This window comes from Nesoenas mayeri (assembly GCF_963082525.1).
Source record: "Nesoenas mayeri genome assembly, chromosome: 2".
Lineage (NCBI taxonomy): Eukaryota > Metazoa > Chordata > Aves > Columbiformes > Columbidae > Nesoenas > Nesoenas mayeri.
Window position 1 is genome coordinate 30,995,150 of NC_137543.1, and position 71,777 is coordinate 31,066,926.

The 71,777-nt window shown below is 40.9% G+C and overlaps 3 protein-coding genes across 4 annotated transcripts; all 3 read left to right on the plus strand.

The window, feature by feature from the left end:
- The first annotated feature begins 508 nt into the window (after window positions 1–508).
- On the plus strand, window positions 509–9,643 carry ZFAND1 (zinc finger AN1-type containing 1). Of its 2 annotated transcripts, XM_080339589.1 has the most exons (8): window positions 509–571; window positions 1,660–1,702; window positions 3,599–3,638; window positions 4,000–4,127; window positions 4,213–4,304; window positions 5,083–5,207; window positions 8,869–9,024; window positions 9,227–9,643. In XM_080339589.1, exons 1-8 carry the CDS (start codon window positions 517–519, stop codon window positions 9,395–9,397), a joined length of 810 nt encoding a protein of 269 aa, XP_080195715.1. In that variant the 5' UTR covers window positions 509–516; the 3' UTR covers window positions 9,398–9,643. The 2 variants fall into 2 exon arrangements, with proteins under 2 accessions (XP_080195715.1, XP_080195716.1); XM_080339590.1 differs by lacking the exons at window positions 509–571; window positions 1,660–1,702 and adding an exon at window positions 1,739–2,058.
- A 6,333-nt stretch (window positions 9,644–15,976) lies between these two features.
- On the plus strand, window positions 15,977–28,528 carry IMPA1 (inositol monophosphatase 1). Its single transcript, XM_080339002.1, has 9 exons — window positions 15,977–16,042; window positions 17,682–17,763; window positions 18,966–19,099; window positions 21,066–21,170; window positions 22,499–22,544; window positions 22,685–22,793; window positions 23,499–23,607; window positions 26,014–26,165; window positions 26,604–28,528. Exons 2-9 carry the CDS (start codon window positions 17,701–17,703, stop codon window positions 26,720–26,722), a joined length of 837 nt encoding a protein of 278 aa, XP_080195128.1. The 5' UTR covers window positions 15,977–16,042; window positions 17,682–17,700; the 3' UTR covers window positions 26,723–28,528.
- A 39,375-nt stretch (window positions 28,529–67,903) lies between these two features.
- LOC308053417 (fatty acid-binding protein, adipocyte) lies at window positions 67,904–71,114 on the plus strand (the record flags this gene model as incomplete). Its single annotated transcript, XM_080364276.1, has 4 exons — window positions 67,904–68,008; window positions 69,263–69,435; window positions 69,663–69,764; window positions 71,064–71,114. Exons 1-4 carry the CDS (start codon window positions 67,936–67,938, stop codon window positions 71,112–71,114), a joined length of 399 nt encoding a protein of 132 aa, XP_080220402.1. The 5' UTR covers window positions 67,904–67,935.
- Between the last annotated feature and the right edge of the window lie 663 nt (window positions 71,115–71,777).

The following is a 71,777-nucleotide window of genomic DNA, read 5'->3' on the forward strand; positions in this document are numbered from 1 at the left end:
CGTGGCTCTGTGCTGGCCTCTCTCAAGCAGTGTAGGTGAATCGCTAGGGAAACCTCCGCGGCGCTCGCAAGTTACAAGAGCATCTCGGACAGCTGCGCTGCCCCCACCTCTGCCGCCTGAAAACACGCCCTGCTCGGAGCGCTGACCCAGCTAATGACAAAAATAAGACACAAACAATATTCCCCTCCCCCACCATAACAGCGCCTGATGCATGAGCATCCCCAGCACCGCGGCTCTGAGCGGATTGGAACGCTGAAACGCCGCTGAAACCGACCCGGGCTCGCCAGCGCAGGTTTCCCTGAGCCCACCAGGGTCCCGGCAGCTCCAGCCCAGCCGGGAACCGGCAGTGGGACCGACACGGCCGCCCGGCCCCGCTGAGCCCCGCCCCTCCGCCGGGCCCCGCCCACAGCGCCGCCAGCCACGCCCCGAGCGGGGATCGCCCACACATCTACATAGCCTCGTGCGGCATCCCCCGTGGCCCGACGGCGCGTGCGCGGCGCTCGCGGGGCGGGGAAGATGGCGGAGCTGGAGCTGGGGCAGCACTGTGGGGTGCCGGAGTGCCGGCAGCTCGGTAAGGGAGGGCGTGTCGCGGTCCTGGCAGGGTCGCGGAGACAGGGCTTGGCCTCCCGCGGGCCGCCACTGTGGGAGGCTGGACGGCCGGGCCGGGGACGGCGGTGAGGGGGCTGTAAGGGGCCGGTGCCCATCAGGGCGGCCTCGCACGGTGTATCGCCAGGGCCTGTCGTGTCGGTTGTGTCACCGGGTCTTTCATCCCACTGTTTTTCCATTCCTCACCCTTGCCTGCCCTCCGCTTTCTCAGGAAAAGATGTTTGTGACAATGTAACCTGTTAGGAAGAGGCAGCGAAGCTGCCGGCACTGAAAGCTTCCTGATGGGCGCACTGGGTCTGGTAGCTGCAGTGACTGAGATCTTCGTGAGCTGAGCTGTGCCGCCCGGTTGCGTGGTGGTGCATTGAGACCAAATCTGAAGGATGGAGAACTGGAGCAATGGCCGGGAGGTGGGCATTCGCTGCCACTGGTGATGTGGCCGAGTTCAGCAGACAGTGAAGTGGTTTTATTTGCAAGAATTGATGTGGTACATGGGGGGATGTGCAGAGACTTACAAAGTATGTGCAGTTTAAATACACAAGGACTGTATGTGCGCTATGAAGGAGGAGGGTCATCAGGACTGTCAAATGGAGGAGATGCTGGTTTTCTGGAAGGGATAGCATCTCCAGTTGGCAATCCATATAACAAAAATGTAAAATATCCAGTGCTCCAGTAGTCATTAGTGTTCTGAGTCGTCTCACAATAAATTTAGTATTTAGGATAAATGGTGAGTTTGACGGCTAACCAAATGTTCTAGTTTTGAAGTCTGATACTGAAAAAAAACCCCAAAACTAAAGCATAATTCTGGCTTTTGCAATGTATCTAAATATAATTTACCTACTCAAGTTCTTCAGTAACACTAGAGGTGTTAACAGTGTAACTGTGTTACAAAAACCCCTTCTAGGTACTGTGTAGATGCAGTTGCTAAGTGTCCTTGTAAAGATACTGGCCCTATGACATAGGTAAGCAAAAGTTAATTGTGTGAAAGTTAAGCTAGAAACTACTAGCAAAACAACAACAATGTTGTCTAACTGAAAACAAATCTCTTTGTTTCAGATTTTCTCCCCTTTGTATGTGATGGCTGTTCAGGTGTCTTTTGGTAAGTTCATAGAGTATCTAGAGTTGAAAGGGACCTTAAGGATCATTGAGTCCATCTCCCTGCTCCTCCTGAAGCTAAACCATGTGACTAAAAGTGTCATCCAGATGCTCCTTGAACTCTGACAGGCTTCATGCTGTGACCACTTCACTGGGGAGCCTGTTCCGGTGACCAACCACCCTCTCAGTGAAGAACCTTTCTCTAATGTTCAATTTGAACTTCCCCTGACGTAGCTTCATTCCATTTCCTTGTGTCGTGTTGCTGAGATCACCAGCTCCTTCACCGCTGCCTGCCTGGAGGAAGCTGTAGGCTGCCATGAGATCACCACCCCTCAGCACTCTCCAAGCTGAACAAACCAAGTGAGCTCAGCCTTTGCCTTCAAGGCTTTTTTTTCACTGTCTTGGTTGCCCTTCTCTGGACACACTCTCTAATAGTTTCATGTCCTTATATTGAAGCACCAAAAACTGCACACAGTACTCGAGGTGGGGCTGCACCAGTGAAGCGTAGAGTGGGACAGTTGCCCCCCTCAAACAGCCAGCAGTGCTGTGCTTCATGCATCCCAGGGCATGGTTAGCCCCTTCTGGCTGCCAGGACACACTGTTGATTCATATTCAATTTGCCATCAACCCAGACCCCCAGACCTCTTTTTTCAGGGCTGCTCTCCAGCCTCTTGTCCCCTGGTGTGCCTATATAACCAGGATTACCCTCTCCCAGGTGGAGAATCTGGCACTTGCTCTTGCTGAATTTCATACAGTGAGTGATTGCCTGGCTCTGTAGTCTATCCAGATCTCTCTGTAAGGCCTCTCTACCCTCAAGGGAGTCTGCAATTCCGCCTTCTTAGTGCATGTTTGATTTGTGCTTACAGATACTTTATAAAAACATTAAAGAACACTGGTTCTAAAATCAAGCCCTAGGGAACCCCACTGGTGACTGGTCACCAGCCTGATGTAACCCTGTTTGCCATAACTCTTTGAGCTCAGCCCATCAACCAGTTGCTCACCCAACATATCATGGACTGGTCTAGCTGGATGCTGGACTTTCTATCCAGAAGGATGCTGTGAGAGACAGTATCAAAAGCTAAAATAAAACACCACATCTACTGGCTTTCTTAGTGCAACTAGATGGATTACCTTGTCATAAAAGGAAATTAAGTTGGTTTTCTGAAGAGATCTCAGTGTGACAGTTGTGTAGACCTGAATGTTGTGTGAAACATTCTGTGACTCAGTTCAGGTTAGTTAAAAAATAAATCCTCACACTTGCCACATTTTTCTGGAGCAGCTGTTGCAGAGCTTTGATATCAGTGGGAATATTTCTAGAATACAGGTAGATTATTTTGGAAGCCATCTAGTTTGGACCCTGTTCTGTACTGTTTTGTTGGGTTTTTTTTCAGAGTGAGGGGGAATATTTTTTATTGTAGGAAAAAAAAAAAAAGTTTCTTCTGATGTTCAGATCAGGCTTGTACTTTGATTTACACTTCAGATTAGCAGAGGGCAGCTGAGGTAACCCCTGATAAACTGAGGGCAGATTTCACTTTAACATCTTAGAAGCTTTGAAGGCTTTTATGCTGTTGTGATTCCAAAATCCATTAAAACAGACAACCTCCAGTTGCTTTGAGCTGAACTCTTAAACATGCTAATATTCTTATTCTCTTTAAATAGTTTGTTATCTTGGGGCACAAGTTCCAAGAGGTAAGTGTACACAATCAGGAAGAATATGATCAATCCATTCAATCTGTGAAATGCAAATAAGTTAGAACAAGTTTTGGAGAAGGTTAATTATTTAACTGAAGTGTTCCATGATAAAAATTTTCATATCACTTAAATGTTTTGACATGCAGCTTTCTTTTCCTGAAATGTGATAACTGATAACAGTGTGATATTTTCTTCTTTTGCCGCAAAGCCTTCAGCACAGGAGCCGGGATGCTCATGGGTGTTCTGAGGTAATCTAGTAATATATGACTACCTTAAAATTGAATTTTGTGCAACTTAACTGTTTATTTTTTATTAGATAAGTACGTATAGTATATAAATATGAATTATTTAACTGAGAATGTGACAAGCTGAAATAAATGAATCTACTCTTTTTTTTCTGCCTGTCGGAAGTAAATTGAGTTTGAGTAGGATGATGGTTCTTTTTCTAACTCTGAGCTAAACTTAACCAGGACACAATTAGAAGAGAATTGCTGGACTAGTTTTGTCTGTAGAATGGAGAGCTAGCACAGTTCTTTTGGAAAGCGGGGGTGGTAACTTGGATCTGTAATATCTGTTCATTTACACATAATATTTTGTACTAATATCTAGGTGAATATAAGAAACAGTTCCGTGAAAACAGATCAGCACAGATCTTACCCATGCTCATACAAGGACTGCAATGGAAAAGAGCTTTTGCCAGTTATATGTCCCTACTGTGAGAAACATTTTTGCCTACGGTGAGTGAAACAGGGTGTTAAAGCATCAATAGTCATTCATTAGTGTATGGAAAAGGTAATACAGGTTTTACACTGTTGTTTACAGACACCGGCATCAGTCAGACCATGAATGTGAGAAACTGGAGACGCCACAACCTCGAATGGTTGCCACCCAGCAGCTAGTTAAACATATTATAGGCAAGTATGGTGAGATACATACTCTACAGTTTTCTTCAGAAGGCTATTTGAGCTTGTGACCAACTCTAAGGGTTCAGGTTTGACCAAATAAGAAGAAAGGATGGGAGTTCCTTGTTTAAATAGCCATAAACTCACATGTCAGCATGTAATACCATTCACCTGGACTGAGACAAGACAACAGCAGCATATGTCTATAAGGAGCATTTTTAAAGATTAAATGAGACTCAGGTTTCTTTCAGAACTCTTGTCTTGTTCTCATTCTATAAGTACTATAACGTAATTAATTGTACTGAGCCATTATTATTTGCATATTAATTCATGTGCAAATAATGCTTTGGGTGTGCTTGCCAGTCTGCTGGGATTACACCTATACAACCAAGATGGCAAAAAAAGTGAACCTACGGTGTAATGTTTTGCAGCTTTTAAACAAGCTGTAGGACAGGAGAGAGAATGAACAGCTCTGCTTAACTGAGCAGTGGGATTATGTGTAGAAAGGATGACTTGAAACTGTTGCTGTATTAATGCTGTGATGGTCACAGGTGTAGAAACTTAAGAACTTGTATCTATTTGACTTTTACAACCTGTGTTCACCTCATGATAGTGTTGATCTGCTTCTCAATGTAAAGGAGTTCTAAAACTGTCACAATTTGTCATGGCCTCAGGAGGATATGGAAGGGACATGAAAGGGATGGAGATATGAGGCCCGACAGGTTAATTCCAATATGTGTTCAGGAGACAGTCTGAATCATCACACTAACAGGATTAATGTTCTTCTCAGATTCTAAAAAAAGTGAAGAAGCAAAAAGCAAAAAACTTAAAGGAGCAAAAAACAGTGAGAGAGCAGCAAAAGTGGCATTAATGAAACTGAAAATGCATGCATGTGGGGACCAGTCCTTGCCTCAGGTCAGTCATGTTTTTCAATAATTGAATTCCCAAAGGAAAATGGCAAGTTTTGTAAATTTCTTGTTCTTCATCTAGATCCTTCACTTGGGGTTTGGATTTAATTCTTCAAACCCATGATCATTTATACATATGTTTCAGCTTGGCACGCAAAAATAATCTCACTAGTATTGTGGCTGTTAAATGGTGTCTGTGTAGAGTTTGGAGCAGTTGGGGTAAATTCATTTATAGCAGAAATATATTTGCCTGCCATACGGCTGTCACCCAACACTGCAGGGACAAACAGGTTCTTTTGGGGATCCTTGGCAGAAAGACAACAGCATTAAGTTGTACTTACAATTAAGGGTTTATTATCTTAACAGACTTTGATGATCAGCATAGCATAGACTTTTATGATCAGGGTACTACAAATTTTTTATAATCGGAACTGTTGTAGCACAATTTTATAAGTAACATAGGACAGAATTTTATAGCACAGCTTAGCTTATGGTTCCCAGTCACCTGGACCCTTTGCAGATCAGGTCAAATTTTAATACTTGGCTTGCAGTATCAATATCCCACTCATCATCTAGACTTAAAACATGTAAAAGAATACAAGTTTCTCAGTCCTGGGAGGCAGCAGATGGTGGTGGAGGTGTCCCTGGCCACTGGGAGATCACGGGTTTTGCAGTCCAGCAGCAGTTCTGGTCCAACTCCCAACTTAGAGGTTGTAAGTGCTTCATTTTATGGGCAGTGCTTTGTGTGCTGCTGCGCTCCCTATTCTGTGACAGGGTCATCACCACCAGGTTGGCTGGTGCTTGGGGCTTTCAAGGACAGTAGGGAGGAGAGTAGTTGGCCTGGTGCCCAGGAACCTTGAGGCTGATAGGGAGCGGGAGGAGTAATCTGCCTGGTGTGCAGGGTCTTTAGGGCCATCAGGAAGAGGGGAGAGGGAACAGATACGTGGCCATCATGGTTGCAGAGAACATCCGTTTGCTTTATAAAATAGTGTTAGTTATGCTGACCTTATTACCAGAGGTCAGGAGCAGGGTACCAGTCACATATGGCAAACCCATCTGAATGTGATGCTTTTCATGCTGGATACCGAGAGGTTCCTGACACAGCCAGGACACCATTTGCACAACTATGTACCAGTCAGATTGAACCCATCTCATATAAAACTGAGCTTTGTGTTCTGCAAAGAGTCATTCTTATTTCTGCTACTCAGATGTAGCAGACATTTCTGGATGAGGTATGAAGTGCCTGAGGTCAGTTGTTCCTGCCTTTGAGTTGGAAAAAGGTTATGACAGTTGCTTCCTGTTTCTTTTAGCCTTTAATTTATTTGATTTTTGAAGTATTTCACAGACTCCTTACGGTTTTTCACTACTGTGGCCAGCCAAACCTGGTATTCAGGCCTTTTCCAAATATCAGGATTATGCTGGGTTTAGAGACAAATTGATTCTTTCATCTAGGGTTTCACTTAAGATCTGTACTTATTCATCCTCTTAAAAGGCCTGTATTAAATAACTTTTCACCACATTATGTTGGAACACACCAAATTTAGGCCTGTTACATTGACTTTTATATACTGAAATAATACCGTGATAATACTGAAAACATTCTGTGTGATTGTCTTATTGTTAGGTGTTAGTAGAGTACGTTTAATTATTGTTTTTAAAACAACTACAGCTATTCTATCACTGAGTCCTCTTATGAGCTTCTTTGTTTGTACTTTGTCATGGTCACAAATTGGATAACTTTGCTTAGGCAGAAATCCTAACACAAAGACATACCTGTAGCATTCTGCACAGATAGTAGCACTTTATTAAAAGTGTGCTGGAGGGAAAGTGATTAATTTCAAATATTGTGTAACATAATTTAAAAAATCCACCCTCAACATAGATTTAGGAAAATTTTAAGAGTTGCTTCCTAATTCCAAAGCCAGTAAGCTCTAAAAAGTGTAGCACAAATTACTGTATGCCAATTTCTCGTACTATTCATTTTCTCATTTGGGTGTTAATTGTTTAATCATCTAGAACAGTGATATGTCTAACACTGATAAATTAATCCTGTTACCCTTCAGCACTTCTCTCTATTTAAATTGCTTCCTAGACTCCTTTTAGCAGTCTTCTGCCCACCTCGGTCCAGTCTGGAGACAGACTTTTTGAGTATGAAGTTTCTTGGATGCATCTTAGACATATTAGTTCTCTCATTGCTATAGGGAGAAGATCGACACATTTGTCTTGGAGGTGCATGGAAAATTGACAGGTGCCAATAAGCACAAGCTGCAACATGTGAAATTCCAATTGGATAATAGGAACAAAAATCACAGTGAGCGTGGTCAGACTTTTGAACAATGTGCTCTGGAAATTTGTGGAATCTACATCTTTGGGATATTCAAAACTTGACTGAACTTGATTTGAAGCAATCTGATCTACCTTTATAGTTAGGTCCAGCTTTAAAATTCCACCTGCTTTGAGAATGGTTTTGGACCACGTGACACCAAAGGTCCTTCCTGACATTTCTTATTCTACAGATCAGTAAAGTCAGGCTATCTTAGAAATACCTTTTCTCTGACCTCTTTGTTGAGATTAGCTTTCTGCAAATGATTACTTCTTTTGGTGTCAGACTTATGTGTTACCCTTCTGGACAATGACCAGGTTAAAACAGGAGGGCCATGCTTCCAAAATAGTGTCAGTTATTGTGTTCCTGACTGACCAGTATTTTTTGGGGTATGGCACAGAAATTCCAGGAGGCATATCCCATAGTTTAGGGATGCAACGGTTAAATGAGCTGTTTTGTGGAATAAGTTCCAGTGAACTGTAGGAGACTGTCTCATCCTCCGTGGAACTGGAGGAACAACTGTAGGAAGGTGCCAGAGCACTGATGGCTGTTCAGTGATGTTAGTGTGTGTCCCTAAAAGGATGGCTCTTGTGTTAGCTGTTGTACAAGTTGTGGTCATTTACATTTTAGCAAGATTTGGGTCCTGCTTCTCTTGTCCCTTTGTAATATATACTACCTTTGCATTCCAGTTAGAGACATTACACTGATGCCAAAAGCCAGCACTGCTTATTTAAACCCAGCTTTTTCTCCCCAGGGCAGGCATTATTGTCTAGTAAACCCAGGGCAGACACCTCTTCATGTCTGTCTATATATGACAGTCTAGCTGTAAGACTCTGGCAAAAGATGTTCTTTCCACCTTTCTGAACTTACTGTCCATTATGTAGAATCATAAAATCAGAGAATTATTTAAGTTATAAAAGACCAAGTCCGACTGTAAACCTAGTACTGCGAAGTCTACCGCTAAACCATGTTCCTGAGCACCACATCTACATGTCTCTTAAACAGCTCCAGGGATGGTGACTCTACCACTTCCCTGGGCAGCCTCTTCCAGTGCTTCACAACCCTTTCAGTGATTAAATTTTTCCTAATAACCAATATGAACCTCTCCTGGTGCAACTTGAAGCTGTTGTGTATGTGCTTGCAGCTGGAGGGGATTGGACTTGATCTCTGTCACTTGTATTATGCAGTAAAATGGGACCTTGGTCCTGCTGGAATAGGAAACAAGGTTCAGTCAGTAATTTGGGGGTTGAAGTTTAAGATTTTACTGAAAAAACTATTAGATGTGTATGACTGGAATTATGCATTTGTTCTTCGAATAATTTGTTTCTTTTTCATGTTTTCCTAGACAGAAAGAATTTACTTTCAAGTATTTTTACCAAAAGGCAACAAAGAGAAAAGCAAGCCCATGTTCTTTTGCAGTAAGTGGAGTATTGGCAAAGTAGTAGATTCTGCAGCTTCCTTAGCAAGCCTTAAAAATAACAACAACAAATCAACAGCCCAGGTAAATCAGTAATAATAACAAACATCTTCCAGGTTGTTGGGGTTTTGTTTTGGTTTGTTTGCTTATTTATTTGTTGGTTATTTATTGGTTATTTGGTTTGTTCATTTTATTGGGTTATATTTACCCTTTTGTTCCTCCCTCACCCTGCTTCTTGCATCTCAGGCAAATCTTGATATTAAATTTTGCGCTGTTTGTTTTACAGAAATTGAGACTATGCCATACTGCCTCTGGACAAGCCTTGCCATTTGAGCACACATTGGAAACATGGCTATCTGATAAAGAATATCCATTGTACAATGGTGGAAATATAATTTTGGAGTATCTTGATAATGATGTTCTATTTATAGAAGATACGGAGTCATACTTTAGTTAATCAGTAAATTACCACAAACAAAAAAAAAAAAAATCAAAGGTATTTTTAGAAGTGTGGTATTCAAACCAAATCCAGTTTTCTTTTAAGATCATTGGTATGCCACAATCTGTCCTCAGCTGTAAAAACACAGTTCACATCAATTTCTCAGTTGCATGACTGACAGAATTATGTTCTGAAAGGAAAATTAGTTCCTATAATAACTAATATTATAGATACTCACTTTCTGGAATAAATTATTGCTTTGTTCAGCTGTATAATGTCAATGTTTTCTTAAATTTAATATATATATATTTTGTAAATGATAGGAAAAGTATGTATTAAAATAAAGAATTAAAATGTAAATTTGCAGTGTTTCAGTTCTCTGAAGAAACACTTTATGCTATTACAGAATCTTTTCTACATCTCCAAGAACAGTTGTCTTGTGTCATTGTGTGATTAGGTGGGAGCTAAAACAAGAACTTAAAATATCCTTTTCTAATTCTTGTGTAAAAGAGGAAGAAATATAAGAGAGGAAAAAATACAGTTCAGCTAGAAGTATAACATTAAATGGTTTTCTGTTTCATCCTGGCATTTCCAACCTTGGGTATCTATTGCTTCCTCTTCAGAACTCATGGACTTCAGCAAGATGGACTTCAGATGTTCTGAAATGGTTGTTTACAGTCATGGTTCATAAAGAAGTTACACCTGTGGTTGCATAAGTATGACCTGTAGAATTAATGGCTTTCTCAATTGTCAGTGTCTTGAAATTTTTTGGTACTTATTAGGAAGATTGTTCAGAATATCAGTAGTTGATGTGCTCCATATTTTTTATATCTTTTGGCAGATTTCAAAACTGGATTGTAAATTCAAAGTGAACACAACAAGGAAGAACCACAAATTATTTTTATCACATTACAGGTATTTTGAATTGCTGAAACATAAAAATGTGTAATGTTGCACACAAGTATTAGGGCCAGTGCTCTCCTAACCATATGTTCTGATGTATAAACTTTCTTGAATGGGCCTGTTACAATCTAAACTCATTCTGCAGTAGCCTTGAGCCTGTCTCTGTTTAAGCCAGAGGAGTAGAATGCTTTCATCTATCTACAATTATTTAGCCAATGTTCTTCAAGTGGGAGGAGCTGGGAAGGCAATTCTGTAATGACAGAAAGGACAATATATGAATGGGTGCAAACAGAAAGCACAAGCACAAGCTCCATGTGCAAAGCTGTATTGTGTTTTTTACCACTGCATGGTCCTGTGTAGTGTGAATGAACTACTGAGGCAAACCTACTCATCAGATACTAAACTGGCTAGCAAGGTTTTAATTTGCCATCAGCTGCAACATGTAAGGTGTGATGCATTGCTACTGAAGTGACCTTGTGGCTTGTGATTATGGTGCAGCAGTCAGACAGAGGGGGAGAAATCTCTGTTTCCCCCCGACATACTGCTAGATCAGTGTTCACTCCTCTTTTGACAAGATTGAAATGAGCTCTTTTTCAGGCAACTAACTTCATGTGCTGTTCTCATGTTTGCAAGGATGTTCCAGTTTGTACATGCAACATGACTGAACATACTGAGCAATGCCTGGAGGTATAACTGGGCTACAGGGTGACTGTCTATGTCAATATGATGCATTTCAGGGACATTGTCCTGCCATTGAAGGGCATACACAGAAGAAGGGACAAACTATGGGGAGAGCAAGGCACGTAGGGCTAAGGAATATTGCTTGTCCTGTGAGAAATTGAGTTTTGGTTCAGAGAGCTGACCTAAGGCAGTGAGGAGTACTCAGACCTGCAAGTGGAGGTGGACACTACACCACAGTCACCTGGGCATTCTCAGATCTGGATTTGGTGATGTGGCTGATTCAGCCACAGTGTCCACTGAGAAAAACGCTGCAGGTTTTCTTCTTAATACCTTCTTGCCTAAAGGGAACCATTGTCCACTGGCTGTAATGCTACATTCTGGTTCATTTGTAGCAGTTGGAAAACAAACAGATAACCATGCCTGACATACCCATTTTAGATACAGCTGCAATTAAAGAAAAAAAAAAAAAAAAGGAGTCTGCCTATCATCTTTTTCAAAAGGTACTCTTGAATGGCAGAAGGGTAATGTGGTCTTGTTCCAGAGGCTGTAAAGTGTCATAGTCTTTTGTACTACCAAGCAGTACACCTGTATGACAACTTAGAGATACGTGTAGGTTCACTATATGTTCACTAGACTTGCATAAACCTCAGAAACATCTCACTAAGCATGTCACACTTGTTTTTATTTTGTTTTACAGTACTCCATACTGTACTTTTAACATGATTTGGGTATTGATAAATTATTTTGCTGGATGCACTGTGGACATCACAAAAAGGAGGGTGCTTCTGGTTTCCATAAAGGGTCTTCAGTGGCTGAATATTTTGGAAATCTTTGGTTCCTGACAGTGGGAAGTACAGGGGCATTTCTCCACTTTTCCCTGCCTATCTCTTCAGCTGTTTGTCATCTCCCTTTCCAGCCTAAGAGGAACAGCTCCCTTTTCCAGTTCCCTTTTCTCTTACTATTTCTTTTCTCTCTTTCCTCTGCAATTCTCTCTTCACCTTTCTTTTCATCTCAGGCTGCTGTGGTAAGGAATACACCATCAGGGGCCAACTATCACTGTCAGATAAGTGAGTTGAGGAAGAGCCCCAAACTGAACTCACTCCCTCTGTTGCTACTGAAGCAAGTGGAAAACGCTGCTACAGAAAAGGGTCATTTTTTTTCAGAAAAAAATCCTTACTCGTTTCCTGTGCCCCTGATTCTTCTGCCCTATTTTGCAGCAAAACATTTAAAACAACATTTTTTGTGGATAGGGCAAAGATAGATGTGGGATGCAAGAAGTAGATCTCAAAGATTTTCCTGGGAAGGCTGCTTTCATCAATCGCCAGTTAATGCTAAGGGCTAACAGTCTGTCAATGACAGTACAAATATGGCAACTCACAGCTGATAAAACTCCAAAAATCTTTCACATTCACTTTCATCTTATTCCAGGAATGTGTCTGGGTTTGTATGTAGAAGCTCATTCCACTCAGTCTTCAGAAACTGCGAAGCAAAACCAAATTAAGCTAGTCTGACATAATTGAAGAGAGGTGAAAACTTGTCCCAATCAATGATTCCAGGAACAAAAGCAGAAACTTTCCCAGAGCTTCAGTATCTTGCCTAGGCAGGAATTGCTCACATTTTAGTTGTTTAGACTCCAGCATATCTTTATGTAGCATATACAATTTTTTATTTTTCTAAAGCTTATTATCTTAGCACATTTTCACAGGGAAAGTTCAACAACTGGATTGGGGGGGGTGGGGAGTAGGGGGAGGGGCAGGAAACCAACAAAACACAAAATAAAAAACCAACTAAACAACCATACTTTGGAGGAGACATCTGACATTTGAAACCATTGTTAATTTTACAGGTGTGCATTTAGAAGTTGCTGAACTGTTCCAATTCAAAGTTAAGAAATAAAATGTTAAACTCAGCTCTAGTAGATGCAAAGAAAATGCTTGCAAAGTTACCTGAGAAGATGAATTTGTCAAAAGAAATACCTAGTGATTTTATAATAAACAGTACTTTCAGCCAAACTATTAAAATAGGTGAATATCAAGCTTTTTGGTTGTTATATCTGTATAGTAATTTTAGAGAACACACAAGGTCAAGGCTTTGCAAACATTTTACCACCGAGAATGCTCTTGGTAGCAATTCCTGTCCTTGTTACAGTTCAAATACTGTTACAAAATTGCCTGGCATATTATTGTGATATACATAACAGACTTCAGAAAGCATTATATTAACATCAAGAGCTCAGTTTTGCTTGGATATGTGACTTAGATCGGCTGGGCAAAGCTGTAGCAAACAAGAAATAGTATGTCACACTAAGAAAGCAGGCAGTAATCTTCCATACTTTTATTTTCATCCGTTTCCTTTTGTGTGTCTGTTTTAGGAAGACAGAAAAGTATGTGCCCTGGAGCATGATCAGTCTGGTTTGAAGAGTTTTACCAACAGATCACCTCCCTTCCTCTTGCTTGTCAGGTGTCACATATAATAAACCTCCCTGCAGATCAGTTCTCCTTATAGTAGCCTCTTACATGAAATACAAAATTTCCTTTCAACTGGAATGGAAATTATGGTTTGTGATAAGGATATTATTACACTTATGAGGAATTCCAGGCATTTCTGTTTGTTTTACTTTTGCTGATTTTAGGATTAATGCAGAATTTGAAATCCCCTTACAAAGCATGTAAAACACTTGCTATAATGTTAAGTGTACTGTTAATGATGTCAAATAAGCCATTTTGCTTAATACTGGTGCAGTCCAATATAGTTTGTTCTGAGGCATATTTGGCAAAAAAAAAAAAACCAAACTGAATCAAAGCCAAAATGCCTCTTTCAATTGGCTCTGTGCTTTTAGTTTAACCTCATACAGAATGACTTCCACAATAATTAATAAAACCATACCCTATCATCTCTGTCGTTCTTTAAGGACTGTGAATACTTTAAAAAAAAGGCTTATGTGACTACTCCTGTTTACAAAATGGGAAGAAGGAAACATGAAAAGACACAGTGACTCGTCCCACGCAACAGCCCCACTAGGAATGGAAACCATATCTCGGATGATGTGGAAAGAAGGACAAAACTACCCCTGTTTGGCCTTGAAGAAGTGCCTAGTTTTGGGTTGGACTAGCAATGGGGAAATGGGATAAGGCTGCTAATGGTGGTGGTGCAGACATTTTATGATCATTTTAAGATATAAAGCAAACCACATTCCTTGTCCTGTCTACAGTAGATCACTATTTGGCATCTGACAGTAAATTACATCAGTTGCAATTTGTGAACACAACACCTCAGTGTTTCAGCTTTACTTGAAATAAAATAGGGTCAAAAGACTGAAGAAAAACAATGAAACTGGTATCAGTCAGTCTTGTAAGGGAAAGTTTTATTCTTTCCTTCTAGATAACTTAAATTATAGCAACCTTGAAAATGCATCATTTGAACTGGAAATTGTTTTCAAAAATCTGTTTGAAAGCTAGGGTGTTTTCTGGAAAATCTGCTTACTGCATATTTTAAGAATATCAGTTTTATCTGGTTGCCGATTTGATATTATTCTCATTAGCAGAACTGTCGGCAGGAGGGGCTAGTGAGGGAGCGAAAGAGGCTGTTTCAGGGGTATTGAAAAATTTTGAGGAAAAAGTCAAGACGTAATGGAGAAGAACTGCGTCTGTAAGAAATTTGCTGCTTTTACTCTTTTTAAGCACGGCGCCTGAATTGATTAAACACCATTTTACTTCTAGTGGCCTGTTGCACACACATGCACTTGATTTTTTCATGGGCTTTGGTTCTTTTTTTTTCCACACGTTGAATAACGCTGTGTCAAGCGGTGCCTTCAGCAGCTGAAAGCCCAGCTAACCACTGATTGTGTGCTTCGTGGGAGAGCATTTAGGTATCTTCATCCCAACACGTACAGTTATTACAGAATCACAGAATGTTAGGGATTGGAAGGGACCTCGAAAGATCATCTAGCCCAATCCCCCTGCCAGAGCAGGAACACCCAGATGAGGTTACATAGGAAGGCATCCAGGCTGGTTTTGAATGTCTCCAGAGAAGGAGACTCCACAACCCCCCTGGGCAGCCTGTTCCAGTGCTCTGTCACCCTCACTGAGAAGAAGTTTCTTCTCAAATTTAAATGGAACCTCCTGTGTTCTAGTTTATACCCATTGCCCCTTGTCTTATCATTGGTTGTCACCAAGAAGAGCCTGGCTCCACTCACCACAAGGGTGACACTCACCCTTTATATATTTGTAAACATTAATAAGGTCACCCCTCAGTCACCTTTTCTCCAAATTAAAGAGACCCAGCTCCCTCAGCCTTTCCTCATAAGGGAGATGCTCCACTCCCTTAATCATCTTTGTTGCCCTGTGCTGGACTCTCTCCAGCAGTTCCCTGTCCTTCTTGAACTGAGGGGCCCAGAACTGGACACAATATTCCAGATGTGGTCTCACCAGGGCACAGTAGAGGGGAAGGAGAACCTCTCTTGATCTACTAACCACCCCCCTTCTAATACACCCCAGGATGCCATTGGCCTTCCTGGCCACAAGGGCACAGTGCTGGCTCATGGTCATCCTGCTGTCCACCAGGACCCCCAGGTCCTTTTCCCCTACACTGCTCTCTAACAGGTCTTTCCCCAACTTATACTGGAACCTGGTGTTGTTCCTGCCCAGATGCAAGACTCTACACTTGCCCTTGTTATATTTCATTAAATTTTTCCCCGCCCAACTCTCCAGCCTGTCCAGGTCTCTGGATGGCAGCACAGCCTTCTGGCGTGTCAGCCACTCCTCCCAGCTTGGTGTCATCAGCAAACTTGCTGACAGTGCACTCTATTCCCTCATCCAATTCGTTGATCAATATATGGAATAGTACTGGCAGTCGACATTAAACGTTACTTTCAACACCTCAACCGCAATTTCTACCTGCGCGCTGCGGGAGCAGCCACGCCCCTTCCCCAGCACCCACTGCGCAGGCGCAAGTGTATCCCTTGAGAACCGGGGAGGGGGCGGGGTTAACGGCTTCCCCGGCGCCTGCGCACTGGACGGCTGCGCGCCACAGCGGGAGCGGAGAGAGCCCTGGAGGTGACAGCGGCGGAGAGCGGCAACGGTGAGCTTTTTCCTGCTCCTTGCGACGCCATTTCGGGGCACTGTGAGGAGGATGCGCTGCTGCCCCGGCGGCTGCGTGGCCCTGTCTTCGGCAGGGCGCGAAGCGCTCTCAGCCCGGTCGGGCAGCGCGGGCCGCCCCTCAGACCTGCCAGCCCGAGATCCGAACCTGCGACCCGAGATCCGAACCTTTACGCTGTATCCGCGGCGAGCTCGTCGCGGGGAAGCCAGAGAGCACAAAACTAAGCTGGGGAAAAATAATACGCTTACTCCAGTCTATGTAGGCGCTGGTATTTAGCCAGAATACGTGTTTTGGAGTTGCAGTTTTGGTGAGGTTTTCAATGTAAATGATTTTTTTATGTCTTCTGGCTGTACTGGATGTCAGTCAGTGTACTTATGGCGCTACTACCGCTACCTGTCTTTTGTGGATAACAGTAACTTCACTGCTGTTGTACTCAGTTCTGTGTCCTGACAAATTATTTATGCATTTATATAACAGACCCTCCACTCCAAAAGTAAAGAGCATTATTAACGTAATGAGGCATCATACCCTTTCCATTTTACCTAGCTTTTCTAGCCATCGGTAGCTATTTAGAACAAGGCAAGGAGCATTAGATCAGGGTGACTGGACTTGGGAACTCATGGATCATGTTAATTGCACAGGTTTTTTGCTGCTGTTTTAGTGCTGGTTTTTTAATAATAATTTGCCTTCTATTTGCGAATCTGCAAGTGTTACAAAACTCTTACTCAGGTCATTGCTTAAAGACTTAATTGCTGAAGCAGGAAGTACCCAGAAGGCTTCTGAAAGGGTTAGGTCTCAAAAATGAAACAGACTTCCAAAATTCAGAATACCACTGCAGCATTGAATGGATTTGTGGACTGTTGTGGGTGTATCAGAAATAATGTATGATATGCTGTTTTGTATTTCACATTGCTCATTAAAGTAGAGAAGTAGATATACATAGAATAAGGTAGCTTGTATTGCTTCATAATATTTAAGAATATAGAATACACTTTTAAATGACTGTGGGATCTTGTAACTTTCTCATGTAGAATCAAAACCATTTCATATTTGTTTTGGAATAAACCCCTAGAACAAAGCATGAAGGACTGAAATACAGAAAGGATAGATTTGGGGTTTAAGATACTAATCTTCTAATTTAAGATATTCAAAGTAATTTAAACCATACTTAAAAATAGACTCAGCTCTATGTCAGCAGTCTTCTACAGTAAATTACACTTGAAGATTCTGGTATTTTTAAGCAAAAAGGCCCTGAGCTGCACACTGTATTTGTGAAGTTGCTTGTGTGTAACCACACTATTGCTTTTCAGAGCCTTTATGTACATTGAGGTCAGTGTCTAAATGTAGAGCCTTGTAAATTCTTGTATCTTTCAAGATGGACTTTCTGTACATGTTTTGATGCCATGCCTTGTTGATAATCACAAAATGTGGGGAAAAAAATATGGTAACTTAGACTAAGCTTTTAATACTTTTTTTTTTTTTTTCAAAGTAAAGTGTAGGACAAACTTCCATGTTCCAGCAAGGAGAAAACAGTGCAGTCCAGAACAGGGAAAGCAGAAAATTAGGATTTGGAAAAAAACATAGCCAAAATAATTTTTGTGTTAATCTATCCTTTTGGTAGGCTGCATATCTAAGAAAAGATGGCAGATCCTTGGCAAGAATGTATGGATTATGCAGTTGATTTAGCAAGGAAAGCCGGGGAGGTAAGTATAAACTACTTATAAGTAATAACATTATTTACTGAGTCTAGTATGTATGTAGTTTTTGAAGGAGTTTGATGTTGGATAGTCTTCTGAGGAGTATTTTGTCAAAAAGATAAATTAGCAGAATCATTTGTTGATGTTCAAGATTGGAGTGTCTTTCGTGTTTACAGCTTGGTTAATTTAAGAAAACAATTTTGCACCGTTCTTTGGACCAGAGTCTGATTAAAGACCAAGGAGTATGTGTTGTTTCTTAAATTTGATTAAAAAAAATAAATCAGAGTTGTGGTAAACAAAAAGTATCTCTGTTTCTCCCCATTAACTGTACCTGCCCACCTTATTATTTTGCTACCGGAAAGCTGTTGACTGTCTTGTGAACACCTCAGTGGACTTTATGCAGTGGGTTGTTGTTGGCAAAAGATACCATATTGTGTTCTCTTTAAGAAGACTGTTTTACTGCTGTAAATAAGAAGCATCCCTTGCAGTGGCGGTACTTTGCCCATTTGTGATCTAAGAAGGCTTAGAACAAGAAAGAGTTTGAAAATCTTGGCAGAGCCTCAGCATAAGAGCGGTTACCAAATGTTCAGCTCTTGGTAGTTCTGCTTGGTACATTTGAATGTTGTTGCAGACGGACAAGATTGCACAAGTACTAATTCTGTCCCCTGGAGCCACAGGATCTGCAGAACATTGTCCCTGCAATGACTTCATTGAAGTCTTCCCTCAGAAAATCTTTCTAAGTTAGAGTAAAATAATTTTGTGGACTGTATGGTATGGATTCTTGCTTAAGCTGATTCTGATAGTTTTAAGATCACAAATGCAGGTTATGGCTAAAATTTTCTGACTTAAGCTCAGTCTTAAGTGTTTCATTTAACACTGGTATTTAACTTTATATATCTAAAATTTGTTCTAACAAAATAGAGCTCAGTTTCATGTACCAGTGGTTCTTCTTGTATTACATAGATTTAAGATCATGTAAAGTTTGTGCTGAGTAAGGATTGGAGATAGATCCAAGGGTAAACTCCAGCTCCTGCAGTTAAATCCAGGTTTTGTCACTGCTTGTGTTTGTGTATTGTGTGGGCATTATAGAAGATTACAGTAAAAATTATGCTTAAATGTTGGGGAAAACTAATATTTTCTATACTGTTAATGGAGAAAGGTTTATTCTCTTCCCTTTTTAATTATTTTTTTCTTCCTCTTTTTAACAGATAGTCCGTGGAGCACTCAAAGAAAAAGTATCTGTTATGACTAAAAGTTCACCAGTAGATCTGGTGACAGAAACTGATCAAAAAGTAGAAAACTTTCTCATTTCTTTGATAAAAGAAAAGTATCCTTCTCACAGGTATGACTTCTTATCAATACGCTTTTCATAGAATAAGGGGAGAGGTGACGGGAAGAAGAAAATGGAAAGTTAATGATTTTACCTGGTAACATTTCATTACAATTGGTGTGCTGGAAGGATACAAAATCTCCCTTCCCCTCAGTATATTAACTATTTACGGTAGTAGTGGGTTTAAGTCTCGATGTTTCTAAATAAATTGGTAGCTGATTTTATCATTATATTAGAGGGCTGTAGTAACAAAACAAGGTGTCTCCAGGGACTACTGACATGAGTTTAGCCTTGCTTAAGATTCATGCTGAAAGCTGAGCGAGCTGTAAATAACTTCTTTGTTATTTGTGTTGGAGAATCAAAGGTGGCCCCAAGATACCTGGAACCCAAACCTCTTGTCTGCTGTTGGCTGTTAGAACTAGCATGTCTTTGCCATCTGTGCTCGATGGGTCCCATTGGTACTGAGTGCACCTTTGGCAAATCTCATACAGTTTAAGAACATCAAACGTCCTTAGAAGATAGGATCTTCTGATTCTGCATAACTGAAAGTCTGTCATATAAAATATTCATTTTTAAATCACTCTTCCTTTTTTTCCTTCCCGTCGTTCCTCCTGCCCTCCAAAATATATCTATTCTTGAAGGGTGAATTGTATGTGTTTTAGTTGCATGGGACTTCTTTCCCATTTTGACATAATGACTTGACTTTAATACAGTTTCCTTAAAGTGGGTTTGCTAATTTTTCTTGCATTTTCTTGAAGATTTTCTTATTGTAGCTGTATATGTGAAACATAACAACTGTGCATAAAATTGGAACAACTGAGGTGATGCAAAATGTCAGTAGCCTAATCAAATTAGTGTAAGTGATACAGACTTAGGGAATGACATTGAAATAGCATTTTAGAGCATTTTAGCTTCTTTTTATATGATATAATTGGTATCACATTAGAAATACTGGTACTGAGTTTCTTTTTCTAACTAATTACTCATCCACCTGAATAGCTATTCAGTCTCTCTCTTCTATTTGCAAAGATCTGCCTTTTTTTGGAAACATGCTGTTTCTTTCTGAGCAATCATCTTCACCTCCATAGTTAATCATAAAACTCCTAATTAACGTTAAAGAGACCTGATTTGTTTACTCAGCAGTTCTCCTCATTTTACATGTTTGTGGAGGAAAGCATGTTTTTGATGCGTATTTTTCGTAGGTTGAGTAATGTGATAAATTTAACAACATGCAAAAGGCATAGAAGAGAATTCCACCCCCTTAGACTCATCCCAGTAATTTTGCAGTTCAAAACAAATACTCTCATGAGCAGGAAAAATAGTGAAATTTGGATTCCTGTGGCATTGTGCCTTGTGTATCCCTTGGATTTAGTATTACGGTTGAGCATGCACTCTGCCATCTTCTTCAGGAGGAGCTCTGGTTTGGATTTCATCCCTTTACCACGTTATCATTTTTGTAATGCTTGTAAAACTGAACAGGTTTGAGACTAATAACTTTGTAGTCTGATTTCAACCCAAATAAGACAGATTTAGCAGATACTGCAGTGATATAACTGGGTGCACATGAGCACAAAGGCTTTCTTCAGTTAAAACACAAGCTGGAAAATAGTGTTTTGTAGTACAAATAAACTGAAAGGTATAAATAGCTACAAGTACTGTGACCAAAATTTGATGCTGCTGTTACTGGAGAAAATTATGAAAACTTCTGAACGCTAAATGCCAGTGATGGATATTAAAATATAAAATTCTTTTCCACGCATATTGTGCTTATCTCTGACATCATAAATATTGATGCAAGCTTCATCAGATGTGGTTGGTGCTTTCCAGATAAATTGTATATTTCTCAACTTTTAACGTATGATCACTGGTGGTACCAAAACTACATCTCACTTTACAAATTTTAATTTCAAGGACAGTGGTGTAATTCAGACCTTTTAAACAATTTCTTCATATCTTTTAAATGTGTTTACTATTGTAGCTTCATCGGAGAAGAATCTGTTGCAGCTGGAGAGGGCAGTATTTTGACAGATAACCCCACATGGATTATAGACCCTATTGATGGAACTACGAACTTCGTACACAGGTCCACCTCTCTTTTTTTTCTGTTAGCAACTACAACTGATTACCTTTTTTCTCTCTCCAGTTCCATGAAAGTAAGGTTTTTTCACTTTTAAATTGCTTCAGAAGAGGTACTATGAACTTGTTAATAGTTACAAATTACTATTTGCATTATTGAGAGCCACTGGACAATTTTTGTAATAATTTTAGTATTTCTGTAGGTATTACAGTAGTGTCACTCTGTAACCAACAGCAGTTGTTCCATGAAAGGCCTGTACTGTATAGCAAGGGTCAGCAGCCTTTGGCACAGGTGCCAAAAATAGGTGGGCAGATTTTAACAGTATAGCAACAGGACTCAGAATTAGGAGTTGGAGCCTCTTCAGAGAGGCTTTGGTGAGAAGCACTAACGGCTCCAAGGGCTGGTTTCTAAGAAATTTCAAATTCACTGAGGTCTAGGAGCTGCTACTATGAAAGATAAGAGAGTATCACCAGTGATCATCTAGTGGCATTTTGCACTAGGGTCAGGAGGGGACTTTCAGTGTAATGCTGACTACCTATCCCTTCTCTCTTTGAAATGTGATAGATTTTGGCCATGGTGAGCTTTTCTGAGTGTACTTGATTCCAAATTTGAAATGACTGCTGCTATGTGCATTATGGCTTTAAACAGCTGCTGAATCCTGCTAAGTGACGTGTTCAAAAGCTATACGAAAATAACCCATTCTGCTGGATTTACAGACTTAAGTTTGTATGTTTTGTAGATTGTAATTAAAGCAAATGTTTTGGAACTGCAAATTTTGAAGAGTAAAAAAAATAAAAATTAATTGTTTGATTGCTAAAAACTTAGTAAGACTGGAATGCAGCCCACAGTGTCCTGTGTACTCCCACTGCCCTCACTCTTCCCACTCGAGTTCTTCCTTCTCACTTCAATATCTGTCTTTCTCATTGCCTTGGTGGAGAAAGTGGAGGTGGGGGCAGAGGTGACTTGCTTCTTTTGGTGAGACCATTTGGACCAGCTTGTTGCTTCTGAGAAAGGTTAGTAGCACAGAGGCTTGTTGTATTCTGTGACTATAAAATGACAGTCCCCAAGCTAGTAACAGCTGTAACTGGCTGCAACAGGGATCGCAGTCTCTGAGCTGGTGGGTGAAAAAGTCAGTATTTTAAATGGTAATCAGTGTTGTGGGGTCTGTTTTCACAGTGAATTGTGCAAGTTCCAGAAAATTAATAATTTCCTATATAGTCCCAGTTTCTTTTTCAAATGTACATTACAATTACATTGTTTTTATTAAGAATAAGCATGGTTATGAGAGAAGCATAGTATCTCACTATAAATTAGTAAAATGTTTTGTTTTGTAGGTTTCCATTTGTGGCAGTTTCAATTGGCTTTGTTGTAAACAAAAAGGTATATTTTTTCTTACTTAATATCTAATCAAGCAAAACCAAATTAGTTTCTTGTTGCTACTTATAACTAAGATCTGTATTTTCACAGTAAATAGTAAAAAAGGGAAAAAAACCTTAAGCTATCTTTACTTTTTCTTCTAGATAGAGTTTGGAATTGTGTATAGTTGTGTAGAAGACAAGATGTATACTGCCAGAAAAGGAAAAGGTGCATTTTGCAATGGTCAAAAACTTCAAGTATCAGGCCAAGAAGGTAAGCCAAATTGAGTAGCTTATTTCTAGTAATTACATTTATTTTGCAAATGAGACATCAACAGTTTTACACTTAGATAGATTCCTGTTTCTTAGCGCGTAGTTTTGTTTTGCAAAGCCAACTTTTTTGGCCATGGGTTGTTCACTTTTGAGAAACAGCTATTATGTGCTCTTTGCATATAACATGCTTGTGATCTTTGCAAAATCGGGACTCAGCAACTGAAGATTTTATTATCTGTGTGTTGTGGTTTGTTTGTTTGCTTTTAATTCTCTGTGTGTCTGTAGTCCCTCTGTGATTGTTTTTGAGCATCTGTAACGAATCTACCAAACAATCTAACTTCTTCCAGCTGTAAACTAATGGTTTAAATCAGTGTCATGCTTGTATACTTACCACCATATGTAAAGTAAAATCCGCACTTAAAGTAGGACCTTTAAAGATCCGAGGACTGTTCTACTTTTTATAGCAATATAATTTTATTTACTAATGACATGCACAATAGAACCACATCATTATTTGTTTGCTGTATTTTTTTTTTCTGCCATTTTTTCCATGTAAGGACAGATTTTTAATATATTCAATATATGTAATATTTACATTAAAATACCTTTTATTCAGTCTTTTAAGAAAGCAATGAAGTAAACTCTGCTAATTACTATTACTATCAAGTTGTACTGTTAGAAAAGTGAGGTTTTGTTTCTTTTCCAGATATTACAAAATCTCTTTTAGTAACAGAACTGGGATCAAATCGTGATCCAGAGACTATAAAGATAATTCTTTCTAACATGGAAAGACTTCTCAGTATTCCTATTCATGGGTAAGATACTTCCTGGTTTTTATATTTACTGATAGTGTTACTATTGTAAATATGATCAGTTTTAGGAAGGACTGGTTGCATTACATTTGACACCTTAAATGTGAAATATGATTTACATGTTATTGTTTAGTAGCTTCTGCAGAGAAACTTTGTGTTAAATTTTTTCAAGCTGGGACATATGTGAGAGAACCCTAACAATCAGTACTGAGAAGTGAAGCATGTTTGGTCTTGTAGAACTGAAAAGTATTGTTTATTAGTTAAAGAAATGAAATACAATTTTGTGCTTTTTTTTCTCAGAAGCACACAAGGAGTAAAACTGGATAAACAGAAAGTATATTGCATGTATTAGTTTTCTTTCCCTGTAGTAATGTAAATCATTTATATATATAATCTCAGAAGAAAAAATAGGTCTCTCTTTCCTCTTTCAACCCTGTTGAAATTGTCCCTCAACTGTTCTTGTTTTGGTTACGTTCACTTCTTCTCCAGATAAGCCAAAACCTGCATTTCCACAAACCATTTTATGTCTAAAGTTGTTTTCAATAGACCGTTTTTTGTTACTGAAACCTGCTCATGTTTCTGATCTAAAAGGCCTGTAGTTTTATCCTGAGATTCTCAGGATTCTTGTTTTGAAACTTTGCGTGTAGATTTTTTTTGTACTTCCAAAAAGTCTTCTGATGTCATTAAGAATATATGCTAAATTGTGAGTAAGGAATGCATTTTAGGTATTTGGTCAGTACAAATTCAATATTTTATTCATAAACAATAAATTGAGACTGCAGTTTATTTAAGTTGCTTCTTGCAGTATCTTAGCTGCTATCAGTTACAGTTTAATGTACATTTTAATGATAATTGAAATAACGGCAATTACCTGTACAAGTCAAGCTTACTAAGTGCATCAACGTTTCCAAAAAGAAACTGGAATTTGTAACACAAGGATTTTGATGTATCTAGCAGAGTGCCTCAAGGGTTAGTACTGGGGCCGGTATTATTCAATATATTCATCAATTATTTGGATGAGGGAGTGCACTATCAGCAGGTTTGCTGATGACATCAAGCTGGGAGGAGTAGCTGACACACCAGAAGGCTGTGCTGCCATCCAGTGGGACCTGGACAGGCTGGAGAGTTGGGCGGGGAAAAATTTAATGAAATGTAACAAGGCCAAGTGCAGAGTCTTGCATCTGGGCAGGAACAAACCCAGGTTCCTGTATAAGTTGGGGAATGACCTATTAGAGAGCAGTGTAGGGGAAAAGGGACCTCGGGGTCCCAGTGAACAGCAGGATGACCATGAGCCAGCACTGTGCCCTTGTGGCCAGGAAGGCCAATGGCATCCTGGGGTGTATTAGAAGGGGGGTGGTTAGTAGGTCAAGAGAGCTTCTCCTTCCCCTCTGCTCTGCCCTGGTGAGACCACATCTGGGTCCAGTTCTGGGCCCCTCAGTTCAAGAAGGACAGGGAACTGCTGGAGAGAGTCCAGCGCAGGGCAACAAAGGTGATTAAGGGAGTGAAGCATCTCCCTCATGAGGAAAGGCTGAGGGAGCTGGGTCTCTTTGGCTTGGAGAAGAGGAGACTGAGGGGTGACCTTATTAATGTTTACAAATATATAAAGGGTGAGTGTCACAAGGGTGGAGCCAGGCTCTTCTTGGTGACAACCAATGGTAAGACAAGGGGTAATGGGTATAAACCGGAACACAAGAGGTTCCACTTATATTTGAGAAGGAACTTCTTTATGGTGAGGGTGACAGAGCACTGGAACAGGCTGCCCAGTGGGGTTGTGGAGTCTCCTGCTCTGGAGACATTCAAAACCCACCTGGACCAACTTCCTGTGTAACCTGATCTAGGGGTTCCTGCTCCAGCGGGGGGATTGGACTAGATGATCTTTTGAGGTCTCTTTCAATCCCTAACATTCTGTCATTCTGTGATCAGGACCACATTTATGCTGTGTAATTATTATTTTTTATTACTGCTGTTAGGGTTTTTTGCAAGGTAGAGATGCTTACTGAGCATCATCAGAGAATCTGAAGTAACATTTTTTTCAATGCCAACATCAGCATACCCTCTACTTAAAGTCTTGTATTCAGAATGCAAATATTGTTTCGTGGTTAGGTGCCTTCAATAATATATTTTAGGTTAAGAAGTGGTTTAAGATGTGTTTTCACTCTAAAACAAAATTGTTCAGTAGAAATAATAAATGTTATTTCTGGAAAATTGCTAATTCAGAGGAGTCTTCAAGCTACTTAAGCCAAACTCCATTCCCAATTCTTTGTTTGTTTCACTGCAGCATTCCATTACATTTCTCTAGCTCAGTTCACTTTGCGTGTGATGCTTTTGTGTTCTCTGTGCAGCGTACATAGACATTGTGACCTCCTTACAAACTGTCCTCAATTAAACAAACAACTGTGTCTCCTCTAGGATTAGAGCCGTGGGTACTGCAGCTGTGAACATGTGCCTTGTGGCAACGGGTGGAGCTGATGCCTATTATGAAATGGGGATTCACTGCTGGGATATGGCAGGGGCTGGAATCATTATTACTGAAGCAGGGGGAGTGCTGCTAGATGTATCAGGTAAAGACACGGGCATGCGTGATACTCTTTTGTCCTAAATACCTAACTGGGAGCAAAACATAGCTGAAATGAGAGGACCAAGGGGTTTTTCCATCCTCTTTCCAAGTTACTGCTACTGAACAGGGCTCCCATCGTGCTAACAAAGACAGAACCCAGTTAATAGACAGTTAGTTGTACGATAAGCTTAAGTTGCAAGTCAGGCTTTACTCCCTTGGCTGAGCACCTGCAAGAATGAAAAAAGACGACATACACTGAAGAGAATTTATATGTAGCTCATATGAGATACCTGTTCTGTTAAGTGCATTTTTATACGGGGTCAAAGCTTGGTCCTAAATAGTGATGTATCATTACACTTTATTTCTTTCAATGTTCATTTTCTTACTGACTTTTAATTTTCTCCAGCTGTAACCTAGTTTCTTTTCTTGATTTGGTTTCCAGGTGGACCGTTTGATTTGATGTCTCGAAGAATAATTGCAGCAAGTAGTCGAGCTATAGCAGAGAGAATAGCCAAAGCACTTCAAATAATTCCTCTGAAAAGGGATGATGCAACCAACTGAATACCAAAACTACACCTTAAATGTAATTATATAATGTTGTCTTATAGTGCTATGTGTTGGTTGTTCTAATGCTGCAAACCTGATAAAAAGATAGATAAATACATGGTAGTCTTTCAGTGCTGGTGCTAAGTGCTTTTCCTGTTAAATATTTTATTTAACATCACAATTACATAAAGATCTATTAAAAGAAGCAAATATGTACAACTAATATTTTCAAGTTTTATACTACACTGGAAGGCATAGCAAGTGACTGTCTATGTATAGATTAATAAAAATCTCTAGTTTCCTAAGTGAGGAAACAAAATTCACTGTCTAAACACCACAGCATCGCATCTGATCCTCAGCCTGAAAGATGAAGGCATTACTGTTTATCCAGTCTTTCTGTATCTCATCTGTTGTTTTCTGCAGTGGCATCAGTCATTCTTTCTTTGTAGAGGTAGTTTGCAGGTTTCCAGTCTTTTTTTACTTCCTTGTAGTTTTTGCTCTAATGTAAAGCCTTTATTACTGAGCTGTCACTGTTTTTGTAGTCTACCTTTCTTATGGTAGTTAAACACAGTCTCTCCTTTAGCCTCTTACGTGGCCAGTACGCTTGCAAAGTCATTAGAGTTGCAAAAATAGTTGTTCTTGTGCCAGAAAATATGTGCCTCTCCCAGAAGAAATTTCTGAGCACACCTTCTCTCACCAAATGGACTTACTCTAAATTAAGATGAAGTATGATTCGTGTTTGGCCATTACAATCAGCTGATACTAAGGTTATAGAGTGTACAGACACTAAAGAAGATACATATCTAAACCTAAAGGGTTTATAAATCTAAGAAATATTAGTAATTTCATACTTCGTGTCAATTGTTCTAAGCTTCAAAAACTACACTGGTTCTTTGATTTTTTTTCTATTTAAGCTTGTTAAAAGTATCACTTTCCGGTTCAAATAATTAATGCACTTAAAAAAAACCAACCAGTTTTTAGACTGATTTTTCTGTGTATAAAGTTTCCTAAAGGAAGTTGTCTCATTAGAGGTCCAGTCAAGACATAGCAATGCTTTGGAAAACCTGAGTCCTACTATTTTTATTTTGGAAAATGGTGTTTTCTGTCTTCAAGATTCAACAGATCTCTTATTATAAATTTCGGGCATTTGTATCAGTTGATTTTTGCAGATTTTGCAGAAATACGTGACTTGAAGTTGTATCTAGTGCCAGATGATAAACGTTAGTGAGATCAGCCTGCTATTTAAAGGTCTTGTCTAAAAGCCAGACTTACATTAATTTTACTTTTTAAATTCCTACTGACAAGGATATAAACTCTTTTGAGCATTTCACTGTAACTTTTTATTCCTGTAAATGATGTGTGATCAATATGTCTTGAGAAGTATGTCTACTGTACCATTTCTCTGGCTCTTGTATAACTAATTCTGCATAACTTCTAAAATTGATTTATTTGTGAAACGGAGAGATGTCTAAAAATATTTGAGATGGGAGAACACATTCAAAATAAATCTGCTTTAGCAGCAGCGGCTTCAGCTGTGCATCCTTTCTTAACATTTCTCAGAGGACAATGCTGCGTCTCAACAAGCTGGATTTGTGGGCTTCAAACTTTCTGAATTGAACACTTTCTTAGCCTCTGATGTACATACATAATAAACTGTTATACCTTTATAGAATTGGTATTATTAATACACCTGCAGTAGGTTGTTAGAGTGAGTATTCCAACACCTTCCTGTGAGACCATGGTACCTTAACCATCTCTAACCTCAGAGCTTGAACTTCGCAGATTATTGTGCCTGTGATTTGTTTTGGAGGCCCATGAGCTGGCTGGAGCATGTCACTTTCTCACTGTTAGCTTTTCTAATAGTGCTCTTTGAGGAAAAATTTACATGAATTTCACATCATGATCTTCTCTGTTTGTGTTGGAGACCAGCCTAGTTTTGCTTTTTTACTCTATAGTTGCACCTTTTATCAACTGTCTGCTTGCTTTTTAACTTCAATCTCCCTTTCAATGAGATGAGAAATCCCTGTTTGTTAGTTTGCTAAGCATTATCCTCCCAGTTAACTCTTCATGTAATATGTGGCCACTTCTTTCATCGTGTGAAAGGACACTGAAATGTGATAAGTTTAAAGGCATTTACTTTTTGGTTCTGTGCTAGCCTGCAATTTTCACAAATGGTTTTAGTAAGTGTTATTTGTAGTAAAACAGAGAAGTTGTGATTGTTGGGTAACAATTGCTTTTAAGCAATTATATATGAGAGGTAGTCCCTGAATGTTCAAAACAATAAAATACCTGATTTTCTTGCTTTGAAAGACAGAGTGACAAACATCTCAGATTTTTTAATAATTTAAGATATATATTTAATAAAGATAGCATTTGCTGGGCAATGAGACAATTGGGAAGGAAAACAAATTACCGGAGGTTGAACAGATAAGACTGTCAAATCACGATCATCAATATTCCTTATGAAGACATGAACAGCTCACTGAATGGAAAGCTTTCCTATATAGCTTTTCAGTGAACAGCTGGCAAATTCTGCTGTGGTTTGAATCTTAACGCTGAGCTTACTCTGAATCTTAACTCAAAACTCACACATGCAAGAAGGAGGAGATGAGACAAATAGATTCAGCAACTGGAGCAAGTGAAAAGGTCCAAAAAATACTGCTGGAAATTAGAGGACCACATTTAACCAGTCCCTTTAATTTAACCAGTCCCTTCACCTTTTCTTTGAGAATTTGACTGAATGGTCAACATCATTGCTATAGTTGCTGCAGAGCCTAGTGCTGTTTTTTACAAAGGTTTTCAGAGTAGGAGCACTGATTTTTAGCACGAGACTAAAGCAATCAGTACTACAAAATAGGTAGTACTACTTTTTAGCACTGATAGGTATGAAAAAGGGGAGGTAGCCTTAGCCTGACTATAATCACTGTTTGCTAGTCCTCTCCGTTTATTGATCCACTGACAGTTTGCGATTGTTTTCTATGAAAACCTGCAAAGCTCTGCTCCTTCAAAGCAGAGTGTTCCAGGAGATTCAGTCCTTCAGAGCTTTTCCCAGCATGAAATACTGCCAAAGTCATATAAGGCTTCAGGCTCTCATCCAGTTCGGTTAAACGACCCTGGAGAAAATCCCTCTCGTGCCCCCTGGTGGAATATGGGCTATTCCTCATCATATCTGTGACCCAAAGCTATGGTTTTAGTTCTGCATAGTCTAATACCAGGTGTGAACTAGGCATCCTGACTAGCTACAAAACATCAACCTGCGACCTCATACAAAACAGTGTAAATAGGACAGATCTCTTCATTTCTTATTTCTCATCCTCTCAAAGCCAGCTACCAGTTTAGCTCTATTCATTACCTGTGAGTGAAGTAATCACTTCACAAGTCTGATCCTGTTGCTAAAGTGCTGACAGTCAGCTTTCCAACAACAAATTGGTTTTGGATCTACAGCAGCTAGCACAGCTTCCTTCATTCACACAAGCTCCAGGCATTAGAAGGACATTGTCAGTGTCATGACATCTCAGGAGTTTCTGCCAGAGCTGGAGTCAGCCACATCTGTACAAAATAATCCATTTGATCTCCAGATTACTTTTTGTCCTGCACCAAAAGTGACAGCAAACGTAGTCTGTCACATCACTCTTCAGTTTGTTCAGTCTTCACACAAGGCTTCCCAAAGATCAGCAGGAGCTTCAGAAGTGTCCTCCATGCCTGCTGTCCCCTGTCTACCTGCTACAACACAGGGCAAACAAACCCACCACGCTTCAAAGCCTCATGTGGCATCCAGAACAAACAAACTGCAAGTGTGCTCAGCTGAGATCACATTATGCCCCTGTTATCAAAGAGCTGCAAACTCTTGCCTGTTTGTGGAGGATGGATTAGTTCTCTGGCAGTAGAGAAGAAATATTTTCCTAGCACAATTCAAGCTAGTAAGATGCTAAAAATAATGGTGTATATACATCCTCTTCCAGAAGCTTATATCCTGTTTCCCCAAACATAAGACAGGGTCTTACATTAATTTTTGCTCCAAAAGATGTGTTAGGGCTTTTTTTCAGGGGCTGTCTTATTTTTCCATGAACATCAATCTACATTTGCTCTTGAACAGAAAATCAACATTTGTTCAAATATAGTCATGTCACCATATTCTGTTACATCTGTTCTGCTGCACTCTATTGTCAATTAATTTTACTTTTTTACATGTATAGCTGCCTGGACACTATTTAAATGGACTTTTAAGTGAACTGTAACTAGGGCTTGTTTTTGGAGTAGGGTTTATATTTTGAGCATCCTCAAAAATCCTGAAAAATCATACTAGGGCTTATTTTCAGGGTAGGTCTTATTTGGGGGAAACAGATTTGCCTGTGCCAATGAACGCTACATTAGATTGAATTTAAACATTATGTGGTGTCGTACTTACACTTGGCTTGCAGTTGCAGTGACTAGTTTTACAGCAAGATGGTTCTCTCTACACCAATGTTGCTTTAGTTAGGAATCAGGCCTTATGTACACCCATTTAAGTAAAAGGAAAAGAAGCCCAAAATACAACTCCTGTACCACAGCAGCAGACAAGAACAGAAACCTGTCCCCTTTTTATGCAGTGGAAGATCAAGTTCATGTTTTTTTAAGTCTGTTCTCAGTAGAGACCCCATTTAAAACTATGTCAAGCAGTTGATTCTGCATTAATTCATAAGGGATTCTACCACGAATGCTTGGAAACTAATTTGATTGGAATTCTTTATCACCTGGCTGTGCTAAATCTTCCTCCCCTGATGTCCCTCAGAGAGGTGGTTCTAGTACTATCGATGCTGCCCGTGTGTACAAAGCGGAGTTTAATCTCCGAGAGGATTTACACAGATTTAAACCGCATACCTCACCGTACCTGACACAACACTAGGTGGCAGCCAGAGCCAGGAAAACACCAGAAAGAAGGTCCAAGGTTCCTTTTTTTGTAGATTAAGATTCCGTTTTCCACTGTTCCCTCCCATCGTCCTTCTGCTCTCTGTAATTGTTGTTGGATACAAGACCATATCTGAGAATTATTCAAAACAATTACATTTTTGAGGACTTTGGCTTCCTTACTTCTGCTTGCTGCAGAACAATGTTTAGATTTCTTAAAGAGAAGCGTGACTTAAGAGAGTTCTGCAGCAGGTTCAGTCTATTATTTTCTGCACGGGAGAAGTATGCCAAGCCAAACGCTGCTTACCTTCTCTCCGGATGCCCGTACCCGTTCACAAAGCAAACTTTCAGGCATCTTCCCTCCCTGATAACTGTTCACTCCAGAGGCTCTGCCTTGAAGCTCTAGAGACAAACTTTCAGGCGAGGCCATATCCGTTGTGGTGCAAACTGTCAGGTTTCCTCTTTCCCTGATAAGCGTTTGCTCCGGAGTCTGTATTTTAGAACTCCAGCAGCAAACTTTCAGACGAGGCCTTATGACCATATGCAGAGCAGAATTTCAGGAGACAAGATTCTCAGAAAATAAAAAATTTAATGGAGTAGAACAGTAGAAGGGCTGGCTCAAGCTAGATACCTGCGCAGAGGTCCGCCCAAGCATAGAAAACTACAGACTTTTATATCTTTACAGACCATTCACACCAAGATCCAGTCCAATAGCAAAATTTCACCACCAGGTCCTTTGCTCCCCATTGGACCCCTTTTCTCTGACTCCACGTGGGGCCTTTGTTTTGTTCAGTTGTAGACATTGGTTTTGGTCCATATCCTTTGTCTGGATAAGTCCTTTTTTCTCAGTGGAGTGCAAAATAGACCCCACTATGCAGATATCTGTAATGTCTCTGTGTTAGCCTTGGATCATTGTTTTCCCAGTCAGTTCCTTTTTTTCCAGCAAAATGCAAGCTAGACTTCATCTTGCAGGTGTTTAGTGTAGTCTGCAGTTGCTTTTGGTAAACACAAGCAGGACCTTACAGCTTAAAATTGTAGCAAATCTAGTCTACCAAGTAACATGAATCAAAGAGTACACTAAAAATCATGCAAACTTATATCTCTTAATAATCCATTACATTTGGTGTGCATCTACTTAAGCTAAACGCTCAACATTGAACTTGAATTGGGATCATTTACTGACCCGTGAGTAGTAAAATCATTGCCATACAGCTCAATTATTTAGCAGGGAGAGCTCAAAGTGGGCTCATCCAGGCTGCCATATTTATAGAATGAAGTGATTGACTCGTAGTCAAATCGCATGCAGTGGGAAAGGTCTACATGAGACTCCCTGTGCCCACAAGCCACTGGCGTTCAATGTGCCGTTCTGCTTCCCTGTGGAGCTCCTGGAAGGAGTTCTTGGCCTGGCTTAGTCTCAGGCCGTTCCCTCCTCTGGAGTCTGGACTAAACTGCTGCTGTTTTGGCTGGGGTGGGGGGGTTGAGTGCATCCACCACAGTGACTCAAAATGAGCAAGGGACACTAGTGTGGAATCAACGTGATACGGCTCTCTTGTACTATGACTTCTCTATGGTGTTGCGAGACATCTACAGTCTCTCCAGTTATCCTTAGTTGTAAATTCCCTTTTAGACAAGAAAAGAGCTCCGAATGCTGTTTCTGGCAGTGGGGACTTTGGCTGAGGAAAAATAGCTGCAGAAAGAGAGATCCCAACTGAGATGTGTTGACTTGGGGAATGCGTGGGGTGTGTGATCTTGCGGGAGGCAGGAGAGGATCTGGACAAAGAAGGCCAACAGCAGCAGGTAGCTGCAGAAGGGACAAGAGGTCCTAGTTTGGGACCAGCTTATATTAGTACCTACAAGGAATTTTTCTAGTTCTAGAAAGGTAATTCCTTTCCAGCTCCATGATGAACAGGCAGAGTGACATCTGTATGGTTTTTCTATATAGCTATATAGAGAGCCTGTGTAGAGATTTTCAATTTTCTATAGCTTTTCCAGAATAAAAAAGTTAATTAAAGTTTATGACTTCATCATAATGACTTTATTTATTATGAATGGCAGAAACCTCCACTTTACTGGATGGTTGCATTGGCCTCATGTAGGTAAACAGCTAGAAAATACTTGTTATTTTCACTTCACTACTGAAAGCTAAAAATAATAAAAACTCCCTTTATTCCTGCTTCATTATACTTGAAATTGTGATTACAGTTCTGAGCAGTCCTCCAGTAAAATACATTTAAAAGAGATTAAGGTTTAATGTTATTAGAAATTCCTGTGTCAATATTTATTTGGGTCTAATTAGCAACATATTAGCTGTGTAAAAGTAAATTGTATCCCACTTCATCTGTTCACCTTGTTCAGCTCACTATGTTGAAATGGAATTCATAATGATAAACTGTCATAGCAGGGGGCCTTAAAAGCTTTACTACTGTAGGCACTTAGATCTTAATAGCAGTTTCCACTGGAAGGAAGGGCAAATCCAGACATAATGATTCCCATCAACAGCCATTTGTGCACCTGACACTGAAAAACACTGCTATTCAGTCAACCAAATCAATTAAAAGAGAAAATATCTTTTCTACTAGTGTGCACCCCTGTTCAGTTAATTTCTCCATTATTCTATTTAAATATCATGGAAAATTAATAACTAGTAGACTCCCCTGCCTTGTGCAGGAAGCAGAGTGTGCTCACAGGAGTCCACGTTTAGTTTCTTCTCTGCTTGAGGACACTCAGGCCTACGTTCTAGGTGAGTCTCCTGACTACAAAAGAGTTTGAGGTTCATTGGACTAGAGTGCAAGCAAGCAAGACTGCAGGGGTCTGGTTGTGCTGCACATCTGGACATGAAATGGAGAATCTTTGTTTCCAGTTCCTGATCCAAGAACTGCGATGCATTTTAAATGAAAGAATTACAGACAAAAATGCACAGTGGCATGCAAGTAATGCAAGATACAGGCTTGTTGTAGAGGATTAGTATAACCATGGCAGTTGTGTGGAGATGTTCGCACACGTACATTTAATGGGCCAACTGTATGAAATCTCTCAGTTCTTATTTAGTTTGTATTCTGTGGTAACAAGTCTGAGTGAATGCCTGGAAAATGAAATGACCACTAAAACCAGTTACTTCCAGCTTCACATGCGGCTCTGCTCCACACAGAGCCCTGCAGTCCTCAGGTAATCCAGAATGAAGCTTTTAGAGTGCGATCTCTGGAAAAGAGACATTTGCATCTGTTAAAAGAATAATTTTTTTTAGTAGAACAGCTAGTTTTTCCTCAAATATTTAAAACTATTATATTGACTTAACTTTCACAGGCAAAGGTACCATCTGCATAGAAGATGGAACAGAAGATGACAAAGCAGGAAGGACTCAGTTATGCTTTTAACCTATAAAGAGATTAATGATTTCCTAAAGGTGGTATCAGTTGCAATAAAAACCTCCCAAATCAAATTACAGCTGTTGAGATAACGTAAGCACCAAATAAAATAAAATAAGTGAGGTTTTCAAATACATCAATAGAATTATTTGGATTATAGCAGCAAGACTCAAAGACTAGATAATACTGTGAGCAGATTAATAATAGTCTTCCTTGTAGCCTAAGTTGTCTTGGGGAAGAAATTTTATTGTATCAATCACATATCAATTTTTCTGCTATACTAATCTTTACCTGAGCATACTCATTAAAGTTCTGGGGGTTTTTTTCTCTTTTCCCACTTGCTTCATGTCTTCTGGGATGTGCAAGATGACATGTGTCATCAGTGTCTCAGATGTGTGACTCTTCCATTACAGTCTGTGAAAATTCACCCATGGCATTTCCAAACACAGTACAGTAACCATAGGTCCACTCCCACCCTGCCTGTTGTAATGTCTCCTGTCAACTTCAGAGACGACATGAACTTAATGAACTCAGACCGAAATAGCTTTAAAGACAGGATGCATTTATTTTAAAAAGGGCATGTAAGGGAGGGCTGTCTTACGGTGGCAGGGATATTGCAAGTTAATGATAGAGGGAACATTTTGCAATAGCTTTCCACTAGAGGGAAGATGTCTGGGTAAACAAAAGCTTCATGCAACAGAGTGTGCTTGGTTTGGTTTCATTTTGGCTCTCAGTTCCCTGGCTTTTTAAGGCAGACACATTCACAGCAGGTACGTAGGTGGGCCTGAAGAGACATACACTAGTTACTTTGTCATATTAAACCAGACTGCAATTGATGCAATTTGATGTGACTGAAAGTAGGGGAGGAAACCTGGAAGGGCAAGGTAGTTGCATGTGTAACTCCATTGATTTCATGCTGGAACTTTCAGTTGTGTATTCATGAGCTGCAGAAATGACTCCTGGTGGCATCATGAGAAAAGGTCAAGTTACTCTGCCCAAACCCATATACTTCTATACGATATGTATTTATTACCTAGCCAATGTCCACATACATCAAAATAGAAATGGTTTGGAGAAGCTAAAATTAGTGTATAAATTAATGTATGAAGAAGCTTAAACTTTAACTTGGTAAATATTAATTTAACTTGTACACACCAATTCGCTGTTTTCATGGCTAGGCTGGGATACCTGGTGTCAAATATTTTCTGCTCAACACCACCTAAATTCTTTACATCACCGAGCCTCCACTTCTAGCAGTGACCAACCAACACTTTGTTGGGGAGGAGCAGGCAGCACTGGTGAATGATCCCTTTATCCCCAGCTCCTGGGTGGGACACGCGTTCAGATCACCGGCTACTTCTTCAGCTGCAGCTCACCTCATGAGTGCCTGCGTGCTCAGCAGCCTGACCCTGCAACACCACAGGTCTGAATGAAGAGGCTAGTCTATTATCAAGTGTCTTTAGTGGATGACAAGCCATTTGATGAACGCGTGTATTTTCCCTTCCCTGAACCTCCTACATGACCCTGTCAGTTGACGGAATGCTATTGATTTTTATAGCTTCGTAAATATCCAGCAAAAAAATTTGTCACATGCTTACCTTTAGGTTCACTTGTATTCCCAGTGGGGTCAATGGAGCACAGTTAGGGAAACTAAGCACATGTCTGGGAATATGTCATGACCTAAAGGACAACTGGCCTGCAGGTGCTTGAAGATCATGGCTGGGTTGATAGGACTCCATAATACAAAAGGACACAGAGGTTTTTATCCACTAAATTTCTCTACCTTATTACAGATTAGCACAAATACCACAAAAATCACTGCTAGAAAACATACCTATGATTAATAAAGTGAATATATATCTCTCTCAAGCTATTACAAATTATGATCAGCAATAAATCATATAGTATCAATAATTAGTATGGTGGCAGTTAATAATAGCAGTAACCTATTGTGTAGCAACAACCAATGACAGCAACAGCCAAATAGGTGTATGCTGTTACAGGTTACCACAAACTTATCCTTAGTGAAGCAACTTGTCTACAATACAGCATAAGATATGAAAGATAAGTACTGCATGACGTTCAACAAGGGCAAGTGCCGGATTTTGCACCTGGGACATGACAACCCTGGCTGTACATTACAGACTGGGGGACAAAATGCTGGAAAGCAGCTCTGCAGAGAGGGATCTGGGGGTTCTGGCTGATGGCAAAGTTGAACATGAGCCAACCGTGTCTCTGGCAGCCAAGAGGGACCAGTGTCCTGGATGCATCAAGCCCAGCATTGCCAGCCAGGCAGGGAGGTGATTGTCCCGCTCTGCTCTGCACTGGTGCAGCCTCACCTGGAGCACTGTGCGCAGTTCTGGGTGCCACAGGATAAAAAAGATATAAAGCTACTGGAGAGTGTCCTGAAGAGGGCTTCAAAGCTGGTGAAGGGTTTGGAGAGGAAGCCTCATGAGGAGTGGCAGAAGTAATTTAGTTTGCTCAGCTTGGAGGAAACAGAGGGGAGACCTCATCGTGGTCTACAGCTTCCTCACAAGCAGAGGAGGAAGGGCAAGCACCAAACTCTTCTCTTCAGCAACCAACAGCAGAACTCAGGGGAATGGCAGGAAGATGTGCAGGGGGGGTTCAGGTTGGACATTAGGAAAAGGTTCTTCACCCAGAGGGTGGTGGAGCACTGGAACAGGCTCCCCAGGAAGGTTGTCATGGCCCCAAGCCTGACAGTGTTCAAAGAGAGACAGGACAACGCCTTCAGACACAGGGTGTGAACTGTGGGGTTGTCATATGCGGGAACAGGAGTTGGAGTCGATTATCCTTGTGGGTCCCTTCCAACTCAGGACATTCTATGGTTGTTCACATCAGAACGTGCAAAGACTTCAGGGTTTTGTCAGAGCAGAACCCGCTGCCCCAGCAGGCACCAGAGCAGATGCCTGCGTTTCCATTTAGCCCTTAAACTTCCCACTACAATAACATTTTTTTGATAGTTCTCTGTCATGAATGTTCCTCCTTTAATTAACAGAGTCCAGAGACTGATCAGTGTTTCAGCTATGCCACTGCAAAGCAAGAAGGTATAACACAAACCACAACAGTAATATTTGAATTTAATTATTATTATAGCTGTTAGAAATAAAGATAAAAAAGTAGAGATAAATAGTGATCTTCACAAACATCACCAGCAGTTAATGTGATAGAGTCTTTGATTCTCAAAGCTATGTAAGTACCTACCTCCACAAGCCAAGAGGAAGGTTATTATCTTCTTAAAGTCAGGAAAAAATATGATTTTATTGCATTTGCAGTCAAAGTATTTTCTTTTGAGTGCTTTTCATCCCATCAAAAAGGGAGGGAAGGAGAGAAGAGTCAGGGTCACGTACAATTGTCCATCCCTGACAGATGTTTGTTCAAGCTGTTATGAGAGACCTCCAGTGACAGACACTCAGCAATTGTTTCCTTCTCCTTGTGCTGCTTACTGTAGGAAATGTTTTTAGTAGTATCTAAAATAAATCTTGCAAAACTTGAGCTCGTTACTTCTTGTTCCACCCTGTGTGAGCATATAAGTCAAAAATTGTTCTTGTATCAAGTAGAAAACTTAACAGAGTTGAACCTAAGTAAGGGCCTTACAGAAAGCCCAGTCCTTCCATTTTGACACCAAATCAACAAATCATGGAGAAATACAGTTTTTGTTGTACTTTTCTACTAATTTAATCCTACTTGTGCCTTCTTAACACCCTTGCAAAAGCATTGAAAGGAAGTGTCAAAAGACCCTATTAAAGTCAGGACAGAGGGCATATTACTCCTTCCCTAACATTAATTTCCTTTTTGAAGAAAAAAGTATAGTTGAACTGATGTAATTTGCTCCTGACATCTATGTTGGCAAGTACCAGAATTTTTTTCATCAACCAGATATTTGCAGTTAGTTTTTCACTTGTTGTCGGTAAGGTCTATTATTCCCTATTTCCTCTCCAGTTCTCTCCCTCTCTCCCAAGGGCAGATATTTTTCCTGAATTTTTGTTCCCCTCCTGTATGCTCTCCACTTAGGTTGCTTCAGCCTGTCCTTAAATATCATACCAGGCATTTTATCAGCCATGATGAAACATCGAACCTCTAAGAATTTTACCTTCCAAGATCTCCTTGCCCCATTCTTCACTTATGCCAGGCTGAAATATTTCATTTTTTTCAGCTGGTATTAATTGTTATAGATTTGCTCATCATTGGACTTTTTATGGAAAGCTGAGCAAAAGGAAGAAATGATAGTTTTTGCCTTCTCAACACCTGTTTAGTAAGTGAAGAAGAGGCCTTCCCCTTGCCTGGCTCTTCTCTTACTTAAGGCCATCTATAGCTGTATTTCTTGTTATTTGCCATCTTTTTCAAGTTGCATCTTCCTTCATGCTTTGGTCTTTTGGATCCTGTCCCTAATTGCTCATGCTAATTCTTTTTCTGTAATTATTAATATGACCTTCTTTCCTTTTTTTTTTCTTTTCCATTTGAGGACAGTGATGAAAAGACAAAGAAACAAGCTGCCTCTGTGTCCTGTCTGAGTTTATCTGTACCTGTCTTTGTTCTTTTCTGAGTGGCAGACATTCTCCTTAGCTTACCTTTTCCTCTCATTGGCTTCCCATTAAATTTTAGTCAAATCTACTTTCTTGAGGTCTATTGTTTTGTTTTCCTAGTGTCCCTTTTTCTCCAGCTTTTAATTGTGAATTCTTTTTTTTTTAGCCATGATCATGCAAGCTGCTTTCAATCTCAGATTCTCTCTACTGGTTGTTAATTAATTTTCCAGAATTAACTTAACCACATCTGAAATGAAAACAAAGGAGAAAAGAAACTCAGTGGGAGTTAGGCACTAAAATACTTCTGAATGGCTTAGAAATGCACATACTTAACTTATTCAGCACACCTAGCAATTCCACAGTCTGAAACTCCCTGGGGAAAAGTTTGTAGTAAACTACTATAACTAGATTAATATTCTTTGATGAATAGTAGCAAGAAGGTTATGTTAATTAATTGATGCTCTGTTCTCTAAGATGCAGGATAACAATTTTAAAAGCAGTCAACAACTCAATTAACATCAACACATCGTTGGTGTGACAGGACTAAGTTTCATTCAGGAGCTAGCTCACAGCACTGGGCCATGGGAAGTTGTCGGATTAGTTTTCTTGTGAGTACTTGGGAAGGCAATTTAAATTTAAACTGACATCCAGCTTTTTCCAGCTGGGCCCCTCAAGATCTTTGCTCATCCTTCACCAGGAAGGGATGGGGGTTTCTGGCGTGACCTCCCCTCTTGCAGCAGCAGCTCCATTGCTGGGCCCGCTGGGGCGGCAATGTGCAGCTCAGCTCCTGCCCTCACTTGTCTAAACCCCTCCAGGCCCTCCCCTGGCTGCCTGGTGGGCACACAGGGTCACTCTGAGCTCCCAGAGTTGGATTCAGCAGAAGCTGCTGCTCTCCTTCAAAATGCAGCTGTGTGGGAAATGTTGAATGCTCTGCAGCAGCCACCAAGAGGTGGGTTATAGGGTTTGTTCTTCTCTTTGTGGGAAAGGATTCAAATCACCATTTGCTCACCTCCTGGAGGGTGGTAACACATCAAAGGGTGTGTAACCGAGGGCAGGGTCAGCTCTGCTTCACCTGCTGAACTTGTTCTGCTGTGTGGAGAAGTGAAATGTTTGGTGAGTCACAGAAAGTGAGAATGATTCCTGACGAAAGTGGTTGAGGGTGGAGGGTGATGTCTGCGTTTTCAGCCAAACTTTGTGTACGTATTTTTCACAAAGCAAATATTACATAAAATATTGATGCAAGGCTTGTGGCCAGGCCCAGACACACTGTTCCAAGCTTCGATGTGAGCAGCTAATTGCAAGGCTAAAAATCACAGTCTTGTTTTCCAGTGCAATTAAACCTTTTTTCACGCCAAGCAGGGCATTGCAACAGGGGAAAACTGTGAGCAATCCGCAGGCAAGTGCAATTTGTGAGCCTGGACTCATTAAGCAAAAGAAGACACTGAAGCCAGTTTTCATCATCTTACATGAGTGCTCCACAGCTGAATGATTTATAAGGAGAGTTTGCTCGTCCTGCCAATCTGTGTTGCAGAAAGGGAGTGAGCTCTGCCACTGCTGCCAAAGGAGGTGCTCCAGGTGAAGACTCAGAGCTGTGAAACCTGTGTGGAGGAAGCGTCACTTCATTAGCACTGACTAAGACACCCAGGGCCTAGAGAGGGAGAAACTTCAGAAAATGTCAGACCTCAGCACTTCCCACCACCGCATTTGCATAGCTCCCTGACGAGTTCGCTGTTGCCATGCTCGCATCCACGTGTGTATGGACACAGGTCTCTCTGGGTTAGCTCTTTCAAGAGACTTAATTGTGTTACTCTTTCATTACAGTTCTACTAGAGATAGGTAGAAATATCACCTTTCTCTGATCACACTGCTTTCTCATCTAGTGATAAGTTACACATTAGTCCTGTCTAAATTATGCATGAGGAAAATGAGTGAGTATAGTCAAGCACTGGAATAAATTGCCTCAGGAAATCTGAGAAAAGCTTCATCATGGGAGACTTTTAGCAAGACATAAGACAAATATCTGCCAGAGAAGTAGTAGGTAGAGTTGATCTAGTGTTTGAGTGGGAGGTAGAATGGCTGATGTGTGGAAGCTCTTTCCAGACATAATTTTTGATGACTCAGACACCTCTGACTGTAGAAATTGCTTCATACCATGTGTGCATAATAGCCTCTTGATAACAGTACTAGATCCAAATCTACTATGTCAGTTGCACCTTCACACTTCATAAAAGTTTATTTAGTGACAACAGCATCTAAAATCTCCATGGTGCAAGGATGTTAGCCCTACATCCAGACAGCAGATAAGGCACATTGGAAAAGATCGACACATCTGCCGAGTCCTCAGCAGCAAAAGCTATCAGCATAGGCAGAGGAATGCAGGCGATAAGCAGATGCTTTCAGGGAAGAGACACCATGATACAGAACCTGGGGATTCTCTTTGCATTTTTCCCAGGTGATTGGTTAAGTTAAAGGCTCACCCTGCCTCAACCACCGCCAAGTGCACCGCTTGTGTCAGGAGAACAGGCACGGAGCCAGCAGAAGACTCTGCTTTGCTTTCTGGTGACAAAAGGTAATATTTTCGTCACAGAGAAAATGTTCCAGGTAGTGTTTAAGCATTTCTAACCAGCTGAGGTTAGAATGAGCATCCAGCAATTGTCTGTCCATACAGCTTCAAATAAGCGCCTTGTGTGCCTGCATGTAGCAACCCCAAATCTCTCCAGTTAAGACCATCAAAGCCTCATTTGAAAACACATCTCTTCAAATCCTGCTCAGTTCCCTCACAAAGAACCCGCTTCTCCTTCTACACATAAATGGATCATTGTTTGTCTTTCCTCCTACTTGCAGGTCTGTACATGAAAGATTTGGGAGCTGCTTATGTACGAATACTGTTGTATTTCTGCCAGAAGTATGACTAAGAAAACAAAGCCAAAGACTGTGACTATCCTCATAAACTGGTTTTATACATCTCAGAAGGAAAGCACATTTTAAACTGGTTTCTGCAAAATGACGCGCCACAAAGACATATTGAATCTTCTTTTTTTTGCTGGCCATTACTGAATAGTGTGCTAAGTATTGAGGGCAATGAAGAAGCAGCAAGGTAGAGAAGCCCATCTTATAGCGTTGTCAGTGGAAGTTCAGAAAAAGGCATCAGGAAGGATCAGGCACCTGGAAGACCTGGGCTTTGAAGAAAGAATGTTGTTGAACAGAGATGAGAGAACTGGAGAGTTACTTAGAATTACCTAAAATGCTCAGGCAGCTTCTGCAAAAGTAAAGGAATAACCATTCAGTGGAGACAGAACAAGAAATTACAGACTTAAAGTGCACCAAGAAAGATTAATTCTCATTAGAAAAAGAGATTGGGAAGAACAGGTTGTGCAGATACCAATCAGAAATGAGGTGTTAGTGATCATCCCCCCAGGGACAATAACCTCTCGAGGTCCTTTCCAGTCATATTGTCTGTGCTTCTACGATATGATACAAAACAGATGCAAATGTGAGAGGAGATGTTAGCAACTGGGAGAAAATCCAACTAATTAAAAACTTTAGAAGGTTGTTCTTTGCTGCTCTGCCTCAAGAGACTGGAAGGTCCATGGGGCAGTGTCTGAATATAAAAAGCAGCCAAGCATGGAAGCAGAACCCAAAATTTTGCTTAAAGGATAAGCATAGACAGTTAGAAGATGGAAAAAAGAACCTATTCTTGGGCTTGCTGCAGGGCTGAAAGTTGTATAAATATTTACAGCAACAGGTAATAGTAGGTTTCTCATTATCTGCATTGGCACCAGGAGGGAACGGAGAGGTCCTCTAATCGTTAGTATGCATCACAACTACAGCAGTCAAGTGAGTCAAACAGCTCTAATGGCAGCACCACCAGTACCTTAGATATGAATTATGGCATTAGTTAAACCTCTAACAAAATGATAGAATTCAGGCCACACCCACAAAATCCTGATCTTTAAAACGTACACTATTCCACATTCAGTGATTTTTGTCTAGCAGAAGGTAGAAAAAATTGTTAGACATTCATGAAGAGAGCTAAAGGTGTCTCATTTGTTTCTGCAGATTTCAGTCTAGCAGGCTAAACCATCCTGAGCTGGCAAACAAGAGCCACTGGAGAAGAGCTAATAGCAGTTACACCACTTGAGTGCTGAAACTCTTTCTGCTTTGTTTCTGCTTGCACACTCAGCAAAAAGCCTGTAATAAATTCAACTGGCTTGTTAAAACAAGACCTGCTAATTTCTGATCTCACTTTTTGGACATTCTCCCTCCACACTCAATCAGATTTGCAGCAAAATGAAGGCAGTCCAGCCCAGGCATTTCATAATGCATACAAACACTCTACCTGTTATGTAACACAGGAGAGGAATAAAAATATATTTCTGTTTAAAAAAAAGAAAAGCAACAACAATATATTTTGACCAGGGTCATGGTCACTTGAAAAATTCTTGAAACTGGAATTTGACAAGTATGCCAGGACAGCTGGATTCCACAGCTGGTAGGCTGAGAAGGCTCAAAGATGCCCAGTGAGCAAATGGAGAAATAGGATACAAGTTGCAAGGTATGAGCTGGCATACACAGAGACATGAATGCACACCTTGACAGGGTGACCAGCGCATGCCCCAGTGGGCTCCAGGGACCTGGATTTGAGCTGCCTAGAGCACATTGTGCTGCCTCTCCAGCTGCTTGCCCAGGTGTCCTTCCTTTATGAAGAAGCTGGGACAGACAGGAGCAGAGTGGGGGGAAAGGCAGGCCCGTAAGAGTGGCACCCACAAAAGCCGGCACACAGAGAGAAGAATAACTAAACATGGTTGGAAGAAATTTAAAGTAGGCAAGCAGTGGAAGAAGACCCACAAAAAATAGATTTTTACCCAGGTAAGGAAAAGGCTCATCCATTCAAAGACCAGTTATTTTCCTGGAGTCAGATCATTTCTTGCTTGTGCCAGAAAACAACTAGTGAGGAATCTAGGATTTCCATAACTAGAATAGTTTGAAATGGGAAACCCACGTCAAATTACTTTCTACCCCTAATTTGGCACACTGAGGCCTCTTTTTAAGACTAATGACTTAGTTGAAAAGCTGCAAGGCATTGTGGAAGCCCGTTGTCTCAGCCTTCCTGTCTGAGGGTGTTCTCCTGTGTATGTACCATATTTTGGAGCCAAAAGGGAAAGATTTCTGGGAAAGATTTTTGAGCCTCCATTATTTTTGGAAAAAATATTCCCCTAGAAATGCTGTTCAAATCTGTTGCTCCAGGCTACAAACTGGCTAATTACAGACATGTGATGCTGAGTGTGATGGATGCTCTGTACAATTACTGTGTAAGATAAAAGCAAAGATGTGTGGTTATATGAACCCCCTGAGTTTAGACCTTTCAATTTTAGATACTTGTAAAACTAACTGACATCAATAATTTCCAAGGGAAATTCCAACTTCACTTTTAAACGTGTATGTTCTGCCTGGACCAGGCAGCCCTCACTCAGCATGATGGTTTTTGTTCACACTGTTCTTATAGGCCTTTCCCTGTTCAGCTATTTTATAATTCATCCACAATGAGCTGGAGCCTTTCATTTGCTTTTGCTACTTGTTTCTGTACATCAGTTTGACAATAACATACTTCTTGAAAAAGCAAACCCCTGTTTTCCTACCTAAGCCATCAGCTTGACAGCATCACTGGGCTTTGTAATGAGCTGCTGCCTTCTTTTATGTCTACAATACAGCTGATTGTATGTTTATCTCAAGCTGCAGAGTGTTTAATAAATTTGCGTGAGAAGGAAAGGGACAGATGAATTTTAGCTTTGGTTTTATTTTCTTCTGTTTGCTGAGTGCTCTGCCACAGTTTGTCTCTGAAATGCAAAAATCCCTTTCATAGAGGCACAGAATCACAGAATGGTTGGGGTTGGAAGGGACCTCTGGAGATCATCTAGTCCAACCCACCTGCTGAAGCAGGTTCACCTGGAGCAGATCACACATGAGTACATCCAGGAGGGCTTTTAATGTCTCCAGAAAAGGAGACTCCACAACCTCTCTGGGCAGCCTGTTCCAGTGCTCTGGCACCCTCAAAGTAAAGAAGTTTCTCCTCATATTCAGATGGAACCTCCTGTGTTTCAGTCTGTGCGCATTGCCCCTCATCCTATTGTTGAGCACCAATGAAAGGAGTCTGGTCACATCCTCTTGACACCCACCCTTTCCTTTTGCTGGACAAAATTAGAGAGCGGCAGGTTTACTTTTCAAGCAGGGAAAGAAGGCCATGTTTAAAGAGCCTGGGAAGTGTTTTTCAAATAACTCAACAAACTATTTGTGTATGCATATATATGCACAATATATCAGGGTAAGAAACCCATTTGACTTTGTCATGATGATAATATCAGAAAAGTATTGCTATGTCATGAGTAACTTCAAAGTTTCTTGGATAATGGGTCCATAAGGTTACAGGTCCTGTGGGCAGGACATCCTGTCTGCTCAGCTTGTTCCCATTACCAGTCTACTGGATAGAATCATAGAATCATTTTGGTTGGAAGAGACCATTAAGATCATCGAGTCCAACCATAACCTAAATCTAGCACTGTCTCTGGAGCTGGGACCAGTCCTCAGAAGACTTCACTCTGCAGAAGGGGTTGCAATACCACACAGTGATGAATGAAGGGAGCAAGACACCATGCATGATTGTAACCTGTGCAAGCCAGGAAAGGACAAAAGGCCAGGGTCATGAGTACTGTAGCAATAATACAGGTGGTCAATGCTTCTGACAGTGCTGGGCACCATAACTGTTCAGGATGGCAACACCACCATGCCGCCCATTGCTGGGAACCTGTTCAAGGCTGGCAGCTGACACCTAAATTCCCTGCATGATTCCTTGCCGTGACCAGCCCTAATGCCTGACAGGAAGCCCTCCAGGCAGAAGTGAGCAATCCAGCTCACAAGGACACAAGGAGCTTGCTACAGCCTGCAGAACTCATGGACAGATTGCAGAATCTCTGTAAGCTTTGGGGCTGCCATTAGAGTTTGAGTGATTTTAGATAGAGGGTGGCCACATGTGACTTTTGCCCCAGGGTTCATGTACCTGCAGTCCTGTCAATGTAAAAGACTAAAAAGCAAAGTCAACCTTGGAAGAGCTGATGGGCTCAGAAGTTTGCCCATTTTTTTCTTAAAGATAACCTGGTCTGTAAGTACTGTTATTGTACTTACAAGCCTTGCCACTCTCATAGACATCTCTGTGGTTTTGTATCAGCAGAAATTAACAGCCTCCTGGTGGTACAAGACAGAGGAGACTAGGTCTCCTCTTTAGCTGGTGATATCACACAACTGATATCAGTAAAGACATAACCAGTTGGTCCATCAACACCTGCCTCTGATTAGGCATGTATCTGGAAATTCGGTGTAGTAAGTCCTCAACATTAAAAACCAAACAACAGAAAACTGTGAGCTCATATGGCTAATTTAAAATGTATGTGCATTGAATTAATAAACTAGGTGTTATTTATCTTTTTTCAGCACACAGTTTCATTTTTTTTTCTTCATAGTCATCAAAGCTAGAAACTCAGATATTAAATTAAAGCCTTTGTCTCCCATGAGACTTGCAGAGAGCTACTAAATGTGGAGAGATCCAGGTAAACCCATCAGTGGGCAACACTGCTAGCAGAGTAGAGATGTTCTGTGCAGATACTACGGGGAGCATGACCAAAACTGATGGAATCAGAAAACAGTCACATTTCTTAGAAAAAAAAAATTTGAAACAAAGCTATAAGAAAGGTCAGATTTATTATAGTGTTTTGACTGGCTTTGGATGCTTTGCAAAACCAATTTATGATACCACAGCACAACTGATATTGAGAAAAATAGACTGAATAGCAGAAATCATCAGCATCTCTGTTATAACAGAATTACACACCTACTGCTGTGAAAACAAGAAGTGCTTGCTCTGTTGTTGCTCACAACATGATAAAATCCTGTTTTGCTAGGGAAGAGAAATGATAAGGTTCTTTTTTTGTTGTTTTTTTTTGTAATTCACAGCAGCTCAGTCTTCTTATCAGGGACAAGACTTCCAGAGCACCACAGGTGAAGCCACCCAGCTACAGGCTGGTTTTGTCATCTGTTCCTGTCAGGCCTTTGGCACATAGCTTGAATTCCTTTTCTTAGGAAGGCACCTGTGCATTAAAAAACACAAACCAAACCAAAAAAACAAACACACACACACACACACACACAACAACAGCAAAAAAACCCCAACAACAAGAACAAAACAAAACACAAACCAAACAAACAAGAAACAAAAGAAACAAAAACTGCACAAACAAACAAAATAATTCCAAAAAACCTTCATTTCTCCAGACAGAAAAGGCTGTGGCAGCAATCTGCCAGCCTTGCTGGCACATGGGAGATGTTTAACAGCCAGCCCTGCCTGCACACATAAGACTTCCATCAGGTACTGGAAGGTGCACACATATTTCAACGTATGTTCTCAAGGTCAAACTGCACATGTCTTTGGACTGTTACGCCCTAGGGATGATAAAACCGCTGTTTAGTGTCTTCTTGAATAACAAGTTTTTACCACATCACAAATCTTCATGCACCACTGGGCAATATTCAGTGTTTTTTAAACATGAAGTCCATGACTCTCACTCTCTCCCCAATCAAGGATTCTTTTTAAAACTTCAGATTCACAACGCTCTCAAACTTCTTCAATAGGTTTCTGCAATGCCTGATGTTATGTACTCATCCAGGGCAGTGTGTTGAGAAGGAAAGCCTTGGGTAAAACATTATCAGGTTGTCAAATTCTTTTTAATCCCATTCAGCAGAAGTGAATCTAGGCCTTAGTGACTTTGTGAGATACCTTCATTGTCTTGAGTCTCAGCTCATTGAGAAGAACAGTATTTTAATCCTGCTCTGCTGCTCTGCCTGGTAGTACTTTCTCTCTTAACTAATTGTTTAGAATGGGATTTAGTGGGGAAAAAAAAAAAAATAGTAATGACATGTAGAACTGCCCACAAGAAGTAATACATTGATAGCTTGGTATTAGCTAGTATTAGCTGTAGGGGGATGCATCTCGCTGGGCTTAACCTTCAATGCACATGAGTTTCCCAGGTTCTATCACAGAAAGTTGTAGGGTAACAGTCTTCCAGTAGGAAGTGCTAATCTGTTTTAGTAGTCATAAGTGCTTATATCACACCCTCTTAGTTACATCACAGCCTACAACCTTGGACACAGATCCTGTGCGGGTGTTCCCGCACTGCACAGGGGATTGAGAAGAGGACCACCCACACTCCCTCTCCCTAGGCACAGATCTAATGCAGCTTCCTAAACCTCCAGGGTGGCGGGCTGTGTTCACCCACCGTAACGTGTCCGATTTACACATATAGATATCACAGATAATACACAGTGATAGGTTTGGCCTGTCTAAAAAATCTTTCAAGGTGATTGCCAAGAAAACACTAGTTTTCAACCGTGCTGTGTGATTAGAAACAGCTTTGGGGTCTGAATGTTACATGCAGACAAAAAAAAAGGTAGCACAATAAATACAGAAGTAAAAGATTCCTTTGAGAAAATCATTTTGTTTCGAACCCAACCTTATTCTTCCAGACCATCACATCCATTTTGGATCTGAAGAAAAGTCTTGAGTAGAAATGTGTTTGGTTTTGTTCTCAACAATTTCAGTTGGTTTAATTAAAGGTATTACCTCCCTACCGGAATAAGCCACTCCAAAAACAAGAAGGTTTTTGTCAAATTCAAGAACATTTAATCAGAAAACTCCTTTATTTTCATCCAGCAGGGGTTAAACATGAATCAGTTTTAAAATGCTATGTGCCAGGTGGCCTACAGTAAGTGAAATCGTTGCAAAAACAATCGTGATGATGGTAAAGGGTCACGGTATGAGCTGCTGCTTCTAACACCAAGGAATGACCTAAGCAATTGAAAGCACAAATAAGGTTTTAAGCACACCCCATTACCTGGGAAATTTATTTTTTCTTCAGTTTCTCTATAGGAATCTTATTCAGAGGTTGCATCCCTCACCTTCTCACTGGCCATTGCAAAAAAGGCCAAACTAAGAAGCACTGTGATACGCAGTGCAGGGTATGGCCAGACAGCCTGGTGGGACCTGCTGAGAGACTGAAAACTGCTTGGAGATGTGGCCTCTCCGCTTTGCAGTGAACGGTGGCATTAGTGGGGTCGTCCAGCTCCAGCCCTCAGATGATGTAATGGAGAAGCAGGCTCAGAATCCAGACCAAAAACATATAGCACTAATAAAAGGCAGGTGCAGTTGTTTGGTTAATATTTAAACATACATAGAGCTTACAGCCCTTGACAACAGCATCTCCAGCAACTACACAGAGAAGTAAGTCCTTGAATCCTGCCTGGGTAACTCCCAACTCCTGTTTCTTCTCTGGATATTTGAAACTGCATTTGTCATGTTCTCCCCCAGGCACTCAGACTATCTGACCAGAGCTCTTCATGCTTGTGTTATTTTCTGTTTGCTGCCTCACCCAGAAGTGAAGTCATCTCCTCCACTTCTAGCATATCCTCACCTCCTTTTCAACTGCAATCTCTTCCTCCCCAGCTCCCTCAGACCTTTCACTCCCCCTCTGTCTTTCAGAGGCTCCAGAAATGGTCTTTTGTCATTCTGAAATCAGCTTCTCCAACCCACAATTTCTTATCTTCTTAACTCTCTTTTCTTCTATATTTTTCTTTGGCATCGCTGTAAGCTAGGCTTAAGTCTTCATCTGCCACATCTTAAAGTCAGATTTACTAAGCATCCCTGTGTCTCCCTAGATGACCTTCACACCCTCCCTCTGATGTTTCTGTGCCTCTTCCAGCATCATCAACCTCCCTCCAAAACTGCAAAATCACAGATCTAGACTTGGATCCTGATGCCTTTGTGAGCAGAGCAGAGTAGCGGGAAGCAAATCCCATCCTGCTTGTGTTTGATTTCCAGCTGCTGCTTTTATGCAGGCTCAACGAGGCTGTTTTACCCTCCTGAATTGTTAATGGGCAAAGGGAAATGTTGTGGGGTGAAGACTGAGATGTGAAAGTGAAGTGCTTGTGGGTTGGCTTCTGAGGCACATTTTTCCTTCAGTCTTGGCTAAGTAGCATGTGTTGCACAGTAGAAAATGCTGGGTTTTATGTGTCACACATGTAGGGACATTTAGGAACAGTTTGCAAATGGGTCCCCTTTGGATTATTTTAGCAGAGCAGTTGTTTCTTTTGGTTCTTCAGAAACAGCATTTTACCACAACCAGAAAAGTGATTGTTCAACTTTGGGGAACTTGAGATCACAAAAATGCGAATAATACATGAAAGAACTAGATGAGATGTGATTTATATATAAAGATGTATATATAAGCACACACACACATATATGTATAATATATGTAAATATCTATGTGATTGTATATATATGTGTGTTTATCTTTAAAAATTATCAACACCATTTAAAAATAGAAATATTTAGAATAAGGATAGGAGAGATGAAATAATTTAGTATCTTATTTGCAAGAATAAGAAGGCAATAACTATGAAGACAGAATATCCTGCAGGGAGAGGAGTAATAATAAAATGGGCACAGACTGGAAATGAAACTGCAGGGAGTAACCTGTTTTGTGAGGAAACTGCCTGTGTAATCTGTTTCACTTGGAAAAGAGTGTCGTCTCTGCTATTACATCCACTTACTGATAACCTGTCTGTCAATCTTCTAACTCAAGCAGTTTTGCTGAAGATTGCATCTTTATCACAGAAATAGTTCTAAAATATAGCTAGGTTTTAATATCCTAATGATATTTTTTTTTCTGTGAGAAAAATAAATTCAAGGTCCTAATCACAAGGATGAAATTATGCATCTAGAAAGCAAAGAAAAATGTTTTAATGAAAATCCATTTAAATACCAAGAACACTTTCAGAAGAATCAGTATTTGGAAGAAACCAGAGACATTTGTTCTTCGGTTTCCAGGAAAAAAAATGAAAATTTGGAGGGGTTTCTTATTTTTTTTTTGTCTCTTTTGCAAGGCCCATGCAATCTAATATGAAGACACTTTATCTCAGACACCTTTCCTATCCTGAGATATGCCTGCACAACAATAACTTCCCAAACCCAGCTGGCTTTGGTAGGTGCTCCCTGAACTCTAAGCTGCCCTATCTTCAGTGCACAACTGTTTTCCATTAGCCATTCATTCTGACAGAGTTCAGAACATGCTAGCAATACTGAGGAAAAGACCTCACCAAACAACAGACATAATGGCACTTGCCATAGCAGGAATTATACATTATATTGTTGCTCATCACCCACTTTCAAAAAGCCAATGTTGGAAGGAAATAAAAGGCAGCTGTGGCAGGCCAGTCTCTGGAGCAGGTTCCTAAGAGCTTCCACAAAGGGCACAGAGCTATGAACATTGCAAATATTTTTAATGAGATTGTTTGGGTGGTGTTGTTTCACCTTGCTCAGTCTACTAGCAGCTCTGGGAATTACTGGATTTTTTCCTTCAAACTTGCAGTTTGTCCTCATTCATCTTGGGAGAAATGTTGATGGTGCAGGTGCACGGCCAGGTAGATAATAGTGTGCACTGCAGTGGTTTGCCTAGCACACTGCTGGTCTGCACGGATTCCCCAGAAGGTGGGAACAGCGGGCAGAGCACCATGTACAGCATCCTCATCAGAGAGCATCCACCTCTCTGTGTCTACAGCATAGAGTGCGTGCAGTGATTTGGGCTGTTTTCAGCCTTGGCTCACCCAGGCAGCTGGGCTCAGCTTAGGATAAAGTTTCCTGTTTCTTTTAATGTCAGGCAACTCGGCAATGTCTCAGTATCACCTCAGGAATTAGTAGGATACTGTATTTTGCTTTTTCTCAGCACTTTTGGATGCTGCAGCCGCTGTCATTTTTTTCTGAGCACCAAATCCAAGCGAAACTCTGGCGTCTCTAACACAAGTTGACTTTTATGCTAAACTTCTATAACACTTTCTCGTTTCATTATGAAATTGGGTGGTATGATTATAAGGTGCAGAGGAATACCATACAGCAACAATACGTTCTGCAGATTCACCTCTTGTAAGAAGCTTCTTGGGAGAGGATAACAAGATTCAACCATGGGATGTTACATGATCTTCATTCTTCAGTTATTGACCTGACAAACAGTACAAAGTAGCTCAAGACTTGAGAAGAGTCCTGCTACATAAGTGAGTCGATTTGCCTCTCTTCTTGGTTTGTTTTCAGGCCTGATGCTGCTGGGATGTTTGAATCTTGTATTCCAGCATGTCTGGTCACAAGCAGTTTTGGTACTAAATGGAGCTGGTGCACAGAAATACTACAGCTCTAAGTTGTTATTATGCACGTGGTTTTCTATACAGAGCCAGTACCTGTTCCAAAAGCATGTAGCCTTGTTTGTGTTCAGTTTCTCATTTAGTGCTCAGTTACTAGTAATGCTCTGTCCAACCAGGAAAGCTGAACAGGGGAATGCACTATTGCCCTTAGCAATAATGCGGATTATGAAGATGGTTTAATATACACCTTTACCCTCACCCCACAGAGTGCACTCTGCGCCCAGCTGCAGGGGCAGTGTGACAGTTCAACGCACCTATAGAATATCCTACAGAGCATTCCTAGGGCAGTTGTAAAAGACAGCAGTGGACTGAAGTGACCTGACAACAACTGAAAATGTTTTTCCTACTTAGAAAATGAGAGCCACTGACTTTAATAAATGATACATCACATCATGTCCTCAGTAGGAAACTAAATACTGCAGATGCTAAGATCTCTTCAGGACCACATGCTGTTAAGTGTTTGTGTTTCCTATCAGTGCCACTTTTCTCTTTACAAGGCATTCAGTTTGCTCAGGTTTCTGGCAAAGATTACACAACTTGAATTGTTTTTTCTTTCTCTTTTCTTTGTTATATGAGTGGTTTTATCCTCAAGGAAACTGGGCAGGCTAGCCAAACTCAGCATGACAAGCAGTGCTGAAAAGCATGTGATCACCATCAAAACAAAGTGTGCCTTTAGAGCATCCCAGTCTGCCTCACGCTGGGTGAGGAGTTTCATGAAACGACACCATATGACTGTAAAACGGAGGTAAGAATGAAAGATTTCATTTAGATTGCCCATATTTCCAGAAGAACAAGAAAATATATGCAAATTACCAGCAAGAATATCTGTGAAATCCAACTGCTTTTGGAAAAAATAATGAAATTGAAATAGCTATCGCATACCCAGGAACAGACAGGACCAGGAATTTTAAGAAAACCATGAGGGGTGTGCTATCTGTGTTAGATTCATAGAAATTAAGATGTTAATCTGGCCAGACTTCTGTATTCCCTAAATCATTCAAATTCACAGAGTACTGCCTGCAAGTAAAAAAGGTAATTTGAATTTGACTAAAAACATCTTCCAGAGGCATGGTGATGATAATAACTTGTACTGACTTGGAAACAAGATACAGATAATTGCTGTCCAGCTTAATTAATCTCATTCACTCAGGCAGTATACCTCAATTCTATTTTTAATTTGTCCAGTTTCACCTTTCAGATACAGGAATTTGTTATGCCTTAGAACAAGGGGCTGTATGAAACATAACACCATCAGAAGGGAACTGAAGTACCACTGTAGTCTTTAGTATGACTGTAGTGTGACCAGGAAGCTTGTGATTATCTTCTCTGCATTTCTATAGAGCATTGTGGCTGTGGACAACAAGTCACTGAACTAGGTCCAGAAATGGACAGGAAGGAATACATAATCAAGAGAGAAGAGACAGAGGGGGAACTGGTGGCAGCAAGCCTATTCTCAGTGTCCAGTCCAGTGGCTCAGCATGTGTCTTGACATGTTCCGTCTTCTCTGCATAGTCAGGTCACACAGCAGAAACATGATTCACTAAAGGGCAAGTCTGAGGAAAATTAACGTGATGGAGTCTAGGAAGATTACATGTACATTATGAACAACAGCTTCTGGCATGTAGCAAAGACTAGAAGAACTGAAATAACCTTTGCTGGAGCTGTTGCAGGTCCTTCCCTCTTGGGTGAAACAAAATTCAAAGGAAGCCACTGGCAGACTATCAATCACTTCAAGATCTGCAGTAGGAGGAAAGCACTTGAGTTACTTGGAACAGGCACTGCCTGGAAACCTAGAGAAATCAGGGAGTAGGATGTGGCTGCTTTCATCCTCTTCAGTTGCCTGTACAGCTGACTAAGTGGCCGCTGGCCAGGATGCTGACCGGTGGCCAGGATACTGGCCTTGGCTAGACATTAGGCACCAGGTTTCTCAAATACTGCAGTACCTTCCCAAAACTGTGGAGAAGATCTACCATATTTAAAAAGCTAGTGCAGGTACACAACTTAGACATCATGATACCTGCACCCTGCTGTTGGCCTGTGTAGAGAACTGGAATCCAACAGCACTGGACTGTAGGTGTCCTGAAGTACTCATTGCTCTCTTGAAGCTGGATGCCTTTGTAGCTGTCTACACATATCCTCTTTGGGTGGCTAAGGCTCCCCATCTTTCACAAAGGTCTCTGGAGAGATGCTGACTACACTTACTGTTTCTTCTCAGCCCATCACTGATAACTAGAGAAATGTTCTGATTTCAGTGAATCTGGATGCGCTAATGGGCTCCGAAGCTGAAACAGCTGTGTAGAGCAACGTTTTAAACTGGAAGATCACAAAGGTAAAGGTGGACTAAGTGCATGTGATAAGTGACAAATTTTCACAAAGAAAGTTGATGGCAACACCCTGGGAAGTGATGTTTTGTTCCTTTCTCCTTCCTTTTCCTGCTTCACACTGTGATTGTGTTGCATCTGGAAATGAAGCTGAAGATAAAGAGGGTCCTCAGACTGCTGACATAACTTCTCTATTTGGGTTTATTTTTTCTTCGTGAACATTAATGGCTGGAGGGTAAGCAGAAGGGACTTTTGGAAAAAAAATTAAAATCACCAAATGTAAACCTTAGGATAAAAAGGATTGAAAGTCGCTTAAAACACAGAATCACAGAATCGACTGGGTTGGAAAAGACCTCAGAGATCAAGTCCAACCCTTGGTCCAACTTCAGTCCATTTACTATATCATGGCACTAAGTGCCATGTCCAATCCCAGTTTAAAAACCTCCAGGGATGGTAAGTCCACCACCTCCCTGGGCAGGCCATTCCAATGCCTGACCACTCTCTCCATAAAGAATTTCTTTCTAATATCCAGCCTAAATTTCCCCTGGCAGAGTTTAAGCCCATAACGCATTTCAGATGAAATTAATTTAAGAAAACACTTAATATCTTTTCTGATTCCCATGTGTGAGATCAGATAAGTAAAGACTAGGATTATATATATACAGAAATAATTTAGGACATGAGGGGAAAAATATTCTGCTACCTTGAATTTGGCTCCTGTCGGAAGAAAGCTCCTACTCTCACCAAAGGAAGTGGTAGCATATTTTCTGCCAATTTGAAGGCATTTTTCAACTCAGCAGAAGAACATTATCAGCTTTTTTTAAATAATAAAATTTTTAAAACAACATTCTTCTAACTGGGGATATTTCTTCTCTCCCAAAATTATATAAAATTATTACAATCAGGATTTACAGTCTTTGTGGTATAGTTGGTGAGTTTTTGAGGGGGAGGGGGAAAAGGAAGAGAGAAAGCCAAATAGTTAATTTAAAGATTACATTGCTCAGATTATTTAATCTACTTTATTAGCTCCCCAATGGTTACAGGGATGTAAAGCAGCAATTACTTAAGGACAGCGTCATCTGGATATTAGAATTACAAAGATGGCTTTGAAGATCAAGGAAGTTATGCATGGCTTTGTGTCTTGGACACAGAAGGTTGAATGTTGACCAATGTTTCAAGGTATGGCAGGAAAATTACACTTCATGATCTACGAATCATCTAGATTCTAATTCAAAAGAAAAACACTAATTACCAGTGACAGAGACAACCATAGTTTTGTAATCCCTCAACTGCTCAAGTTCAGTTAATATGAATGGATAAAAGCCTTGAGTGTGTCCTGTTCTCATCATCATTGTCATGCAGAATGTATCACATCTAGGTTTTGACATGAAGATACAGAACTTCATGTAGGAGCACTCCTACACATTTTTACAAGCTATTACTACAATTTACAACATTATTCTTCTAGCATAGGCAATGACCTTAAAATGAGGGTATTTGTATTCTGTAATCCACCACTCTGTTGAGTATGAAGGAGAATCCAACATAATTTGCTTTGATATAGATACCCATTTTTTAGACTTCCACATTTATTCAGGATGGTCCCATCCAGGATACAAGCCAAGCCACAGTGGCCAGAAAATATGAAACACTTCAGCTTGCCTTAACCAACAGGTAGAGAGTTAAACCCTGTATTTGAGAAAGGCTGGGGCCACAAGAACATAGTCCAAGTACAGATTGCTCTCTTGGTGGCCACAGAACAGCTGGTGAATTACCATTACGGCAGCTCAGCGAATTACAAGCTTATGACTAAATTTAAGTTATCTGCCATTAATTATCACAACTGAAGCTGAAGATCCAAGCCAACACCACTTTTTCATTTACAAGTACATGCTACTACTCTGAGACTGGGATGTGCAAAAATAGATGACTGACAGTGACATTTAATTCAGCGTTTTGAAAAATGGATGAATTAAAAAGTCCAGATGCTCTTAGGGGTTGAGTTTGGAGTTTAATTTTTGACAATGGCAATCTTTTATACTTGCTGGTTTATTGCAGCAGTATCACAGTTTACAGTATCACAGAGTTTACAGTAAGAATGTTAAACACGTGCAAATAGCTCACTTCTTCCAGATGCCAGAAACTAAACACTGCTTTGAAGTAAATCCCTAGATAATGCCTGAAAACTGTTGCATTGTAAAATGTAAGGAGTAAGAAATTCTTTCCTTGTGTTTTACGAGTAGCTCTTTCAGGGAATGGAAAAGAGGGATGCACAATTTGTTTTGTCTCTATAGCGGTCAACACGCACCTTACACCACATACCTGCTTCATGCCTTACTGAGCTGGACAATTCTCGGATCTTCCTTTTACTCTCATGGCCCCAGAAAAGTGAGCTGATTCTCAAGTTTTCCTGAGAAGGGAAGTCGCTGCTTCCTCATGTTGAAAGAATGTTATATGAGTCAGGAAAAGGAATAAAGCTATTTGATTTTAACAGAAATTTTACACCAAATTAGTAAAAGCTTAACTTCACCATCTTGTTAAGGAAAAAAAACCAAACCAAAACAACATGCTTTTGCTCCACGCAGATGCAGACAACTGTGTCACTAATAAAAAAGTAACCAAAACACCTGAATGAAACTTCCCTCTCTTCTGCTGTCTGATTATCAGAAGATGTAGCTTCAATAGCCTCTTCAACTTGAGGGAATGTACCCCATTTCCCACTGCACACCCGAAATAGTGGCTCTGCTGGGCAAGAGGCACTCTGCTCCTCCTGTTGAAAATGGGCCCAGGGCAGCCCTGGGCACAGGTTGAATACATAAATACTAAACTAATTCTAGCAAAAAGGGCTGTCTTTTTGTTTTCACTCCGAGCTTAAACAGTGATCTTCCGGTTAACCAGGGCCTAGTTTTCTAACAGTAAAGTGACATTTTAAATACCTTTGTCAAAAGTTTTCATACGTGGGCCTGTAAGTTATTTACTATTACTTTGATGCCGTATTTTCTGAGAACCCCTACCCTTGGTATTAAATGTTCAAAGCACTTTATAGAACATAGGTGGAAATCTGAAAAATCAGATAAATACAACACTTTTGTAACAGGCTTTACAGGAGACCAAGGCAAGAAGTCATCAGATTTTAGGTTCATATCTTTAAGGATAAGGAACTGCAGATGGCTGGAAGGAAACAGCTTTTTCTGGGTATATACCAAACAGTTCAGTCACCTCAAAGCACCTGGCAACACCTTATCATGTATTTAGTTACAAGCAAATGTTTACAGGCTAAACAAGTCATAAGCAATAACTGGAAAGTGTATGAACAATAGTACAACGCAAACAGTAAACCATTTTCTTCTACCAAGCCCATTTCTGTACAACAGAACTGCGATATCACTGGCTCAGGCTTTGTGACCCAGGGAGTCATTCTCACGGGTGAAAGCAGTGTTTCTGCTATCCACTTCTGCTCTTTATACTGATGATTGTATTTGTGCCACTTACATTGGCAGGGGGAGAATCTGAGGGGCTACAGTTGTGGGGGGGCTTCTTCACAGAAGCTTTATATAAATGAAGGAAGGGATGATCATGCCTTAATTGTGATGAGCAGTCTGAAGGAGCAATAAGCCAGGCAGTAAGATATAAATGACAGAAGGGATTTCCAAATACTTCAATATAATTCCAGCAAGTTAGTATTGGCTTACCAGAAGTTCACGTTCACAAAACTAATGCAGAAAATGCCATTAGAACAGGAATATGTAGAGCCTAAACCCATAGCAGATAATAAAAACAATTAAGTTATGTTCAGTTTAAATAATTTGTCAAACAGACTAAAATTATATGAGAGAATGAGAAAGCCGTACCGGCAAGGGCCAAGGAAGAAAGTATCTGTTTAAAAAGAGTGTGTGATCAGCTTTATGCTGTGCTTGCTCTCTGGTTCCTTCAGTTCTTGCATGGGAAGGTGCACTGTGGTGCCCTTCTGCACACTGCACTGGTGGTCCTACCAGGCATTTCATTCTACTAAAAGCATGTACAAAGAGCCCCTGTTCACAGAAACACAGAATGGCTAGGGTTGGAAAGGAACTCTTGAGACCATCTAGTCCAACACACCTGCTAAAATGGGGCCACCTAGAGTAGATTGCACAGGTGTGTCCAAGTGGGTCTTGAATGTCTCCAGAGAAGGAGACTCCACAACCTCTCTGGGCAGCCTGTTCCAGGGCTCTGGCACCCTCAAAGTAAAGAAGTTTCTCCTCGTATTCAGATGGATTCTCCTGTGCTTCAGTCTGTGCCCATTGCCCTTCGTCTATTATCGGGCACCATTGAAGTGAGTCTGGTCCCATCCTTTTGACATCCACCCTTGAGATATTTATAAACACTGATGAGATCACCTCTCAGCCATCTCCTCTCCAGGCTGAACAGACCCAGCTCTCTCAGTCTCTCCTCATAAGAAAGGTGCTCTAGGTCCCTAATCATCTTTGTAGCCCTCTGCTGGACTCCCTCCAATAATTCCTTGTCCTTCTTAAACTGGGGAACCCAGAACTGAACACAGTACTCCAGATGTGGCCGCATCAGGGCAGAGTAGAGTGGGAGGAGAACCTCCCTCAACCTGCTGGTCATACTCTTCTTAATGCATCCCAGGATACCATGGGCCTCCTGTTGAAGCAGAATAAACTGCTGTACCCCCATCATGGAGCAAACACCCCATCAAGTGTTTGCAACCACCTTTCCGAAGAGTAATGTCAGAACTTGATGTAGTTCAAACAAACATCAGAAGCTCTGAAACAAATAAATATGACCAAGATAGCGCACCCTTGCTGGAGGAAAAAGGAGGAAGCAATGCTTCTGCAAATGACCTCCTGTTCTCCAGGCCGCCAGTCAGCAGCTCAGAGAGACACTGCATCTCTGACTTCAAAAGACTCTGAATTGTCCAGTAACAGCAGTAGCCAACTCCTTCACAGTGCTGCCACAAAGCAGTGCTAGACCAGCATTACAATAGTTAGTGTGCAAATACAAATAGCTGATGTTAGAGTGGGACAAGGCTTCCAGGTCTGTTTAATTCTTGGCAGTGTTCTAACAGTTCAAAAACAGCAGTCTGGGCAGTTACAAGGTGAAGCAGCACTTTGGTCTTATTCTAAGGAGTTTGGGAAGATGTTGAGATAAGTAAAAATCCCCTTTAAAGCTCAGGGAAGGTAAATCAATGAAACAGCTACCAGTACTGAGGATGAAGCCAAAGATGTTCATTTTTCCTGAAAGATCATGTTGTCTCCACTAGAGACCCACAACTTCCCATGCCTGTCAGCGGTGATGGGAAAAAATCTACTCATTCCCCAAAAGGAAAAAAGTAGAAGGCAGGGAGGATTTTGAAGTAATTTTTGAGCTGCAGGGTCCATTTTATGGTTCAACTATGTGTCATTAGGAGCTTTAGAGATTCTGTGTATGTCAAAACTAAGGCTTGGCTGCAGCTAGGAATTTGGGCACCAAAAACTGTGGGGACATACCTTGCCCACATCTGGTGAAGATCCCTGCTGGGAGGAATGCAGCGCATGTGATGACAAGCTCCATCCTCTCTGTGTGAGCTGCCCTGTGCCTCCAGCCCCTCCAGCCCCAGCGAGGAGCTGGTTTCCTACCTGACATTACACAATGCATTCCATAGGCACTCTTTGGTTGAAAATGTGAGTTTTCACATGCTGAATATAAGCAAAGTTGACTTGTTTCTTGTTCTCAAGAGCAGGAAGGGCAGGAGTGATGTATTGCTTTAGAAAACCCTTTGCATTTCTTTCCTTGTGGATCCTTTTGATTCCTAACCTACTTCATCTGGTATGAGATGAAACAAGATGGCTGTGACAGTGAAATTCACTGACGGTGCTGCAGAGGAGACAACTGTGAGAAGCCGCTGGTCCAGGCAAGGTGTGTGGCTGGGCAGATGGTCACCAGACCTCTGCAAACCAGCTCCTTCTCCTTCTTCCCTCCAGCACCCGGGGGCAGCAGTCAGCTACGGAGCTGCTGAGCGCCAGGAGCGCTGCCAGCCTGCACACCCACCCACTGCTCTGTCATGCTGTTCTCGGTAAACTTTCATCTCTGAATTCAGGACATTTCATACTCAGATTTTTTTTTTCCTTTCCTTTACCTGGAGTAATAGGTCTTTGGATGCGGTCCAAATACATCTGTAATAACAGGCAGCTTTCTGGGAAGTACAAGAGGAGATACCTGAAGCTTTCAGAGTGTGCTGTCAGATTAAAGCATTGCTGGCAATAAACTGTGATGTGCAGAGTGAAGAGACGCAGAAACAAGGATGGAAAAAAAACGTTTATTTACGCAAAGTGCAGATTCAGCAAAGCTTGCATGTTTTGTACAGGGTCTTTTTAGTCTTCTTGGAATTATGTTTCTTACACTTGGCTCTTTCTTTAGCTTTCTTAGAAAGATAAGTAAAATTCTAGGAATACCTTTCACAAGAGGGCAGCTGTTAAAAGAATGACAACCACTGATAGGAAGATATTATGCATTACCAAAACGCACTAATCTGTCATCTTTATTGGAAGATTTTTTTCTCAGCTTGCTAAAAAATATCTACCAATAAATGGAAAAAAACAAAGAAACAAGAACAAAAAACAGTGTAAGTATTCTAAATGCAGATCCACATGGAAAAAAGACATAAGCCCAGCTCTGTGCAGGTGGTATTGTAGGAGCCGCAGTGACAAGGCAGAACCGTAGTGGAGTCCTGTTGAGCAGTGTCAAGGCAGATGTAACCACTTATCAGTTTGATCAAATGGATGCTTCAAGAGGTGGTTTCAGCTGGGTGATCTGGGATCATTCAGAAGAGTGTCTAGGGAAGGACTACAAGGGGATTTTTCAGAAAGGTATTAGCAGGTCTTCAAATTGCTAGGAGAAATTCAAAAGTGCTTTGGGAAACAGATTACTGTCTTCATTTGCAAGTCTGCTGCAGTACCTAAATCTAGATATAAGTTTAAGGATGAAGAAACAAGGAAAGGAAAGTATCTTTTGGTAGAGGCAGGGAGGACAAAGGTGTGGAGAACAGGTAGCATTTATGTGCTCTGAGACTAGACAAAGTGGGAGTCAAAGAAAGGCTGACTTATTTGGACAGATCTGAGCATCAAAAACTGTAGACAATTTTAAACTTGTTCTTTAGACAAGGGAAATTGGTAGGTAGTTATAAACATTAAATGTCTGCAGTGCCTACATTATAGCCAGCAAAACAAGATCTTCTCTCATACAGACCTGCAGAAGTCATTAATTTAGATTTATCATTAATCTCACTATGGCATTTGCTGAATATACGTCTGAGGCAGAGCTCTGACATTTTGAATAGTCTTATACATAAATGCCCACATTATGCTCTGGAAGCTGATCATCTGCATGGCTGTTGGAGTATGTACCTGCATCTCACCTCATTGCAACAAAAAGAGAACTGATTTGCAAATAGTAACGCTCCTCCTGCCCCACTTTTCTGATGTTCCTTTTGCCTCACTCACTGCGATCCACAGCATTGCTCGATGGGACTCACTCTGCCAACTGACTTGCTTCAGGAATGAGGGAACACGTACGTGCTAGAGCAGTGTATGGGAAGTCAGTGTTTTCCTCAGGAGCAGCAGTAACCTGGCATGAGCCACAAACATTTGAGCGCGTACATTATTGTCATGCCATCTCCAGGGAAAAGCCAGATTCTCATCTGTCAACACTACTCTCACGAGAACTCAGTGAAGGCAAGGGTCCTGAGGCTTGCCATCCCCTCCAGCCATATCTGCATTTTTTTCTTCTTTTTTAAAGCAAATTCAGAAAATGTAATTATGCATATTTTAATTGCAAGTTAATGGTCTCAACCACTAGGTTTGGGGTTTTTTTTGGCTTGATCTTGCCATGCCCTCGATTTATGAAATTTTATTTCTGCTCTTAGCATTACCACAAACTTAACTTAGTGTTTCAGAAACATCTTTCGGATGTTTCACTTTTCACAGTCCTTCTTTCAGACATTCGAAGCCTGTTTAAGCATGTGGAGTATCTACTAGTTGGTCTAAATACCAGGAGGAAATACAAGAACTTACAGTCACTAAAAGTAAAAATCAAGCATTGGTGCCCACCAGCCTGAGGTCTCAAAATGTCATAGCCCAGCAATGTAACTGAGTAGAGTGGTGCTGGTAGCCACTCAAGAAAACAACAGACTTGTTGTGGCTGCCAGCAATGTTCGACTCCTTCAGCAAAGTGACCATTTGCAACAGTGCCCTGAGTCCTGAGCGAGACCTGAAGCCACAGTTACAAGTGCTGGGGCAGTACCAGTTTGCTGCCTGGAACTGTTCTGCGGAGCAGAGGAAAAAGGACCTGCTCGTGCCTCCTGCTCACCTCCTTGCCAAGGAGAGAGAAAAGAAACAACAAACCTACTGAAAGCCAATTGGCCTCTTGAACTTTCAAACCAATTCAAGCCAGTATTTTCTAAATTCAGTGTCTTGCATCATGAGTACTGAAACTTTAGTTATACCTTTTCCTGGCTAAGCAGAAGTCTAAGGCAATTCATCTGTCTCAAACATTAATCAGAAATGAAAGTAGCAAGCTTGCGAGCAGAGCTGGGCAACCTTTTACCTCTTCCTGTCTGTTCTGCAGCATTAGCTCGTTCTTTAAGTTAGCCTGGGGCCTTAGAACAGATTCCCACTCCGGTATCCTGGTAGACAAGTGTTAAGGAAACTCTTTGCTCAGTCTAATTTGCAGCAGTACCAGACAGCGTGACAAGGTACCTCCCTCCTGGCATGAGAGCTACTACAGACCATCTTCTTAATAGATATTACTGTGCCTTAACAGGAAGCTTTCAGTGAAGCCACTGTTCCTTTCCTGCTTACAGAAAAATACCTGTCTTGAATAGCTTTTCCAATAATATGTATTCTTCTTACTATGGACATTGCTATCTGTGCCACTAATAACCCCACATAGAGGCCATATTCCTTTCAAGAAACTTTTCAACAGAAGTGTCAACAGAATAATAGTCTGCTATGATATCAGGTGTGGAATTGAGCACAGATGTCTTTTTACCTTTTATTCCAGTTTTTGATTCAAAGAGTAGCAGATCAAGACCATATGTAAGCCAAATACACTGTTGCTCATAGTCAACAGTTCAATAGCTATAGTAGTCAAAAGACTTGTATGCTGTTGTCTTTCTGGGACAAGGAAACTGGAGAAAGAAGCCTTTATTTAAGCAGTGTTGCTGATAGTCACAGCTGTGATTTGTAAATTCATGTTTTCACACTTGAAAGTAAGCGGTACTTTTACTTTGACAAACCCTTACATTTCTAAAGTACCAAGAAATCTTTGGCACAGTCCTCAGTCAAAAGCTGTCCCAAGTGACAGATCTTGACTATTGGAATAAGCATCCTCTTTCTCACATACTCTGGTGAAAATAGCGTCATTCCTCCCACACACCTGAAAAAGCCAAAGGGAGGTTGCAGTCGTGCTCACTTTTGTAAAAAGCTGTTTATCTCAAGTAGATCTCCACCACTGGCCTGACTCACAGAGTGAGAGTTAACACACCATCACACCTTCCCATCCACTGATCTCACCTGCACAGCTGCTGCTTTGCTATCCTGTTTCTGCAACTCCTGCATCAGGAACCACCCTCAAAGTTCACGGCACCCTAAAACCACATTGCAGACACTGTATCATTGTTTGCAGACTTCAGCTATGTCAGTTCAAACCAGGATTAAGACATGGGGCTTCCCACTGTGACAAATTTACGTTGCCAGCACTTTCTCACTATGCTGGACCTTTACCAGCTTCCTGTCCTTGGTTTACCTCACACCTGCTGCGGTTTCTTTAAAAACCCCTTTTATTTTGAAGGAGGTTTCTACACTTCTGTAGATGCCCTTTTGATGGTATTAGATCTCATCAGTGCTGATGAGCACAAAGCTGTTTAGCCAGGCTGCCCAGCTCTTGCTGGCAAGACCCTTCTGCAAGTGACACAAACCCCAGGTTTGCCTAAGCTTGCAGGTTTAGAAGCCCCACTGATTTCTGCAAGACCATTAGGTACTCCAGCCTTCATCAGCAGGGCTGTATGACTTGAGACCTTTGTTCCAGCAAGTGGACAGGATATATATTAGATGTCGTCAATGCCACAAGCTTATCTCTTGTCACTGGAAGTCTCTGCTGAGGGAAAGGAGACCATTGGTATGGTTCTTCTCAAGCGAGAGCCATGAGCCTGCTCCCAGATAGCTGCTTGCTTTGAAGTAAACAAGAAACTCAACTCACAAGCTTGTTTTCTCCTTGCATTTTTGAGTCATCATGTTTGCAAGTCACGTACAAATAGCTCAGATTCACTTTAAATATGTGCAAGTAATTGTCAGCCTAGGGAGGGTCACTTTTCTGCTCCAAACTGCTTTGCACAGAACAGGTGCTTCACCTTTCTCCCAAAAAACTCCTTCCAGCAGCACAAGTGTTGCAGACAGCTGTCAACACCAAAGGAAAGCCAATCCCCTCTCTCAGGCTATAGTTTTGAATATAAAAGCCCTATTTCCCCTCCAAAGGAATGAATGCTAATTGTAGTAAACCACACACAGAACAGTTGCCAAAAGGCAAAAAACATAAGTTCAGCCAAATCACGTCCTTTCAATGTGGAGTGTTGCAGCAATGCTCACCTGACACATTCAAGTACTCATTGTGTAATTAATTACTGGATTTGAGTTTTCATGTTCCTATATGGTGCAGTGTTTCTTGAGCCAATAATCTTAAGTAAAAAAACCACAAGATAATGACATAGACTTGAGGGTCCCTCAGAGTTTCCTTTTAAAGAGGACCTGAGCATGTGACATTCTGATAAAACAAATCAGAAAAGGCACCAGCAACTTCAATAATTAGAATATTATTTTATTTGTTTGGGGATTGGCCCAAAGTCAGTAAATGTGCAAAAACTCAAAAAAGAATAGGTCAAACCTAAGATTAGCTGTTTTAGAAAACAGGAAAAAAAAAGGACAAAAAATATTTCCCCCCCACACACAGTCTACAGTCTTAAAGGCACAAGAGAGTAACTAATTATACATATACAAACATATTCATCCCTCACAGCAATGCAGGATGGGGACAGATTGGCAGAAAAGTCTTTTGGGATCCTGGTGGGCAGTGAGCAGCAGAAAGACCAAAAATGTCCTGGGCCGTATGAAGAGGAGCACAGCTGCCAGATGGATGGAAATGATTATTCCCCTTTCTCAGCCTTAATTAGGCTGTGTCGAGAATACTGCATCCAGTTTTGGAGCGAGTTCAGCAGAGCATGCTGAGGGGGCTGGAGCACCTGCCCCATGAGGAGAGGCTGTGAGACTGGAGTGGTTCATCACAGTTCAGAGGTGGCTTTGGGGGTGCTCATGGCAGCTCCCAACACCTATGAGGAAGTGACAGAGGAGCTGGAGGCAGGTTTTTCATAGCAGTGAATGGTGGGAGGATGAGAGACTATGGGTAAAAGTGGAAAGAAGAGAGGTTTAGACTGAAGGTCAGGAGACCCTTTCCCCAGAGGTGCAGGTTGCCCAGGGAGGCTGTTCTAGCTCCATTGTTGGAGATTTCCAAGCCCCAAGAGGGCACAGTCCTGAACAGCCTGGTCTGAGTTCAGAGGTGGCCTTGCCTGAGTGAGAGGCTGTGATGGAGACTTCCCTGACCTCCCTTCCTTGCCAATCTCCCCTATGATCTTACAATCCTATATAAATAATTTTTCTACAATGTTGTTAATTATGAAGTCAATAAGCATGAAAATATGTGGACCAACATATTTGATACCTAACAACTAGCCGAGTATTTCCAGGAAATCCACCTAAAGAGAACTGCAAGATTGCAGGGGTTGGAGTTTGCACTTATCAGCTGCTTTTTGCCATTGAAATGGCATCTTACAGCCAAAAGGAAAGTCTAAAAAATTGCTGGGCTGCTTTCTGATACAGGTTTTTGTCATCTGAGCTAGTACAGGGTTTAGGAGATCAGTCAAGGTGGACCTCATTATGTCAGGCCTCAAACAGATTACTACTTGAACAATGTGAACAGAAAACAAATGAAGTGTCCAGGACCTTTGGTGGGTTGATACCAGAACCTAGGATCATGCCATAACAGACCATAAAGACATAATTTTTCAGAAGGCACAGGAGCAAAAGGCAGATAAATCATCTGTTTTGTTACTTTGCTTTTCACAGAGCCCTGTATCCCCTCTCCATCATATAAAAGACAATACAGACCTGTCGGTCAATTGAATCATGTGGTGCAATAAGGAGGTCTCAATCGAGGAAGTAACTCTATTGCCTTACCCGTCTACAGCGACCAGCACTCTCTCTTTCTGCCTCAAATCTACTTCTTCCTGTTGTTCTCTGCCTCACTGGAGAAAATATATGGTGAAGAAAGCAAACTAAACTATCCCAATGAACCTTTCAGATCTTACAGTTTAGGAATTTATCTATGTTCATTTGGTATGGAGGACTGAAATGAAAGAAAACGGTACGGTAGGAAACATAGCCCTCTGTGTGTTGAACCTACCTTTTTCTTCACAAAGACAATATGATTTAATTATTTGCCTTTAAGGCGAAGTGTTCTTGAATGTCAAAAACAACTAAATAAAAACAAGATGGTGATCTTTGTGCTAGTAAGGGCCTATGAATAATAACACTGTGACCTACTGGCAAAGGAGGGGTAAGGGAGGAAGGAAAACACTGGGCATTGGGACTCCTTCTTCATTGGTCATCCTAGAACATCATGTGGCCAAGGCTCCTTATTAAAAATAAGTCCTGATCTCCTGGAGCTCATACTATCCTCTCATCTTGCATTTCTGCTTGATCCTGTGGAAGGCTTCTCTCTAGCCTGACAAAATGTGTGACCAGTTTGTGGGCACCTGGAAGCTCCTTTCTAGTGAAAACTTTGAGGACTATATGAAAGAGCTGGGTGAGAATTGTTGTTTGGAGTTGTTGTGTCTGGGATGGAATGCTGATTTTGAACTTTATTCCTTACTTGCTTTTTCTGGATATGCTGTTTATCAAGGGGGTTTTAGTCCATCTATTTGATCAGATGATCTTAAACTGAAGAACTTGGCTGTGTGAATTAGTGGTGTCAAATTCCTATAACATAGAAAAACGTTGATTGGGAGGAGTAGTTTCAGGTAAGCCAAGTCTATGCATGCCTACTTAGACTTATAAACGAAAGTAAACCACATCACTGCAATCGTTTGTGCGGATTAGCATTTATCCTTGGACATACAGAGAGGTACAATGCTAAAATGCAGAAAGCTTCTCCATGTTCAAAAGCAACATGCTTAAACTTCTTTGTAGTGCTACTGAACTCGGAGACAGATTAATTGCCATGGCTATTATAGTGAATGAAACTCTGTAGCTGCCTCCAGTGAATATTAACAAAGAAAATTGCATGGATTCATGCAGATACTTGCAAAATATTTGAGGGAAAACACTCTTCTTTAAAGGTATAGAATCCTTGCTTAGAATTAAAACGGGGCTTGAAAAGATTTCCACATTCCTGTACTGTGGAAGGAGTATGGGGTAACTTGCACTGACTGAATCAGTATATGCTAAAAAGCTGGGGGTTTATTTGGAGATTAGGGGTAAAATACTCACCGAGACATCTTCAGCCTTCATACAGCTTCAGTGAGGCTCTTGTGCTATTAGTCTTTACCCCAGTTTTTAATCAGGATGTAACTGTTGCCAGCTGTTTCTTAATCATTTCCTTTTATTCAGCCTAGCCACTGACAAATAGAAAAAGTGTTTGCCTTTTTTATTTCTTGTTTGTTTGTTTTTGTGGCTTAGAAATAGTCATATATTTCTGCTTATTTACTCTTAGATGCAGTTATCATACAAGTTAGTGTACAAACCACTGCACTTATTTAGAACAAGTGTATGTGCAAAAGTCTGCAATTAAAATCTTGTCTCTGTCTTCAGAATATTGCTTTGGCTATTCTGACAACGACAGAGCAGAGAATTTCCTTACATCATCCCACGTGTCTTGGTCTATAACCATACCAGCTAGTGAAATGTTAAGAAGGAATCTCTGCAACACAGGAATAATAAAAACTTCAGGAAGTAATAGAGAGATCAGTACAGAAGTGTTTTGTTTTGTTTTTTTTTCCACCAATGAGTTAAAAACACTAAGTAAAGATAAAAATTTCATAGTGTCCTGTCTAATTTGCAGGTGTGGGATTTGCTACCAGGAAAATGGCTGGTGTGGCCAAGCCCAGTGTAACTATCAGCATCAGTGGTGATGTGATAACCATCAAATCGGAAAGCACCTTCAAAAATACAGAGATCTCTTTCAAGCTGGGTGAGGAGTTTGATGAGATCACAGCAGATGACAGAAAAACAAAGGTGAGTCCAAAATGGCACTTTCCAAATACATCTCTCCAAAGGGACATGGGAGCAGGAGGGGAGAGTTGTGATTTTGACATCCAGTGTAGAAACGCTGTTTCAAATGTAAGAGAGCTGTGGACACTTTGTGCTTCAGTGCTCTTCAGACACGGAGAAAGTGTTCTCCTCAGCTCAGAGCATCCTGATGAAATAGCCATGGTTTACCTTTTTGTTTTTTTGTTTGTCAGAATGTCATAACCCTAGACAACGGTGTACTGAACCAGGTGCAGAAGTGGGACGGGAAAGAGACTATCATAAAGAGAAAAATGGTGGATGGGAACCTGGTGGTGGTGAGTGCATTTTTGTTACTTAATCACTGAATTCACTGTGTAGAATACATGTCTTGTGGATATATTCCATTGGATTCAGACATAGGGAGTGAAAACATCTGAAATGGTTCTGTGCACTTGGCAAGAAGTCTCTCTGAATGAGTCTGGAGTATATATTAAAACTGAAATGCTGTTAAACTTATTGAATGGTATGGAGGTGCCTGTTCTCCATTCATAGCAAGACATGGTTAAGAAAAAGTAGGGAGGAAAAACAAACACCATTCCCATGAGGGAAATTCTTGTATGTCAGAATCTTTAAGTCCTGGACAGTATAGAGGAAGCCTTAGAAAAGTCCATGTTAAGTATGTCCGTTCTGTGCTGATGCAAAATATTCCTGTTCGTCTCCTGTAGAGACTCAGCCACAATCTGTGGGAACTGTACTATGGATCACCAACAACTGTGTCAACAATAACAATGTTATAGCCAAAAAATCCCCAACACCCTGTATCCAGGCTCCATTGGTTGGTGTTATCTGGTCAGAGAGTGTTGTGCTTGACTTGGTGGCAGCGAGGCCCATCTGCAGTCTGGGGCTTCTCTGCACCGCTCTCCGGTTTTAGGAAAGACACTGTAGAATCTGGGAAGGGACAAAAACTGTGTTCATAAAAGGCAGCTGAGATTCCTACATGTCACAAAACGATACACATATATGAAATTTCTGAAGAGTTCTGCCTTCCCCTAGATAAAAATAATATGTCCATGAATTTAATATTTAAATTTCTTTGGATATGGACCAGATGAGAATAAATTAAATAGCTTTTAGTAACAATTTCATTAAGAAAGACTGAAGAAAACAGACTTTGATCCAACAGAAAACTAGATGAGGACGGAGCCTAATATGCAGAGGCTGACGCCAGGAGCTGGACTTCTGAAAGCTGTGTAGGACTCGGTGTATGTTGTGTGCATCTGTGTGAAGAAGGCAGGACACAGCTGCAAAAGGAGAAAGGAAAAAAGGCTAATGCTCAGCTCCAGAGACCAATCATCACCCATGGAAGCCTTCTTAAAGGTTTATAAGAGGAGCTTAGAAAACTCATGGGATGGCCCTTTGATGTTCTTTCAGTCCTGTGCTTCTAAGAAATATTTCAGACTTCCCTTTCTGAAGCTCTCAAACTTGAGTTACACTGTCTGGGCAGTTGATTTTAAAGGAGGAGAAATGCAAATTCTTTCTTATACTGGTTCCCAGTGGATATATAATTCTCTGCCTTCTGACAAATAAATATTCAGTGAAACTTAAAAGCTGATTGCATTTGCCTTTCTTTCCAGGAATGTACCATGAATAAGGTCACCTGCAAAAGAGTATACGAAAAAGCATGAAGAAACCATCTTCACATAGAATTAATGCTTAATGCTGGAGAAAAACAACTTAACCAAAGGAGGAAAAGCTCCAGAAATCCATTTTAAAGAGAACTGTACTTTTTACAGATATAACTCAAAACATTTACATGCAGCTAGTCTAATTTGTTGTGGCTACTCAATAAAATGTTCAGCTTTCTACAACCTGTGCTAGTGCTGGAGTTTGTCAGAAGGGGGTCTAGGGGGGATGCAACACGGGGACAGGTGCTGTGCGGGGAAGCATCATGTGAGAACGGGTACCACACTCAGTAACTGTGACCCATCCCACTGTGGAAAGAGAGTTGGAGATGATCCAGTGAGTGGCACTTGTTGTGTGACAGTGACAGATGCAGACCTGGACACAGAACATTGTCTGGTGACACTGTATGTGGGCTGCCCACTTGCAAAGGGAATACATGGGGCTGTTTCTCTCTGGCTTTGAGCCAGGGGTCTTGTCCCTGGGGAGGGGAGGGGGGTGATTTCTGTGGATACCAGTGTTGGCTTTCAACCTGATCATGGAGCCATGTACCTGGTTCCATGTCACACATGCATTGACAGTTTTAAGCCCAGGTATCATCCAAAGTGGCTTGGTCTTGTCCTCTTCTACCTGAAGTGTGAAATTATAGGTGCTGTAGCTCTCAGCTG

Coding starts and splice junctions, on each gene's coding strand:
- ZFAND1 (XM_080339589.1), top strand. CDS start 517: ATGGCGGAGCTGGAGCTGGGGCAGCACTGTGGGGTGCCGGAGTGCCGG. Junction 1,703..3,598: donor GGCTGTTCAGGTGTCTTTTG/GTAAGTTCATAG, acceptor TTTGCCGCAAAG/CCTTCAGCACAGGAGCCGGG. Junction 5,208..8,868: donor GGGACCAGTCCTTGCCTCAG/GTCAGTCATGTT, acceptor ATGTTTTCCTAG/ACAGAAAGAATTTACTTTCA.
- IMPA1 (XM_080339002.1), top strand. CDS start 17,701: ATGGCAGATCCTTGGCAAGAATGTATGGATTATGCAGTTGATTTAGCA. Junction 17,764..18,965: donor TAGCAAGGAAAGCCGGGGAG/GTAAGTATAAAC, acceptor TCTTTTTAACAG/ATAGTCCGTGGAGCACTCAA. Junction 22,794..23,498: donor TCAAGTATCAGGCCAAGAAG/GTAAGCCAAATT, acceptor TTTCTTTTCCAG/ATATTACAAAATCTCTTTTA.